At 35.8% G+C, this 72,089-nt stretch overlaps 1 protein-coding gene and 1 pseudogene across 1 annotated transcript; one reads left to right on the forward strand and one right to left on the reverse strand.

The window, feature by feature from the left end:
- Positions 1–48,199: 48,199 nt before the first annotated feature.
- Positions 48,200–52,336, forward strand: LOC139840622 (uncharacterized; annotated as a pseudogene).
- Positions 52,337–53,796: 1,460 nt separating this feature from the next.
- LOC139839497 (catalase) lies at positions 53,797–57,525 on the reverse strand. The gene is made up of 8 exons (XM_071829572.1): positions 57,455–57,525; positions 56,764–56,860; positions 56,024–56,301; positions 54,864–55,640; positions 54,502–54,591; positions 54,299–54,366; positions 54,119–54,212; positions 53,797–53,956 (listed from the first exon to the last, which is right to left on the reverse strand). Exons 1-8 carry the CDS (start codon positions 57,467–57,469, stop codon positions 53,897–53,899), a joined length of 1,479 nt encoding a protein of 492 aa, XP_071685673.1. The 5' UTR covers positions 57,470–57,525; the 3' UTR covers positions 53,797–53,896.
- Positions 57,526–72,089: the final 14,564 nt, after the last annotated feature.

The raw sequence follows: 72,089 nt of genomic DNA on the forward strand, positions 1-72,089 counted from the left end.
GCGAAATTCAACTTGTCTTTCCGCCGGAACACCCGGTAACTTATCCGGAAAAACGTCTTCAAATTCACTCACCACCGGAATTTCACGAATGGGTGGTGGCTCATCACGAATATCAACAACATGGGCTAGAAAAGCCATGCCACCACTAACAAGGAAACGATGTGCCCTTGCAAAAGTGCATATCGGCACAAGTCTTCTCCGCTTATCGCCATGAATAATTATCTCTCCCCCACTTGGGGTTTTTACCCGAATAAACTTATCATGGCATGCAATATCGGCTCTATTATGATCGAGCCAATCTATACCAACGACGATATCAAAATCACCCAAAGTCATCGGAATGAGATCGATTTTAAAATTTTCGGCACCAAACACAACGTTACAATTTTTACACACATCAACCACTAGCGCCGTCTTGCCATCCGCTATTTCAACTTCTACCGGATGACTTAACTTAACTAGCGGTTTATTTAACTTAGGCACGAATCTTGGAGAAACAAACGATAAATTGGCACCACTATCAAATAGGATTCGTGCCGGATTAGAGTTAACCATGAAAGTACCTGAAACGACTTCGTTGGATTGCTTGGCCTCCTCATTCGTCATCAAATAGTTGCGACCCCTAGCCGTGCCCGCCGCTTTCTCCAACCGTTTAACATGATCGGTGTTCAAGTCTGGGCACTCCGACTTTCGGTGTCCTTCCTTGTTGCAATTAAAACAAGTGAGCTTGTTTGTTGAAGGAGGATTTGTACAATCCCGAGCCAAATGACCTCGTACCCCACAATTGTAGCAAGTAGGGATAAAGTTTCCGAAACCTCCCTTCTTTACACTATTTACGCTTTCGGAACCCTTCTTGTTCTTGTTCTTCTTGTTGGAAAAGTTAGAATGACTAGAACCTTCAAACTTTCTTTTAGAAAAAGTGAAATTGCTTTTTCTTGGAACCTCCGGCTCAAAACCCCGAGCCAATTCAAATAACTCTTCAAAAGACTTAGCCGCTCCTCGACTAATCTTACCCTTATACTCATCATTCATGGTACGGTAGAAATCTTTCATTAGCTTGTGATCGTCACCAACATATTCCGGACAAAAACGAGTCTTTGCCAAGAAGGTAGACTTGAGAGTGACCAAGTCCATTGAACCTTGTTATAGATTGTGCAACTCGTCCCGGATTCTATCAAGATCGGAAGAAGTTAGGTATTCTTGGAAAAATTCCTTCTTAAACTCCTCCCATGTCAAGCTCATGCATTGCTCTTCACCATATAATTTGATTTTATCATCCCACCACAACTTGCCTTCTTCGCGCAACATGCTAGACCCATACCTCGTCTTCTTCTTAGGAGGACATTCCGCGGTACGGAAAGCTCCCTCGATATCGAAAATCCAACAAGTGCTTTTCAATGGATCCCTCACCCCATTAAACATCGGAGGTTGAGTATCCTTGAAATTTTTGTAATGAAAGTCCCGCCTTCCACCCCCACCATTACCTTCACCCCCTTTGCCTCGAGGATAATTATTTCTAGCTTCCAAAGCCTCCTCTATTGCTGCTTTCATTCGTTCATTTATCATTTCGGTCACTTGTCCATCAATCGACTCTTGGAAAACCTTTCGAACATCGTCAAGAAAATCCTTTTTAGCCTTTTAAAGATGGCCTCGACCTTGGTCGTGAGTTCAACGTCCTCACTCGTACTTTCGTCATTGGTGTCGTGTCCATTTCTCATCTTCATTCTGTAAAACGAAGTAAATTAAGCAACGAAACGAAAGGACTTAACACATACGTATATACATATACGCCACACTACCCCATCTTGCTCAACAATTGTCGTACATTGCTTGTTTGACACGATTTGAACCCGTAACAATGGTAGCTAATCATTGTTACGCGAGCACGTCGCATTGACTTGCTAGTACAACGCCTATCTCGCTTGATGATCGCTAAAACAACACAAAACAATTAGTGCAAGGTTAATTCACATAAACCTAAGCACTAATCAACTCCCGGTCCGACCCATCTCCTACAAGTCCCGTATAAAGCGCATACATAAATAAGTCTAAGTCTAGGCACCTATCTCAAGTCGCCTAAATCTCTTAGACCATGCTCTGATACCACTTGTAACAACCCAAACCAATAACCAACCAAATACGCAAAACAATTTTTTTTATATAATAGTGGAGTGCGCCACGCGCACCACCTCAGGGTGCGCGGCGCGCACAGGTCTATTTTCAGTTCTGTCCGGTTTTGTAATTTTTCAAATAAAGATCTCCCACTTCCCGACATATTTAGACGAAACGCTTTTCACAACATGTCATAATAGTTAAAACTCACACGATTCAATAATAAAATGAGTTTTACAAAACGGGGCCCACATCGGCCGTTTTTCGAGTTTCATACAAAACACGAATTTCGACCACATTAGTTTAAATTTCAAACGACATTAAGAGCATGGTGTTTGAAGTTAAACTACCCAAATTTCGGTCAAACTCCAAAAGCTATCACATCCAAAAGCGTCCCCTATCAAACAAGCGGGAATCTCTAATCCAACCGTACGCCCTTACCCTTGTCAACGCCCGAGACTATAAAAAGGTAAACAATGAGAGGGTAAGCAAAGCTTAGTGAATGCAATAATTATACATATACATATATAACTTACTTACTTGCAAACACTTACAACATATCCGCATACATACTAGCAACATAATTAGCATACCTTTATAATGTATAACGCTAAATCCTCGATAACATAAGCTAGTATAACAATATAATATAATGCAACAACACAATACGTTACAACACAATACATAAGCATTGATGTTCACAACATCCATTAGTATTCGAATCCCAAGGCTAGCTCAACGAATGGTATGGTCAACATCGAACTTAATTCCCATTCGTCCCAATAAATGTGGTATCGTCAACATCGAACTTAAACCCACATATGAGGTATCGTCAACATCGAACTTAAACCTTCATCGAATTTCACTACAATAGCGGTATGGCTTCGTCAACATCGAACTTTAAATCCATACATGACGTATCATCAACATCGAACTTAAACCCTCATCAAAACGAACCAACAATATACTCTAGGTTATGGTATCGTCAACATCGAACTTTAACCCATACCCCACAAGTAAATAAATCATATACATACATATATAATTATTCCACTCACCTCAACGATTTGGTGATGATTTTATACTTCCGAATGCTTCAAAGCCGAGTACCTAATACAATAAGTACTCAATCAACAAACAAACTTGTTGGGCTAAACACCAACAATTCACTCAAGTGCATTTAATGACTTAAATGCATTAAATGCCCCATTTTCACCAAAACCGCCCCTTAAGGGTCAAGACCATCGTCAATCACTTAAAAGCTAGTGATTAAGGTCTATCAACACTAACTATAACACAATTAGGGTAATTCATACCCATAATCCCCAACTAGGTCAATCATTAACCCCTTTGACTCATTTAAAGTCAACACACCCATTTCGGGTCATCCACTAACCCAACTAACACCCATTTACCAATTAGCTAGGTGTGCTAGTAATTAACTAACCAATTAGGACTCATAAACATCAATTAACACTTTGAAACCCTAGGTTAGTTACCATTGAGTCTTCATGACTCCATCTTACCCAAGAACACCCAAAATCAACAAATATGGGTTTTATGTTCTTCAATTACCCAAACCCTAACCCTACATAAAATCAAAGTGAGGAAATCAAGATTAGAGCTTACCACTACAACCACAACGTAGCTAGTGAGTAGATGAACGACTTTAATACCCGCACTTTGGCCCGAGAACAACTTCTTCCTCTTGGATTTAAGCTTTCTCAATCAAGAAATCACACTCTCTCTCCAAAATTAAAGTGAAGAAGATAAGGTTGTTAAAAATGGAGTAAGTGATACCCCAAGATCTGACCTACTGGCCTCCAACTCGTCCACAAGTGAAATTACCAAAATGCCGATCAAAATATCTGAATAAACCAAACAGAACCCGGCTACAGTGAGGAGTGCGCCAGGCGCACCCCTAAGTGTGCGCTGAGCGCACCCTACCCAGTTCGCCCTCTGACCTCAGTTTTAATATACAAGGTCACCCACACTTCATGTACCCTATTTACTCTGCTGTACAATGAAGATTAGGGTCTTACAGATAATGATGATGTCGATGATGACACTTAAACTTAATTTATTCACTTTTAACCTTTTGGGACAACATACTGACCTAGTGACCTTTGACTTAGGTTGACGACCTTTCGGACCGACTTACTACCTGCATACGTTTCGTATCGACTTTTACTGCTTATTCACTGTGAGTTATAGCTTCCCTTTTTACTTATACTATTTTTGAGACTGAGAATACATGCGCTTTTTATGTTTTACTTACTTGACACGAGTACTTAAACTTTACATATATGTGGGTTATATAACGGCATAAAGATTCCCCTTAGCACGGTAACATTTAATCATTGGTTTTGAATCGGTGAACGCGAATATTAGATATGGATCCATAGGGTTTGACATCCCTACTCGGGCTAGTCGCGCTAGCATTTAACGGGTGTTTGATACTTCGAGGACATACGCACTCGCCAAGTGTACTTTTAGGGGGTATTACTATTACGTTAAGTTAGTTATCGGGTACCCACGGACAAGCATATACTTTTCATACTATTTTGAATACGATAACTCGTGGTCTACATTACTTTACTGATTACAAACTATAGCTCACCAACATTCATGTTGACTTTTAAGCGTGTATTTCTCAGGTGTTTAGACGATGTTGCTTCCGCTGTTAGACTTGCTGTCTTGGTGTTATAGACTTGCTGTTATGGACCTACTGTGTTAGATTTTCGTTGCATTACATAGAGATGTCTCAATCATGGAACTTTTATCTTGCATTTGTAACTTATGTTATTTTCAAATAATGACGTTGTAACGACCTTTGTGTCACGTTATCTTTTGTAAACGCTATCTTTTTATGAATGCAAAACTGGTTTTCAAACAGCATGTAGTATTGACTGTGTAAAGATCCTGTTGTTGATGAATCGTACACGATGGTTTTGTACGGGGCATCACATTTGGTATCAGAGCATTGGTTGTAGGGAATTAGGTTGCATTAGTGAGTCTAGACCAGACCGAGTAGGATTCACTAATAGGACTAATCTACAACTTGCTCGTTTACTTGTTACTGCTTACTACTGCTGCATGTTACTGCTTACTTATACTGCTGTATGATCTTGTTGCATGCTACTGCTTACCTTTACTGCTATGTGAACTTGCTGTATGCTATTGCTTATCCTCGTTACTGCATGCTACTGTCTACTTTCGATTGCATGTTACTTTGCTTAGTACTGTTGTTGTTGCCATGCTATGTACTTCGGTAGATGATCTAGGTTGTTGTAGTGCCTGATTATGTGCTTGCTATATGTCTTACTGACATGGAAAAAGTTATTTTTTCTTGTTCAGATGACAGACATGCTGCCCATGACCTTTGACTTTGAGAGTGACTTAGAGACGATTGTTGCCTCGCCTACGATTGTTGCTGATTCACCGCTACCCTTCGACGACTCTGGCGATTCACCTTCTAGTAGACTCGTGCTTGACCTGATGGACGTCTCAGATGGAGACGGGGATCCCGAGATGATTCCAGCGCCACCCAGCCCTAGGCTCCCGGAGCCACATCACCATTCCGGCGATGCTGTAATTCCTGGGGGAAATGGAGACGGTCCTTTCTGTAACGAGCATGGACATTGGGCTAGACGCACCACTGATGGACGTGTTGTACCGATTCCATAGGCAGATATCGACTTATGACCACCGGCCAGGCACATCCACCTTCAGATGATTCAGACGATTCATCATCCGACGACTCCAGCGAGGAGGATCCCGAGGAGGATTCTGAGGAGGACCCTGAGGAGGAGCCCGTGCAGCCACTCTCTAACCCGCCAAAGAAGCGGTATCGTTTCGATGGTACCGTTATCCCAAGGATTAATGGAGGAAGACCGTTCGTGGATGCACATGGATAGTTGGTTAGGGTCACAGCCCGTAAGAGGGTCGTACCGTATCCCGCCGATCCATTAGTGCGTAAGACCACCCGCACTGTGCCGTCTACATCAGCACCACCTGCACTGCCTACACCATCCGCACCATCTGCATCACCTGCCCCACCAGCATCCCCCATAGTCGAGGAACTGACGAGGGAAGTGCACGCCCTCCGTGCTCGGGTGACTGCGCTCGAGGATCAGATGTTCCACCTGATGGACATCATTTACCCACCTTCACCATAGGGCTATTGTATTAGATTTCGTTATGTAATCTCGTTGGTAGTTTCATGTCTTACTCATGTATTGTACGAACCTTATGTATGCAACTTTCTTATTAATGGATGAAACTTAATGTTGTTTAATTATTATACGGTGTTCTATTTAGGTTATTACCTGATGGTTTTCGTGCTATCTGTAACTAGCTAGCCATGCTTAGTTAGCGTGTATTGTGATGTTTCCTGGTTGATTACCTTATGCTATAGCATTATGAATTGTTGAATGCGGAATTTTGACTTAAAGTCAAAATTTTTGTTTAGAAGATCAATGACGAACGGAAGAGTTCCAAGGGACTTGCCCACAACAGCTCAGATTGAGGAGATGATAGCTGCTCGAGTAGCCGTAGCTATGGCGAATGCCAACCCTACTCCAGCTCCACCGGCCAACCCAGCTGTTCAGATACCTATAAGGAATTCCAGAGCTGCAAGCCCCACAATTTCAGTGGAACTGAAGGGCCAGTTGGGCTGCCGAGATGGTTTGAGAAGTTGGAATCTGTGTTCCATGTGAGTAACTGCTCCAAGGGGAATAAGACTAAGTTTGCATCCTGCACTTTGTCGAATGGCGCTTTAACTTGGTGGAACACACTTGCCCAGGCCAAGGGAATTAACGAGGCTTATGCTACACCATGGGAGGAGTTTAAGAGTGCTATGATCGAGGAGTATTGCCCCCGAACCAAAATTCAGAAGATGAAAGCGGAGTTTTGGGAACTGAAAGTTGTAGGGACTGATCTTGATGGCTATAACCGAAGATACTTGGAGTTAGCTTTGATGTGCCCCACGATGGTCACTCCTGAATTTAAGCAAATGGAACGATATTTGTGGGGACTTCCCCAAGACATTCAAGGAAATGTCACTTCATCGAAACCAGCGAATGTTCCGGAAGCTATGCGTATGGCGCACACCCTGATGAACCAAATTACCCGCCAAGAGCCAGAAAAGGCGAAATTAGAATCGGGAGCTAGTAATGGGAAGCATAAGTGGGACGGAAGCAAGGGAAAAGGTTTTGACCATAACCCGACTAAGAGGTATGAGAATTTCAAAGGGAACAACGATTGAAGGAACCCGAACCCGAACCCTAGCTCGAACCCTAACTACAAGGGTACCCTTCCTCAGTGCAAGAGATGCTATAAACATCATACTGGGTACTGCAACGTGGTTTGTAAAAAGTGTAAGAGGACTAGACACATCGGCAAGGATTGTAAGATCACCGCCCCAGCTGTGAGGACAAACCCGATTGGACCCAAGAAGTGCTTTGAGTGCGGCCAGCAGGGCCACTTCAAAAACTAATGTCCGAACAAGAAGGAGGATGGCGGGCCAGCACGTGGAAAGGTCTTCAACATGAACGCCCAAGATGCCCGTGAGGATCCTGACTTGGTCACAGGTACATTCACTATCAAAAATCTATTAGCTTCTGTCTTGTTTGATACTGGTGCCGATAGGAGTTATGTAGATAGAAATTTTTGCTCTAAGATAGATTGGTCGTTAGTACCTTTGGAGGAGAGTATGCTTGTTGAGGTAGCCAATGGAAAACTTGAGAGAGTTGACCAAATTGGCTGAGGAGGTATAATAAACTTAGCTGGTGTAGATTTCAAGATTGAATTGATACCCATCAAGTTAGGAAGCTTTGATGTGACTGTCGGTATTGACTGGTTGTCCAAGGTAAGAGCCGAAGTTATCTGTGGTGAGAAGATTCTCCGTATACCACGCGAAGATGGTGAGCTGATGTGTAAAATCGCGTCTAAAATTTATATAAGGAAAATACCTGTTTAAAGAGATTACTACACACTAACGGGCAGTGTACCCGATCGTGTAGTAGTATAGAATCTGATAAAATCCAAGATCGTTCCAAGGACAGTATTAAGTGCAATTTAAGATTATTAAACTAAATGTAATTAACTAGACTTAAAGAAATAAGAAAATGACAAAAATGGGGGTTTTCCATTTAACGACCGGATTGTCAATAGAAGGTGAATAAAATAAAAGATAATATTTTTGTGTTTTTAAGTTTATAGAAAATAAATGCAGACTCAACAAACAAATTAAAGATAGTTTTGAATTCAATAGACAAAGAAATGCTAGCCTAGATCTTTTACCCTCAGTGCCAGATGATATAGTATTAAGCACAAGTTATAGTGATAAAATGCATGTAATTACTAAGTCGGTTCATTTAGAGTTCTCTTTTATGAACACTCAAGCTAGGATTTATCGGCTTAGGGTTCCCTCTCACCAAAGACCTCGTTGCTTGTGACTAAGTAAGTAACTAATTAAGAGATTTAGATTAAATTGGTTACGCGTTCGCTCCACATGTGATGACCCGGAAATTTCTGACCAAATTTAAACTTAATCTTTGTATGATTAACATTTTCGACACGATAAGCAAAGTCTGTAAAACTGAATCTCAAAATTTTTGAACTACTTTTATATATTTAAATACGCTTCGGTTATTTTCAACGATTCGAGAACAATTATATGTAAATAGATACATATATACTATAACATGAAAAGGTAACAATGTATTAATTGTTTGATACCGTACATTAAACTTATTGGTTTAAATATCTATTTGAATGTATATGATAAGTTGAAATATTTATTATTAAAATTTATTTATAAATAACTTCCAATGTGTATTTAAAAACTGATTTATGTATATTAAAAAGATATATACATATATATAATAAACGATAGTAACATTCGTTTATTGATTCAATTGATATTTAGTTAAGTTAACTAAAGCGTTTAAGATGAACCAGTTAAACACTAATTTGTTACAGTGTTTTCAAATTGCCACATTACTCAAAATGCTACAGTGTTTTCGAAAATCACTATTTGCTACAGTGAAATTGACTTTGCTACAGTGAATTGCTACAGTAAAATTTGACTTTGCTACAGTAACTTTGCTACAGTAAAACACTATTATAAAAATGTGTTTTAACAAATAGCGAGACGATGATTTATAGAAGTAAATGACCAAAACACTCGAAAGTTTAAGATACACTTTGAGTGATATAATTAAGGGATAATTTAAGGCTATATTTTGACAAAGGTACGTGTCACGAAATGTAAAATGCAAGTTTTCTAAGCGTACGAAAATGCGTTCGAGAAACCGGAACCGGGACATAAGTCGAGTGATGACGTACGACTTATCGGAACAAAAATTACAAGTCTACTATGCACAAGAATAAAATATAATATATAAATAATTATATTAATTATTTATATATTTATATTTATTTTATATTATGTCGACAAGCTAGGAGCCAAAACAATGTGAGCTGTCCCTGGTCCTCATGCGAGTCGCATGGCCAGAAGGCCATTTCCATGCGAGTCGCATGACTCCAGATTTCAGGCCAGGTTCTATAAATTGCAACATTTTCTGCCGAGTAAAGAAAGAAAAAAAAACACACACATACATATTACTCCATATTTATTTTATTTATTATTTATATTATTATTATTATTATTATTAATAAGATTATTATTAATCTTATTATTTTTTTTATTATTAGTGTTATTATTTTTGCGATACAAAAATAATAATGTACATCAAATATTACGACGGAGTGCTGTCCAAGTAATTTTCAAAATGAGTTTTCGAGCAAGCTAGAGCTAAGGAAATTATGGGTTATTGCCAAGGAGGTTATGGGTAATGTTCGGGGGTATTTTTTTTTCTGAATCAAACCTCGTGTTTATCATCTCCGATGCGTCTACGTGTTTTCCTGCAATATTGTATATCAATATTAAACAGTGAGTTCATTTGATTCCCTTTTACTCTTTATATTTTTGGGACTGAGAATACATGCGCTATTTTTACAACTGCTTTATTAAATGCTTTTGAAATATATTTTTAACTGCGAATACATGCAAATGCTTTATTAACCGATATACAATATTTATATGCGTGAGTTTCATAAGATCCCTTTTACTCTCTACATTTTTGGGCTGAGAATACATGCAAATGCTTTATTAACCGATATACAATATTTATATGCGTGAGTTTCATTGATCCCTTTTTAATTGCTTTTGCAATATATTTTTGGGCTGAGAATACATGCACTTTATTTTAAACGCAATGGATACAAGTACATACTAAATTCTACACTGAGTTTGAACCGAAAATCCCTTAACTTTGGTAACTAGTAACTGCCAGTTATAAGAACTGGTGGGCGCGAGTAGTAGTATATGGATCCATAGGGCTTGACATCCCCGTTCGAGCTAGAGCGCTAGCCTTTTAACGGACGTATGCTATTTGAGAAGCGTACACGTTGGTTTGCGTGTATTATTAAGATGATTATACAGAGGGTACAAATTATATAAACGTTAAAGTTTAGTTACCAGGGTGCTCAATTTTGTAGAACCGATTGATAAACGTTTCGGATGAAACAACTGAAATCTTGTGGTCCACCTTTTATTTAAAACATAATGATAAACGTTTTGAATGAAACAACTGAACTTTTGTAATCCACATTGATATACGGATTATGTGTAATATTAAAACTATGAACTCACCAACCTTTGTGTTGACACTTGAAGCATGTTTATTCTCAGGTTTCTAGAAGTCTTCCGCTGTTTGCTTATACGTGATACAAGATATGTGCTTGGAGTCATACATGCTATATACAAGAAACTTGCATTCACCAAACCATTACCATGTACCTTATTTTGACTGTATTGTCAACAAATGTATTATTGTAAACCATTTAAATGGTGATTGTCTATACATAAGAATCATCAGATGTTAAAAACCTGGAATTTATATATTCATTTATGAAATACCTTTTAAAACGAATGCAATGTTACAAAACGTATCACATAGAGGTCAAATACCTCGCAATGAAATCAATGAATGACGTGTTCGTCCATATGGATTTGGAGCGATCGTCACACCACACAATTCACCCCTGTTTGTTCAACATATGTTACCCATTTTACCCCTTGGTCCAGTAAGCACCCAACTAATTAAGACAAATCAATTGGAAATTAATGTACTAAATTGAAACATGGTTCCCTTTGTCCAAACAAGTACACTAATCAATCTCATAACATACATCAACACCCACAAGTGTGGTTCTTTATCCAAACTCTAATTTATCATGCAAAAAATCATATAACTATAAAAGAAATCATCCAACACTAAGGTTATTAATCTAGATGAACATAAAGTATTTAACTCATGACCATAATATAAATTGAACACAAACACAAATTAATAATGCATATAAAATTCATCATCCACATAGACATGGAAAATTGAATTAACTAGCAATAATAAATTTATATTCGTAAACAATTATAAAAGTATGAGTTAAAAAGAAGCAGTATAAAAATAAAATTAAAACTTAAGGAGTGGACCTCCTTTTCCTCTTTGATGTCGTGATCCAGGAAATTAACACCAACAATTTTACTTGCTTCTTTCTACCTTGTACACATGGACCAATAACAAATCACCTTCTTTTTCCTTTGATTGTTCTTGTCCAGCAATACAAAACACACCCTTCTTCCTTCTTCTTTTGTCGTGACCTAACACCAAAAAGTAGGACCAAGCAATTACAAGACCAAACTCCCCTTTGTCCTTTCTATTATGTCGAACAAGAACCCAGAGGGGGTCTCACCTGCGGCTGCCACAGACAATAACCTACGCCCCCTTTTTTATATCTAATGATTAACTTTAATATTATAATAAGCCCTCTCCTCAACTGACCATATGCCTCCTACAATTTAATAGATCTATCCCAACTTCATTATTCAATCATTTGTTACTCATGGCCCATCACTAAATTATTTTCATTTATTTAAGTCCAGCCCAACAATAGTTCCTGTCCAAATTCTTGTCAGCTCGTGTATCATCTTAAAACGCTTAAATATTCAACTTTATCATCTTTGTAGCTCTCGAACTTAATTCTTCATAAATACCATCAAATCGTCTCCAAACCGTATCCAAAGGACTAAAATATGAAGGATATTGCTAAGATAAACGTATTTAAAATATGCAATATCAAATCACCCCACACTAGAGTCTTGCTTGTCCTCAAGCAAATCCGACTCGAAAATAATCTTCTACCATATAATAACATCTTCAAAGGTATGTGTAGAACCAAACGAACATGAACTAATCAAGCAACTAGCGTGGGTACGGTTTGGGAGAAAAATAACAACCCTATGAGTTCCACTTGTAATCCCCAAACATCTAACTTCCTTAAAATGTCTTCTTCAATATGAACCGGGATACAAGTGGAAGCCGTGAACCGAGCAAACGAACCAACAAACTATTCGGGCTACCCCACAATTGGTCAAGCCAATGCCTCCCACAGTACCTAACATCACGAGATGTCGGTAAGAAAATAATGTGCTAAGGAGGATACACAATACGTCTAGATATTATCGATAGTCATGAGGTGACCGTCTAATCCGTTAAATCAATCATGAAGATTGAAGTTCATCAGTCTTAAAAGCTGATATTTTACCTTTCCGGAGGTTATCCAACTGGGAATCTGATCAATCACTGACATTTTGTGTATCATGGTGCGCTCCCCATTTGACTAGCATATCTCCCTCATTGAGACAAGCTTGACTACCAGTTTCCCTGTTTGACATTGAGGCCTGGTAGATTTCCAGTCGATGTTAGCAATGACTTTTCAAGGTTTTTCGTCACCCTACAACTAGTCTGGACTACAACTTCTGAAACAAATCAGCAAGTGTGTCGTTCGGAAGACTTTACTTCCTTGAGGATGGAATAGATACATCCTATGGGTCATAAAAAGTGGTCGGATGCAACATTGTCCTTGTTAGGAGAAACAATGAGGATCGCCCTATTAAAGTTTTCGATCTAGCGTATGGCCCGATTTTGACCACACGATCCAATCACCGTTCATACGGTTGACACTCATTTTGGTACAAGTGACCTACAAATGAATTCCGAAGAACTCGTAGGATTTCACATTCAATGGTAATGAACGTGGTTCGGTTTATGGCTAGCGTCACCCACAGTTCCACTGGGTTTTAGGAAACGACACGGAACAAGTATAATTTCCGAGCCAACTAAACCCGGTATCGGCGTAGGGCGGAAAGAATACAGGAAATGTCATTTTGTACTCGTCAATTCAAGGGTAACAACTTGCCAAACTTCATAACTTTAAGATTTTGGCTTCTTTGAAATCACGAATTAAACCATAAAAATTTTAGAATTCCCCAAAAATAGCCTAAAACGTGATGTTTCACTCTTTTTAAAGTTCAAAATACCAAGCCATATGTAAACCAACACTCATATTTCAAAAAACATATTTTACCAACCCGCAAGAATTTACATCCTCACCTCACACTTGAGATCAAGTAATGTCCCCATTACTTGAGATCAAAAATAGATTAAATTCGGAAGGCTAAAAGGAGAAATAAGGTAAAACTTGCCAAGTTACAACCATGAACCGTGGAATGCTAGTGACAAACCGGCCTGCACTTAATGACATTCCACAATAGTTATCACGCAATGTTCATCATCAAAAGTACCTGCAATGAATTCAAACAAATATACAATGCTCTATAAAAATGGTGCATTTCATCGAGTCGTGCACCCGAATCGACCCCTATAATCAGCCTTTAGTGGGGTGTAACGACCCGCACTTTTTCGATCGTTCTATACTTATAAGATTGATATTTACATAAATTAAACATTACCAACTTGATAAGCAATCCAAATTGTTGAGACTTATGTTTCCGAAAAGAGTTTTACACAACGTTTGACCGTCTAGTTTGACCGATGATATCACGAACTATACAATATATGATAATTATACGTTTGTGTATATAAATGTATATATACATATTTAACATGATTAATAAATGTTTTAATATCTCATTTTGTATTAATAACAACAAGTTATATGTGTATTTTGAAACTACTAACTTAAGTTTTCAAAACGATAACTATACGTAACGTTATTTGACATAAATACTTAAGACATATAATGTTTATACATATATTGTATAAGTAATGTATTTAATCACTTTTAAAGACTTAAATACATAAAACCATATAAGTGTATTCACAAAAGATAGCTATATTTGAATCCTCATTCCATTTTTCACAAAATTTCTATACGTATACCTAGAGTATTTGTACTCGTATCATACCAAGCTCCTATACGTATTTACTAATAGTAAATACACATCAAATCACCACCTAACCAGCCCTTATTCATGCCTTATGTATATGGTAATTACTTTTGAATCATTGCAAGACTAATTACAAAAATACAAACTAAAATTTTGTCATGTTATCCTTAAAGATCACATTTTTAGGAGTATATATGTATCATCATTTTTGATTCATTTTTACTTCAATCTCTTAACTAAAAACACACACTCTTTCTTACTCTCTAAACTCCATAACAATCCAGCAAAGTTCCATAAAGATCTAGCTTCAAAAACCATACTAAAACACCATAAGAAAACCATACAAAAACACTTCAAGAAAACCCTCCAAGAACACCAACTTACTTCCAATCTTTCATCCACTTCTATCACCCTTTTGATTCTAGCTTCTTACTTCTCTTTTACAGCAACTTCATCCAAGGAACTTGAGGTAGAATCTATGTTCATAACCTTATTCGATTCATATATATATAGCTATCATATTTTGTGGTATACAAGTTTAACAACAAGAACATAGTTTGAATGTTTTCAAACTTGTTTGCAAACTAAATAGATCCTTCTAATTTAACTTTTAAAATACTTCAAGACATGTAACATAACTTATTTATATGTTAATTTAACAAGGTAAAACTTGGTTTTTCAAAGTATAAGTATTTTTGGAAAAATGGTCATTAAATGATTTTGTTGTAACAAAAATGTTTAACTTCATATGTTTCACTAATGTTTCACTTATGCCGTATGATTTTGAATACAAACCAAGGTATTTATAGTTCATAGTCTTAAAGAAGAACTCGATCCAAGAAGATGGCAATTTGAATCAACGAAAACGGATTTGTAACGAAGAAACTATGACCGAAACAAAATTGGTTATCCTAGATCATTTCAACTACGGGATCAATTGGAAAAAAATGATATAAATCACATATTTCTAAGATAACATGATATTTTATATATATGTACTTATAATTCAATTTTATATGGTTCAGGATCACCCGTAAACAACACGAGAAGATTAATCATAAGATCCCATGATTGTACGCAACACGTCATTTGACAACACCGGTACTTTATGTACGCAACACGTCATTTGACAACACCGGTACCATGGGTCAAGATTAATCTCGACCAATACATATACGATGGGATTTTATTTATTTCGTTGGGGGTTTTGTTTATTGCGGGTATATTAAACATCTAAAAATGAACCATTAAAATTGAATTACTAACATCGGACTGCTAACTACGGACTAAGGAAATATTCAAAATATTAAAAGTATAACAAGTATATATATATATAACGTTTGTTTAAAATGAAAACATATTGATATATTATATATGGATAGGTCCGTGATATCAACCGGAAGACCGAGTCAAAATATATATATCATCAAGACAAGAGTGAGTATATAGTCCCACTTTTAAACTCTAAATATTTCGGGATGAGAATACATGTATTTTATGTTTTACGATATGGACACAAGTAACTGAAAAATATGTTCTACGTTGAGTTGTACCACTGGCATACTTCCCTGTAGCTTGGTAACTAATATTTACAGCGGTATTGTAAACGCGAATCCTGTTGATAGATCTATCGGGCCTGACAACCCCAATCGGACTGGACGACCAGTATTCAACGGTTGCACAGTACTTCGTTTTGTGACTACACTTGGTACGGTGTAGTAAGATTTCATATTAAAGGGAATATGCGACGTGAAAATGTTAAGTATGGTTACCAAGTGCTCAACCACTTAGAATATTTTTATTGAAATGTTTATATACGAAATCTTGTGGTCTATATATATATATTGCTGCGCACTAAACCTATATCTGACCAACTTTATGTTGACGTTTTTAAACATGTTTATTCTCAGGTGATAATTAAAGCTTCCGCTGCATTATGTTGAATCTAAGCAGGATCATGCGTACTCATATTTGTGTCAAAAATAAAACTGCATATCCGAGGACGTGTGTTGTAAAATATGCTAGAAATCGTGTTGTTATTATCATTTGTAAAGTTTGTAAGTCGAAGATTATCGTTAAACGATAATCATCTTTTTATTGTCTAAAGCTTGTAACAAAAATAATGGTTTGGTTTGTAATGTATAATATATGCAGTTTTCCTTTTTAAAAATGTCGCATATAGAGGTCAATACCTCGCAATGAAATCATACGTTATCTAACACGTTCTTATGGTTAAGGACGGGTTATGACATGTGGTATCAGAGCGTTGGTCTTAGCGAACCAGGTCTGCATTAGTGTGTCTAACCGAGAAGCCGTTAGGATACATTAGTAAGTCTGGACTTTGACCGGGTCTGATTTAAAAAAAAAAAAAACCATTGCTTATCACTGTTGGTTAAAATTTATATGTAAATATTATATAAGTACTAATGGGTTAGTTGTTGTGTGATAGATGTCGAGCTCAAAAATTGTTATCACAATCAACGACTCCGAATCAGAATCTTCAGATGGCGTTCCAGTCATTAACCTGTCCGACGACGAAAATGATATCCTTGGGGAAGACTCACAAATTCCGGATGAACCCGAGGAGGAAAGTGAACCCGAGGAAGAAATACAGGAAATTACAAAAGACGAGTTCGAACTAGGAAAGAAACGAAAGGCTAATGAATTAGAAAATCCAAATCCCGAGTTTAATGAGAATAATGTGGCACCAATTCCACTCAACACTACCACCCCTATCCCCGCTATTCCTATTCGTTCTGTCTCGGCATCCAGTTCTTCAGTCCCACAGCCAAAATATAGGCAGACAGTTAGGATAAGCGTTAAGCAAATCTTTGTGTCTAAACGTCCTAGAAAATAGATCAAACGATGCGCTGCTGTGTCAAACCATGGAACCGAATAATGTTTTGTATAATATTAATAGTGTGGTTTGCTTAATGTTCGATGTAAGATAAGCATATGTAAAATATTGAAGTATGAAATGCAATAATTTTCCATGGTTAAGTATTATTTAGATTGTAGTAATTGATTCTGTACTAAGCTATTAAGTATGAACATTAACGGGTAGGTACTACCCAAGATATAATTATAAAACGCTAATAAGAAGAAAAGGCTTTTATAATAATACCTAGTTCATATTATTAATAAGCTATAATGTACTATAAATACACACTACATCTATAATAATCCATGTGAATAATTATTTTCTTTCATTAGGAAATGGCGCGATTGAATCGAATGACGGAACAAGAACTCGAGGAACTCATCAACCAGCGAGTGAACGACAGAATGTTATGGGTTGAGGCTGCAAGAGCTGCTGCAGTTAATCCAAATCCTCGTGTAGGATGCTCCTACAAGACGTTCCAAGCTTGTAAGCCATCATCATTCAGTGGAACGGAAGGACCTATCGGTTTAACCCGATGGATAGAAAAGATGGAGACGGTGTTCAAAATCAGCGGTTGTGATGAAAAAGACATGACCAAGTTTGCATCGTGCACTTTACAAGATAGTGCACTCACATGGTGGAAGAATTATGTGAAGGCGGTAGGAGGAGATGTAGCTTATGATACTCCATGGGAAGAATTCAAAGCAATGATAATCACCGAGTATTGTCCAAGGAATGAGGTTATTAAGTTAGAAGATGAGTTACGAAGTTTTAAGGTGGTTGGTACTGAAATCACCAACTACAACCAGCGATTCATGGAATTAGTTTTGCTATGTCCTGAATTGGTTCCAACCGAAGAACGGAAGATTGAAATGTACAAAGCTGGTTTGCCCAAAAAGGTCAAGGCAAATGTTACAGCATCGAAACCTAAGACAATTCATGAAGCTATAACCATGGCAAACGAGCTAATGGATCAGGTCATCATGGATAAGAAAGTATCCAATACTGATGTGAAGGTATCAGGTAACAAAAGAAAGTGGAATGGAAATTATGATCGAGGTAACCAACAACAATCTTTTAAGAAACAAGAAAACACGCAAGGTGCGGGTAGTGGTTTAAGCTTTGGTTATAAAGGACAAAATCCTTTATGCAACCGTTGCCACAAACATCACTTTGGTTACTGTAGTGTGTTATGCACCAAGTGTAATCGACAAGGTCATCTTGCGGAAGATTGTAAGGCTCTCGTTACAAATGGCAACAAGACTCCTGCCACCAATGCAAATAGAACTGCTTTGGCTAACATTACTTGTTTTGGGTGTGGAAAACAAGGTCATTATAAGAGCCAGTGCCCGAATCAGAATGGCGGACCTGCACGTGGAAGAGCGTTTGTTATTAATGCTAGAGAGGCACGAGAAGACCCGGAACTTGTTACGGGTACGTTTACCATTAATAACTTATCAGCATCTATTTTATTTGATACTGGCGCCGATAGAAGTTACGTGTGTATAAATTTTTACACTAAATTGAATTGTTCATCATTACCTCTAGATGCTAAGTACTTGATTGAGTTAGCTAATGGTAAGCTAATTAAAGCCGATAAAATTTGTCGTAATTGTGAAATAAATCTAGCTGGAGAAACGTCTAAAATCGACTTAATACCCGTAGAATTAGGAGGTTTTGATGTAATAGTCGGCATGGACTGGATGTCCAAAATAGGAGCGGAAGTTGTTTGTGCCAAGAAGGCAATTCGTATTCCTGGTAAGGATAAAATGCCAGTGATGATTTATGTAGAGAAGGGTAATTCAAAGCTAAAACTCATTAGCTGTTTGAAAGCCAAGAAGTGTTTAGAAAAGGGATGTTACGCTATTTTAGCACATGTTAATAAAGTCGAAAAGAAAGAAAAGTGCATCAACGACGTGCCTGTGGCAAGAGATTTTCCTGAAGTTTTTCCGGAAGAATTGCCGGGATTACCTCCATTTAGATCGGTAGAATTTCAAATAGATTTAGTACCAGGAGCTGCACCAGTGGCTCGTGCTCCATATAGACTTGCACCGTCCGAGTTAAAAGAACTTCAAAGTCAGTTAAAAGAATTACTGGACCGTGGATTCATACGACCGAGTACTTCACCGTGGGGAGCTCCAATTTTGTTTGTTAAGAAGAAAGATGGATCTTTTAGGATGTGTATAGACTATCGTGAATTAAATAAGTTAACTATCAAGAATCGGTATCCACTACCGAGAATTGATGACTTATTTGATCAATTGCAAGGATCATGTGTTTATTCAAAAATCGACTTAAGATCGGGCTATCATCAACTACGCGTCAAAGAAGAGGACATTCCGAAAACTGCTTTTCGGACACGTTATGGTCATTACGAATTTTTGGTCATGCCGTTTGGATTGACAAATGCGCCAGCTGTATTCATGGACCTCATGAATCGAGTTTGTAGTCCGTATTTAGATAAGTTTGTTATCGTTTTCATTGATGATATTCTTATCTATTCCAAGAGTGAGCAAGAGCATGAAGAGCATTTAAGGTTGATACTGGAGTTGTTGAGAAAAGAACAACTTTATGCTAAATTTTCTAAGTGTGCTTTCTGGTTGAAAGAAGTACAATTTCTTGGCCACGTTGTTAGTAGCAAAGGAATTCAGGTTGATCCAGCAAAAATTGAAGCCATTGAAAAATGGGAGACTCCTAAGACACCAATGCAGATACGCCAATTTTTGGGTTTAGCCGGTTATTATAGAAGGTTTATTCAAGATTTTTCTCGAATAGCTAAGCCGTTGACAGCATTAACGCAAAAAGGGAAGAAATACGAATGGACCTCGGAGCAGGAGAACGCATTTCAATTATTGAAGAAGAAGTTAACTACGGCGCCTATTTTATCGTTACCTGAAGGGAACGATGATTTTGAAATATATTGTGACGCTTCGCGACAAGGTTTTGGTTGTGTTCTTATGCAACGAAAGAAAGTAATTGCATTTGCATCCCGACAATTGAAGATTCACGAGCGGAATTATACGACGCATGATCTAGAACTGGGAGCAGTCGTGTTTGCATTGAAGATGTGGAGACATTACTTGTATGGGGTTAAATTCACTGTGTTTACTGATCATAAAAGCCTTCAACATATTTTCGATCAAAAACAGCTGAACATGAGGCAACGTAGGTGGGTTGAGTTAATAAATGACTATGATTGTGAAATTCGTTATCATCCCGGGAAAGCGAACGTGGTGGCCGACGCTCTAAGCAGAAAGGAACGAGAACCAATTCGAGTACGAGCGATGAACATAAAAATTCGCATGAATCTCAACTCACAAATCAAAGAAGTTCAACGAGAAGCACTTACTAAAGAAAATATAGGAAATGAAATAATGAAGAAGTATGAGAAGCAACTCGTTATGCGGGAAGATGGAATTCGATATTTTGCAAATCGTATTTGGGTACCGAAGTTGGGTGGATTAAGGAAGTTGATATTGAATGAGGCACATAAGACAAGATACTCGATACATCCTGGAGTTGGAAAGATGTATCAAGATCTTAAGACACGTTATTGGTGGCCTAATTTAAAGACAGACGTAGCAACATATGTTGGGGAGTGTTTAACTTGTTCTAAGGTCAAAGCAGAACACCAGAAGCCGTCAGGGTTACTTCAACAACCAGAAATCCCAGAATGGAAATGGGATGGTATTACCATGGATTTCATCACAAAGTTACCAAAGACTGCCTGGGGATACGACACCATTTGGGTGATTGTTGATCGTCTCACCAAGTCTGCACATTTCTTGCCTATAAAGGAAACGGATAGAATGGAGAAACTATTACGATTGTATATAAAGGAAGTTGTTTCAAGGCATGGAATACCTATTTCCATTATATCCGATCGTGATAGTAGATTTACCTCAAAATTCTGGCAATCACTACAGGAGGCACTAGGAACTCGGTTGGATATGAGTACCGCATATCATCCACAAACCGATGGACAGAGTGAGAGAACGATTCAGACTCTCGAAGACATGCTCAGGGCATGTGTGATCGATTTTGGAAACGGATGGGATAAATATCTACCGTTAGCAGAATTCTCGTATAATAATAGTTATCATGCGAGCATTGGAGCTGCGCCATTCGAAGCATTGTATGGAAGGAAGTGTAGATCTCCTATCTGTTGGAATGAAGTAGGAGATCGACAATTAACTGGTCCCGAGATCATACATGAAACGACTGAGAAGATAGTGCAAATCAAGGAGAGATTAAAAACAGCCCGTAGTCGCCAAAAGAGCTACGCCGATGTTCGAAGGAAACCATTAGAGTTTCAGGTCGGGGACATGGTTATGCTAAAGGTGTCACCTTGGAAAGGTGTAATACGTTTCGGCAAAAGGGGTAAACTGAACCCAAGGTACGTAGGCCCGTTCAAGATCATCGAACGCATTGGACCGGTAGCTTATCGACTCGAGTTACCGCAACAACTCGCCGGAGTACATAATACCTTTCACATCTCGAACCTTAAGAAGTGTCTTGCAAAGGAAGACCTTACCATTCCTCTTGAAGAAATCCATGTCGACGAGAAACTACAATTCGTCGAAGAACCAATCGAAATCATGGACCGTGAAGTTAAAAAGCTCAAACAGAGCAATATACCGATTGTTAAGGTTCGTTGGAATGCTAGAAGAGGTCCCGAGTTTACTTGGGAACGAGAGGATCAGATGAAGCAAAAGTATCCACACTTGTTTCTCGATGACGCAAAATAGGTACAATTTTAAAATTTCGGGACGAAATTTATTTAACGGGGAGGTAATGTAACGACCCGCACTTTTTCGATCGTTCTATACTTATAAGATTGATATTTACATAAATTAAACATTACCAACTTGATAAGCAATCCAAATTGTTGAGACTTATGTTTCCGAAAAGAGTTTTACACAACGTTTGACCGTCTAGTTTGACCGATGATATCACGAACTATACAATATATGATAATTATACGTTTGTGTATATAAATGTATATATACATATTTAACATGATTAATAAATGTTTTAATATCTCATTTTGTATTAATAACAACAAGTTATATGTGTATTTTGAAACTACTAACTTAAGTTTTCAAAACGATAACTATACGTAACGTTATTTGACATAAATACTTAAGACATATAATGTTTATACATATATTGTATAAGTAATGTATTTAATCACTTTTAAAGACTTAAATACATAAAACCATATAAGTGTATTCACAAAAGATAGCTATATTTGAATCCTCATTCCATTTTTCACAAAATTTCTATACGTATACCTAGAGTATTTGTACTCGTATCATACCAAGCTCCTATACGTATTTACTAATAGTAAATACACATCAAATCACCACCTAACCAGCCCTTATTCATGCCTTATGTATAAGGTAATTACTTTTGAATCATTGCAAGACTAATTACAAAAATACAAACTAAAATTTTGTCATGTTATCCTTAAAGATCACATTTTTAGGAGTATATATGTATCATCATTTTTGATTCATTTTTACTTCAATCTCTTAACTAAAAACACACACTCTTTCTTACTCTCTAAACTCCATAACAATCCAGCAAAGTTCCATAAAGATCTAGCTTCAAAAACCATACTAAAACACCATAAGAAAACCATACAAAAACACTTCAAGAAAACCCTCCAAGAACACCAACTTACTTCCAATCTTTCATCCACTTCTATCACCCTTTTGATTCTAGCTTCTTACTTCTCTTTTACAGCAACTTCATCCAAGGAACTTGAGGTAGAATCTATGTTCATAACCTTATTCGATTCATATATATATAGCTATCATATTTTGTGGTATACAAGTTTAACAACAAGAACATAGTTTGAATGTTTTCAAACTTGTTTGCAAACTAAATAGATCCTTCTAATTTAACTTTTAAAATACTTCAAGACATGTAACATAACTTATTTATATGTTAATTTAACAAGGTAAAACTTGGTTTTTCAAAGTATAAGTATTTTTGGAAAAATGGTCATTAAATGATTTTGTTGTAACAAAAATGTTTAACTTCATATGTTTCACTAATGTTTCACTTATGCCGTATGATTTTGAATACAAACCAAGGTATTTACAGTTCATAGTCTTAAAGAAGAACTCGATCCAAGAAGATGGCAATTTGAATCAACGAAAACGGATTTGTAACGAAGAAACTATGACCGAAACAAAATTGGTTATCCTAGATCATTTCAACTACGGGATCAATTGGAAAAAAATGATATAAATCACATATTTCTAAGATAACATGATATTTTATATATATGTACTTATAATTCAATTTTATATGGTTCAGGATCACCCGTAAACAACACGAGAAGATTAATCATAAGATCCCATGATTGTACGCAACACGTCATTTGACAACACCGGTACTTTATGTACGCAACACGTCATTTGACAACACCGGTACCATGGGTCAAGATTAATCTCGACCAATACATATACGATGGGATTTTATTTATTTCGTTGGGGGTTTTGTTTATTGCGGGTATATTAAACATCTAAAAATGAACCATTAAAATTGAATTACTAACATCGGACTGCTAACTACGGACTAAGGAAATATTCAAAATATTAAAAGTATAACAAGTATATATATATATAACGTTTGTTTAAAATGAAAACATATTGATATATTATATATGGATAGGTCCGTGATATCAACCGGAAGACCGAGTCAAAATATATATATCATCAAGACAAGAGTGAGTATATAGTCCCACTTTTAAACTCTAAATATTTCGGGATGAGAATACATGTATTTTATGTTTTACGATATGGACACAAGTAACTGAAAAATATGTTCTACGTTGAGTTGTACCACTGGCATACTTCCCTGTAGCTTGGTAACTAATATTTACAGCGGTATTGTAAACGCGAATCCTGTTGATAGATCTATCGGGCCTGACAACCCCAATCGGACTGGACGACCAGTATTCAACGGTTGCACAGTACTTCGTTTTGTGACTACACTTGGTACGGTGTAGTAAGATTTCATATTAAAGGGAATATGCGACGTGAAAATGTTAAGTATGGTTACCAAGTGCTCAACCACTTAGAATATTTTTATTGAAATGTTTATATACGAAATCTTGTGGTCTATATATATATATTGCTGCGCACTAAACCTATATCTCACCAACTTTATGTTGACGTTTTTAAACATGTTTATTCTCAGGTGATAATTAAAGCTTCCGCTGCATTATGTTGAATCTAAGCAGGATCATGCGTACTCATATTTGTGTCAAAAATAAAACTGCATATCCGAGGACGTGTGTTGTAAAATATGCTAGAAATCGTGTTGTTATTATCATTTGTAAAGTTTGTAAGTCGAAGATTATCGTTAAACGATAATCATCTTTTTATTGTCTAAAGCTTGTAACAAAAATAATGGTTTGGTTTGTAATGTATAATATATGCAGTTTTCCTTTTTAAAAATGTCGCATATAGAGGTCAATACCTCGCAATGAAATCATACGTTATCTAACACGTTCTTATGGTTAAGGACGGGTTATGACATGGGGTCTGAATCACCCACACTTAGCTGGCAATACGAGAAATTAGTAGAGTATGTTCCATGAATCAGCATTGTCAACCAGTTGTTAACACCTCGAGTAGTAAATATAATGTCCAGTAATCCTGTTGTCTCATCCCTTAAACACTTCACACTAACCCGAATATCCGAAAATGCGTCACCTTTAAAATCAGCTTGGGACACCCGAATGTACCCCATGTTCATGCTCACATCAAATGGGTCACTATAGATCAACTTTCCCATGCTATACACACTGTGATATCCACCTAAAAATGAACCATTACTCTCCTCAATAACGACAACCTCTGGAATAAGTGTGGACTCGCTCTGAATCTCAACTATGGAATGGGACTCAACCTCTAACTTCAATTCCTTCAATTCTTCAGTTGTAGGCTTATAACCATTAGCAATAAGAATAGCCAACAAATCTTCTTCATCAAACATATCATCCTCTTCCTCACCAATAAATGAACAAGTATGCAAATCCTGCAATTCTGGGAACTCCATCAATAACTCGGAATGTACATTCACAGTGTTAAGAAGATAACATGTATCATCAGTGTAGGCAGGGTATTTTAAAGCATGGTCGATTGAGAAATTGCATGCAAATCATATATCCTAAGGGCCAATTGTTGGCCATAAACATCAATGATACATCTAGCCGTATTTAAAAATGGCCAATCCAAAATAAGTGGAATCCTCTCATCCACTTCCATATCCAACACCACGAAATCGGCCAGGAAAACCAACGACCCGGTCTTAACTAGCATATTCTCTATAATTCCACGAGAGAATTTAATGGAGTGGTCAGCTAGCTGAATAGCCATACGCGTGGGTTTCAACTCCCCGTGGTCTAGCTTCAAATAAATAGAATAGGGCATTAAATTTATGCTAGCCCCCAAATCTACCAACGCCCTCATACAATCCAAATTACCCAGTAAACAAGGAATGGTGAAACTCCCAGGATCCTCAAGCTTCTCGGGAAGCTTGTTTGCAACTACCGTTGAGCATGCGGCATTCAACCTGACTGAAGACACGTTCTCAAGCTTCTTCCTGTTAGTTAGCAAGTCCTTAAGAAACCTTGCATACTTGGGCATACCTGCAATCACATCAATAAAAGATAAATTAATGTTAACTTTTTTAATCAAGTCCATGAACTTGGACTTTTCTGCCTCCAGCTTTTCCAATCTCTGCTTCCTCGGGAATGGGAGCGGTGGTTGATACTCTTTAACTACCGGTTTCGCAGCAACAGTTCTCGGTACCCTCACAACCTTCTCAATCACCTGTTCCAACTCCTTTTCCCCCTCCAGTTCACTAACAACAACCGGCTCACTATCCTTAACCAACGGTACTCGCAAATCATACTCATCAGGCTTCCTCGGTGGATCATATGCTAAACCACTTCGGGAGGTGATAGCATTAACGTGCCCATTCTTCGAGTTATTATCTGTCTTACTCGGTAACTCCCCCGGTTTCCTCTCATTATTCTGATTAGCAAGTTGACCAAATTGTTTCTCAAAATTCTGAATAGCTGCTTGTTGATTTCGAAACATTTGATCATTCTTCTCATTGTTCTGAGTAACTGTAGTAACAAGCTGAGTTTGAGACATCACAAGCTTTTCGATCATAGCTTCAAGGTTGGACTTTTTCTCTTCGGCTTGGGGTTTCTGAAAATACCCGGGAGCTTGTTGTTGATATCCTCCACTAGAACCTGGCTGGAACCACGAACCTTGATTACCTTGAGGATTATAGGGATTGTTGAAATTCCTATTAAACTGCGCACGTCCCTAAAACTGATTGTTGTTCTATTGACTAATATAAGCGATCTCTTCTTTCTGATTCATAGTCAAACCTGCATCACAACCTTTTCCTAAGTGTAATCCCCCACAAAATTCACAACCAACCTTAATACCATGCATGTCCTTCTCCAACTTCTCCAAGTGTCTACCAAATTTGTCTAACTTAGCATTAATAGACCCATAATCATCATATGCACCAGTGGTTTTGGTTCTCTTAACTGATGCTGAACGAGTTGACTCATGATCTTGATGCCATTCGTGAGTGTAAACAACTTGCTTTTCAATAATCTCTAATGCCTGTTCTTCAGTTTTATCCATTAAAGTTCCACCTGCTGCTTGATCAATACTCTGACTAGTTGGGATGCCACACCCCTTATAGAAAATCTGGACCTTTTGTAAATCATTCAACCCGCATTGCGGACACCAGCGTAACATATTAGAATAACGGTCCCAAGCATTAAATAGTGTCTCGATGTTCTTTTGTCTGAATTGAGAAATATCTGCTTGAAGTCTAGCAGCTCGAGACGCAGGGAAAAACTTTGATAAGAACTTATCTACCAACGTATCCTAAGAAGTAATCGCCCCCTCCGGTTGCTTATCTAACCATCTCTTAGCTTCTCCCTTAAGAGTCCAGGGAAAAAGCCTCGTCTTGATCGAAGTATCGGCAACCTCATGCAGTTTGAACAAGTTGCAAACATCATTGAAAATACTAAGATGCTCATTAGCATCCTCACTATCCTTGCCATGAAATTGGCAGTTAGAAGAAATCAAACTCAGGATCGGCCCTGTAATTTGAAAAGGCTGAGTGATGTTCGGTTGAGTAATCGAATTGCCTTGGCCCCCTCATGTGGCCTTCAACTTTTCTGCCATAGTCTGAGGTCGATTCAGTTGATCAGCTTGGTCAGCCATATCTTCAATCTCGAAAAGATCTAATGAAATGTAAGATTCTTCTTCTTCTCTGATTTCAGGTGGTGTACCGGGCACCACAGTCTCAAAACTACTACCTAAATTAATTATATTAGCACTCGAAGAAAAAGATGAATCCACTGTTGACTGTTGCTCTTGACTTAATGCTCTGAATAACTCTCTTTTGGGTTCTGCAAATGGTTGAAGAATCGGAGAATTAGATGAACGCGTATGTGGCATGCACTACCTGTTATCTGCGAAATCACAACTAACAACTGATTAAACGCACCGATTCAACTGAGAATATACGAAAAGAAATAATAAACTATAACTAAACTAAACTAAACTAAGAACAATTAGATAACAATCTTAATTTTCGACACAACTGTCCCCGGCAGCGGCGCCAAAAACTTGATGTGTAAAATCGCGTCTAAAATTTATATAAGGAAAACACCTGTTTAAAGAGATTACTACACACTAACGGGCAGTGTACCCGATCGTGTAGTAGTATAGAATCTGATAAAATCCAAGATCGTTCCAAGGACAGTATTAAGTGCAATTTAAGATTATTAAACTAAATGTAATTAACTAGACTTAAAGAAATAAGAAAATGACAAAAATGGGGGTTTTCCATTTAACGACCGGATTGTCAATAGAAGGTGAATAAAATAAAAGATAATATTTTTGTGTTTTTAAGTTTATAGAAAATAAATGCAGACTCAACAAACAAATTAAAGATAGTTTTGAATTCAATAGACAAAGAAATGCTCGCCAAGATCTTTTACCCTCAGTGCCAGATGATATAGTATTAAGTACAAGTTATAGTGATAAAATGCATGTAACTACTAAGTCGGTTCATTTAGAGTTCTCTTTTACGAACACTCAAGCTAGGATTTATCGGCTTAGGGTTCCCTCTCACCAAAGACCTTGTTGCTTGTGACTAAGTAAGTAACTAATTAAGAGATTTAGATTAAATTGGTTACGCGTTCGCTCCACACAATTCACCCATGTATGTCCAACATATGTTACCCAATTTACCCCCTTAGTCCAGTAAGCACCCAACTAATTAAGACAAATCAATTGGAAATTAATGTACTAAATTGAAACAGGGTTCCCTTTGTCTAAACAAGTACATTAATCAATCTCATAACATACATCAACACCCACAAGTGTGGTTCTTTATCCAAACTCTAATTTATCATGCAAAAAATCATATAACTATAAAAGAAATCATCCAACACTAAGGTTATTAATCTAGATGAACATAAAGTATTTAGCTCATGACCATAATATAAATTGAACACAAACACAAATTAATAATGCATATAAAATTCATCATCCACATAGACATGGAAAATTGAATTAACTAGCAATAATAAATTTATATTCGTAAACAATTATAAAAGTATGAGTTAAAAAGAAGCAGTATAAAAATAAAATTAAAACTTAAGGAGTGGACCTCCTTTTCCTCTTTGATGTCATGATCCAGGAAATTAACACCAACAATTTTACTTGCTTCTTTCTACCTTGTACACATGGACCAATAACAAATCACCTTCTTTTTCCTTTGCTTGTTCTTGTCCAGCAATACAAAACACACCCTTCTTCCTTCTTCTTTTGTCGTGACCTAACACCAAAAAGTAGGACCAAGCAATTACAAGACCAAACTCCCCTTTGTTCCTTTATATTACGTCGAACAAGAACCCAGAGGGGGTCCCACCTGCGACTGCCACAGACAATAACCTACGCCCCCTTTTTTATATCTAATGATTAACTTTAATATTATAACAAGCCCTCTCCTCAACTGACCATATGCCTCCTACAATTTAATAGATCTAGCCCAACTTCATTATTCAATCATTTGTTACTCATGGCCCATCACTAAACTATTTTCATTTATTTAAGTCCAGCCCAACAATACTTCATGTCCAAATTCTTGTCAGCTCGTGTATCATCTTAAAATGCTTAAATATTCAACTTTATCATCTTTGTAGCTCTCGAACTCAATTCTTCACAAATACCATCAAATCGTCTCCAAACCGTATCCAAAGGACTAAAATATGAAGGATATTGCTAAGATAAACGTATTTAAAATATGCAATATCATGAGCCTCTTATTGTTTACGGAGATAGATGTAGTCCGAAGTTGAACCTTATTAGTTGCTTGAAGGCACAAAAGGTTATGAAGAAGGGACGTTTTGCTGTTTTGGCGCATGTGAAGAAGCTAGAAGTTGAAGAGAAAAGCGTGGAGGATGTGCGAATTGTGAACGAATTTCCCGACGTCTTTCCAGAAGAACAACCGGGATTACCATCGTCGAGATCAGTGGAATTTCAGATCGATCTAGTACCAGGAGCTGCACCTGTAGCCTGTGCACCTTACCGACTAGCACCTTCCGAACTGCAAGAGTTGCAGAGTCAACTGCAGGAACTACTAGACCGTGGATTTATCCGACCGAGTTCGTCGCCTTGGGGTGCACCTGTTTTGTTCGTGAAGAAGAAGGACAGATCTTTCCGCATGTGTATCGATTATCGTGAACTGAACAATTTGACGATCAAGAATCGGTATCCATTTCCTAGAATTGACGATCTTTTCGATCAGCTACAAGGATCCAGTGTTTACTCCAAGATTGATTTACGATCAGGTTATCACCAGTTGAGGGTGAAGGAGAGCGATGTGATGAAGACTGCGTTCAGAACCCGTTATAGCCATTATGAGTTTCTTGTGATGCCATTCGGTTTAACCAATGCACCTGCCGTGTTTATGGATCTCATGAATCGTGTATGCAAGCCATATCTGGACAAGTTCGTTATCGTCTTCATAGATGATATCCTCATTTATTTCAAAAGCGAAGAAGAACATGAGCAACATCTTCGACTCATCCTAGAACTCTTGAGACAAGAGCAACTTTATGCCAAATTCTTCAAGTGTGAATTTTGGTTGAAGGAAGTTCAATTTCTTGGTAATATCGTGAGCGATCAGGGTATCAAAGTCGATCCCGCAAAGATCGAAGCTATCAGCAAGTGGGAAACCCCCACTACTCCGACTTATATCCACCAATTTCTAGGTCTCGCCAGTTATTACCGAAGATTCATTGAAGGTTTCTCTCTGATTGCACGTCCTTTGACTGCATTAACTCATAAGGGGAAGAAGTTCGTTTGGGGAGTCGAGCAAGAGTCGGCATTTCAAACCCTGAAGCAGAAGTTGATCTTCGCACCTATCTTATCAGTTCTCGAAGGCAGTGACGACTTCATTGTGTACTACGATGCCTCGAAACATGGATTTGGTTGTGTATTGATGCAACAGAAGAAGGTTATTGCTTACGTCTCCCGACAACTGAAGATTCACGAGCAAAACTACACTACTCACGATCTTGAACTTGGAGCTGTTGTCTTCGCACTCAAACTGTAGAGACACTATCTTTATGGAACCAAGAGTACTATCTTCACCGATCACAAAATCCTCCAACACTTATTCGACCAGAAGCAGCTGAATATGAGACAGCGTTGATGGATTGAGACGTTGAACGACTATGATTGTGAACTTCGTTACCACCCTGGCAAGGCAAATGTTGTAGCTGATTCCTTGAGCCGAAAGGAGAGAACGGTACCACTTCGTGTCCGTGCCTTGAACATCACCATTCAGACGAATCTCAATAACCAGATCCGCGTAGCTCAAGAAAAGGCTCTCAAGGAGGAGAATATTTCTTAAGAGCACTTGAACATTCTCATTTCTCGATTTGAGGTCAAGGAGACTGGACTTCGATACTTTCCGGAAGAATCTGGGTGCCTAGTTATGGGGATCTACGGAGCCTTATTCTAGACGAAGCCCACAAGTCAAGGTATTCGATTCATCCAGGAGCTGGTAAGATGTACCACGACCTCAAGGTTCAATATTGGTGGCCAAACCTCAAAAGGGATGTTGCAGCTTATGTTGGAAAGTGTTTAACTTGTTCCAAGATCAAAGTCGAACATCGGAAGCCGTCTGGATTACTCCAACAACCCAAAATCCTGCAATGGAAGTGGGAAAGAATAACAATGGATTTCATCACAAAACTACCGAAGACGGTAGGAGGTTATGATACCATCTGGGTTATCGTTGACCGTCTTACCAAATTTGCTCACTTCCTAGCCATGAAGGAAACTGATACGATGGAGAAACTGGTACAAATATACATAAAGGAAGTTGTATCTCAACACGGTGTACCCTTATCGATTATCTCAGATCGCGATACCCGTTTTGCTTCTAGGTTTTGGCGTTCTTTATAAGAAGCCTTGGGAACACGTCTTGACATGAGTACCGCATATCACCCGCAGACGGACGGACAGAGCGAACGCACGATTTAGACTTTAGAGGACATGCTGCGTGCTTGTGTTATAGATTTTGAAAAAACTTGGGAGAAGCATTTACCGCTAGCCGAATTCTCTTACAACAATAGCTATCATGCAAGCATTAATGCCGCACTTTTCGAAGCGTTGTATGGCCGCAAGTGTCGTTCTCCTATTTGTTGGGCCGAGGTAGGTGAAAAGCAACTCACCGGTCCTGAACTCGTCCATGAAACCACCGAGAAGATTGTCCAAATTCAAGCGAGGCTCAAGACGACCCGTGATCGTCAGAAGAGTTATGCCGACCTTAAACGTGGAGATCGCGAATTTCAAATCGGCGACCGCATTATGTTGAAAGTCGCACCTTGGAAAGGTGTAATCCATTTTGAAAAGCGTGGGAAGTTGAGTCCGTGATATATTGGCCCTTTTGAAGTTTTGGAGCGTGTTGGACCCGTTGCTTACCGTTTGGATCTTCCGACTCAATTGAGCGCAGTTCATCCCACTTTTCACGTGTCGAATTTGAAGAAATGTCTTGCTAAACCAGAACTCATCATACCTCTCGAGGAGCTTACGATTGACGACAAACTCCATTTCATGGAAGAACCTGTCGAAATTATGGACCGTGAAGTCAAGACCTTGAAACGCAACAAGAATCCGATCGTCCGAGTATGATGGAATGCAAAACGAGGACCTGAGTTTACTTGGGAGCGAGAGGATCAGATGAAACAGAAGTATCCTCACCTCTTCACAACTCTACCGTCTACCTCAGCTTAAAATTTCGGGGAAATTTTCATTAACAGGTGGGTAATGTAACGACCCGACTTTTTCGACTTGCTTTTGCGCTTTGTGCTTTGACGAAACTGCGTATTTGTGCGTACTGAACTATATTATGCCCTGGGAAATTTCTACATGTGGATTATTTTCATTTATATATTAACATGTTCCTTTAAGTACGTAGGTTACTTAACTTGAACCCCGGAAGCCTTTGTGACCGTTAGTGTCACTTGACGTTTAGAACGAACTGCGTACTGTGTACACATTTAACTTTTGTCGTAACCAGAATATTACGACTACGAAATACTAATTGTTATTTTATAATAACAATTACTTGGGTTTTTGGATGCTTAATTACGTTTAGTAATTTAATAGAGCACACTAGTTAGTCTTGTTGGACTTTAGCCCACCCTACACTAGCTAGTGGACTATTTAATTAGCCCAATTTAAATAAGTTAGTGACCCATAATAATGAAAGACAAATGCCCATTTATTAGAGGGAACATACTAGCATTTTTGTTAAGCATTATCCTTAATGTTGCATGGGATCCTAACATAAGCACCTACTTTAGACAACCATTAACCAAAAAGCAAAAAGTTGTCCCCCTTATCCCCCCCCCCCCCCACTAACCCACGGCCATCACCATCCCACCCTCACCTCACCACCTATAAACACAAGCCTTATTTCACTCATTTCACACTTGATCACATTTGCAATTTACGCACACTTACTCTCTAATTTTTTCTCTAGTCTTTCTCATTCTAAAAAGTGTAAGTTTTTGATTTATTTCTTCTTCTTCTCCCTTCATCACCCACGACATCATCATCATCATCAAAGGGATCAAACTTTTTAGCTTTTGATCTTGATTACATCTTGTAGATTCAAACTTGGGTTTGAATCCTTCAAGATCATGGAAGATTCAAGCTTTCTAGCTTTGAATCTTCACTTATTTTGTGGATCTATATCTTTTTAGCTTTAATCTTGTTATTTTGTTATAAAGATTCAAGCTTGTGTTTGTAATCTTCATGTATCTTAAAGATTCAAGCTTTATGCTTCAAGATCTTCAAGAACACTAAAGATCCAAGCTTTTTAGCTTAGGGTTTCATTATTATGTTAAAGATATTAGCTTTTTAGCTTATGGTCTCATTACTTTCATTATTTTGTTAAAGATCTTAGCTTTCTAGCTTATGGTCTCATTAATCTTGTAAAGATCCAAACTTTATAGCTTAGGGTTTTCTTAATAATTGAGATCTAAGTTATTATTGTAGATCTCACTTACTTGGAACCTTTTTGTGTTTGTTGTGATGATAAAGATCAAGTCTTCATCATCACATATGATATAGATGCATGAACTTGTGTAAAATGGACAAAGGTTGAAGCTTTATTGGATTCATGCAATAAAGAGGCAATCTTGATGTTCAAAACTTGTAGAATGATAGATTTTACTCTTAGTTGTGTGTTTATAGTTGAACCTTGGTCAAAGTAATGCTAAAACATCAAAGAGTTGTACACTTGAAGCTTACAAGCATCAAGGATGAGAACCGTGATGAGCATCAAGCACCAAGAACCTCACCGGAATACTTGTTTGCTGTTTTTTGGAGTCTGATAAGACTCCTGGGATTCTTGAAATTTGATTTTCAGATAGTTCGTTTCGAGTAGATGACTTTTCATTTAGGCCTCGACTTAATCCGATATACGGTTTAGGATTTATAGCCTTCCGAAAGTTACTACGCCCTTGTAACGCCGTGCTGAAATTTCTGACCTACTCGCACTTAAACCGTCGCCATGGTCAAACGAAGACGAGTTATGTTCTGAAAATTGGTCAGCTGTTAGATGACTCACATACGGAGGCATAGCCACTGACTACGCGTCTTTTCGATTTGTATAGAGGTCATAACAACTGTCCGAAGTCAGCCTTTTATTTCGATCTCTATTCTTGTTAAACTTACCTTAGTGTTGATGAATGATGACGATAATGATGATGTCGATGATGACACTTAAACTTAATTTATTCACTTTTAATCTTTTGGGACAACATACTGACCTAGTGGCCTTTGACTTAGGTTGACGACCTTTCGGACCGACTTACTACCTGCATACGTTTCGTATCGACTTTTACTGCTTATTCAGTGTTAGTTATAGCTTCCCTTTTTACTTTATTTTTGGGACTGAGAATACATGCGCTATTTATATTTTACTTACTTGACACGAGTACTTAAACTTTACATATGTGTGGGTTATATAACGGCATAAAGATTCCCCTTAGCACAGTACGTTTAATCATTGGTTTTGAACCGGTGAACGTGAATATTAGATATGGATCCATAGGGTTTGACATCCCCACTTGGGCTAGTCGCGCTAGCATTTAACGGGTGTTTGATACTTCGAGGACATACGCACTCACCAAGTGTACTTTAAGGGGGTATTACTATTACGTTAAGTTAGTCACCGGGTGCCCACGGATAAGCATATACTTTTCATACTATTTTGAATACGATAACTCGTGGTCTACATTACTTTACTGATTACAAACTATAGCTCACCAACATTCGTGTTGACTTTTAAGCGTGTATTTCTCAGGTGTTTAGACGATGTTGCTTCCGCTGTTAGACTTGCTGTCTTGGTGTTATAGACTTGTTGTTATGGACCTGCTGTGTTAGATTTCTGCTGCATTACTTAGAGATGTCTCAATCATGGAACTTTTATCTTGCATTCGTAACTTATGTTATTTTCAAATAATGACTTTGTAACGACCTTTGTGTCACATTATCTTTTGTAAATGCTGTCTTTTTATGAATGCAAAACTGGTTTTCAAACAGCATGTAGTATTGACCGTGTAAAGATCCTGTTGTTGACGAATCGTACACGATGGTTTTGTACGGGGCGTCACAAAAGCCATCAAAATACAGAAACCTGATCCTAATTCCGATGAATTCTATGTTAACATGAAATACCCTGATGGGGTGTACCGTAAACACCCGTATTTCTTAAAATTTAACTATAACCCGGGAACATCTAAGCCACCAGGTTTTTCCAGACCATTTGTGAAAAGGACGGCTCGTATTAGAGAAGCACCATGTATCCCTAGGAAATTAGCAAAACTAACCGAGTCCGAGGAAGAAGAAACAAGTGATTCGGAATAAAGGGTTGTAATCATACTGTGTAATATATGTATGATAACGTGCTTGTACTTTTATGCTACATATAAAATAGCGGTATGGTATAATTGTAAAATATTGTATCAAAAGTTTAAGCGTGAAGTGTTAATGAATTAAGTTTTTCATGATAGAATATTATTTCGATAGTAGTAGTTAATTTTTACACTAGCTATTAAGTATGAACTTTAACGGGTAGGTACTACCCGAACTAAAATTATAAAATGCTAATATGAAGAAAAGGCTTTTATAAATAAGTTCATATAATGCTACGAAATACTATTGATTACTCCTAATATTCTATATGATTAACTTAACTCTTTTGGCTAATTTTGAAGGAAATGGCATCGACTACTCGACAGAACTTGAATATGAGCGAAGAAGATTTCCGTGCATTCCTTGCTGCAAACATAGCCGCAGTACAGGCTGCAATGCAAAACAACAACAATAACTCAGGGTCTAGCAGTGGAGTTAACTCCACAGGAAACTGTGTAGGATGCTCCTACAAGGCTTTTACTGACTGTAAACCTCTGGAATTCGATGAAACTGAAGGACCAGTCGGACTGAAACGATGGACTGAGAAGGTCGAATCTGTGTTTGCTATAAGCAAATGTGCTGAAGAAGACAAGGTAAAGTACGCCACACATACTGAAAGGACACGTCCATATTACTATAAATGCAGTACGTTCTCATTGGTCCCATAGCGAGGTATTTGACCTCTATATGATACGTTTTAGAAAATATTGCATTCGTTTCATAAAAAGTACATCATTATTATACATAATGCATGTTTTAAACAAGTGGGCGATTATTTAATAAATAATCCCCAAAACACATCGGTTTCCAAATACTACACACGTGACGTAACAGTCAAATATAATACATGACAAAGGTTTTATTGAATGCAACACTTTATTTAAATAAAAGTATGAGACTCCATGCACAGCTTGCTTAGATAATGCAACAGCGGAAGACTTTCTTAAGGACCTGAGAATAAACATGCGTAAACAGTCAACACAAAGGTTGGTGAGATATATAGGTTTATCATCGATATAAATATAGACCACAAGATTTCATAGTTATAAATATATGTACACTCGCAAGTGTAGAAAAGTATTCTATAAGTTGTTGAGCGCTTCGGTAACCATACTTAACCATTAATATGGCATATTCCCTTTATTATGAAATCTCCCTACACTGTACCAAGTGTAGTAAAAACGAAGTACTATGCAACCGTTTACGATACTAGAGCGACTAGCCCGGTTGGGGTTGTCAAACCCGATAGATCTATCAATAGGATTCGCGCTTACATGTTCTTACAACATGTAAATATTAGTTACCAAGCTATTAGGGAAGATATGCAAGGTGGTATAACTCAACGTAGAATATATTTTAAGTACTTGTGTCCATGACGTAAAACATAAAATGCATATATTCTCATCCTAAAATATTTTTAGAGTTTAAAAATGGGACTATATACTCATAGTAGTAAAAGTATATTAATAATAAGTTTTCAACTTATTAAAAATATGACCGTCGTACTTGGATTCACGAACCTATAACAATAATAACGATTCAGATAATAATACGACATATGAATAAAATAAAGCAAGTTCATAGAATACTTATATAATAATTTTTAACATTTTATGTTAGTAGTCCATTGTTAGTAGTCCTTTGTTAGTAGTCCAAAATAGTCCGAAAAGTCCAACAGTCCAATAATCGGTATATATATATAATCTTAGAATTACCCCACGACATATTGTATACGTATTGTCTTTGCATCAACCCAGAGACGTATTGTGTACGTATTGTCTTAGAATTAACTAAGACGTATTGTGTACGTATTTTCTTAGGATTTATCAAAACGTATTGTATACTTATTGTGTTGGGACGTACCAAGAATATTATTATACATATATACAATCACAGAATTAACCAAGATTATAATATTTTGTTATACTACTGATAACATGTCCAAATATATATAGGATATAGGAAAAGTTAACAAGGATATGGTTAATATAGTTTTTATAATATAAATTTCGTCCATACAACGTTAATTTTAGCAGATTTTGTTTTGCTCGCTAAATATTCATTACAACTCCGTTTAAAGTGAATCAAATTGCTATGGATTCATTAAGAAGTAAATTTTACAAAACCAATTCGAAAAGTTCATCCCAAGTAGTAATTTTTAGAGCTTTACCCTCTTTTTGTGTCGGTGGACAGATTTGGAAAAATCCCGGCATCCACCCAATATATGATTTTTGATAAAATACTTCCACTTTGTCTAAAATCATGAAAAAAATACTGGAAGTCTTATTTACATATATTAACATATTTCCAAAGTCTTAGCCTCGAACTCAAAGTCTAAGATAGGTTTTTAATTCCCAACCCAAAACAGCCCACTTTTTACCGAATGGAGATTAAAGGATATATGTTAAGTTTCAAGGTGTTCTTCATATGTACAAGTTATAAGTTCTTATATTAACTTAATATAACATCATAATACATATAAATAAGTGTTATTAGAGTTAAGTTAGAAAGATTATATTAGTTTTTCAAACAAGCTTGGTGTTCATCAAAACAAGTTCTAGTTTTTACAAGTTTTATAAGTATAATAAGATAGCAACTATACAAGGAATTGAACAAGGATTTTGAGAAATATTTTACCTTGATTATGAAGAGGAAAGTTGCTGAGATTATAGTATGATATGAGAGCATTCAAGTGTGTCTTTTTAGTTTAAGAAAATGTGGAGTAAAAATGAGTTAAAATGGTCCTTATTTATAAGCTTATAATTTTGGCTTTTAGTGAAAATATCTAAGATAAGTTAAATTGTATTAAGTCATGCATGACATATTAAATTGATTAGGTCATGGATGACATATTACACAAATAATTGCAGATTTCTATTGGTATGTACCAATAGTAAATACTTCTAGAAGTTGTGTATAATACGGGTAAAAATACCGTATGAATGCGAGTAGAATTCTTGAGAAAATTGAACGGAAATACGAGTATAGCTATCCTTTATATGTATTGGTATATTATATAGTGTATTCAATACTTGTAAGGATGTATTTACACTCGTAATACATTATATGTAAATAAATTTTAACATAAGTTAATTACGTCGTTTAAATAGTAATATATATATTGTTTGAAAACTCTTTAAATTAGTAGTATGAAAATATATATAATACTTTGTTAATATACTTAATGAGATATTTAATTATCATATTTTCAAGTTAAATATATAAATCCATATATATACACAATAATTAAACAATTAAATCAAGTTATGACGTTCGTGAATCGTCGGAATAAAAGGGTGACCAAAAGCTTGTGTAAAACTCTTTCCGGAGGTTCAAGATTTATTAAAATTCATTGCTTATCAAGTCAGAATTATATAAAGATTAAGTTTAAATTTGGTCGGAAATTTTCGGGTCGTCACACATACCTTCACAGGTACTGCGTTAACATGGTGGAATACCTATCTCGAGCAGGTGGGACAAGATGCTGCTTACGCGCTACCGTGGTCAGCATTCAAACACCTGATGAATGAACAGTATCGCCTCAGAAACGAGGTCAATAAGCTCAAGGTAGATCTTAGAGGATTACGAACGCAAGGATTCGATATTACCACATACGAACGACGATTTACGGAATTGTGCCTATTGTGTCCAAGAGTGTTCGAAGATGAAGAAGAGAAGATCGACGCATTTGTAAAAGGGTTACCAGAAAGGATTCAAGAAAATGTGAGTTCACACGAGCCCGCCTCCATACAAAAGGCAAGTTGAATGGCTCACAAACTCATAAACCAGATTGAGGGGAGAATTAAAGAACAGTTGGCCGAAGAGGCCAACACAAAATAAGTCAAGAGAAAGTGGGAGGAAAACAGTGACAAGAGTCACCAATACAACAACAACAACAATCACAACACCAATCGCAACAACTATCCCAACAACTGTAACATCAACCGCAACAACAAAAATCGCAACCCCAACAAGAACTATAACAACCGTTTCAACAACAACAACAACCACAACAACAACAACTATCCCAACAATAATAACAACAGGAATCAGAAACAGCCATGCCAAAGGTGTGAAGAGTACCAACAGAATGGGTTCTGCACGACATTTTGCACCAAGTGTAAAAGAAATGGCCATGGTGCGACGAAGTGTGAGGTCTACGGACCAATGATTAACAGAAATAAAAGAACAAATAATGTCGCCGTAGTTTGTTTTGGATGTGGAAAACCGGGCCACTTTAATAGAAATTGCCCGAATTAGGGGAACACTAATGGGCAGGGCCGCGGAAGAGTTTTCAACATCAATTCGGCAGAAGCACAGGAAGACCCGGAGCTTGTTACGGGTACGTTTCTTATTGTCGATAAATCTGCTTATGTTTTATTTGATTCGGGTGCGGATAGAAGATATATGAGTAGAGATTTTTGTGCCAAATTAAATTGTCCATTAATGCCTTTGGATAATAAATTTTTACTCAAATTAGTAAACGGTAAATTAATTACAGCAGATAAAATATGTCGGAATCGAGAAATTAAACTAGTTAGCAAAACGTTTAAGATTGATTTGATACGAGTAGAGTTAGGGAGTTTTGATATGATAATTGGCATGGACTGGTTGAAAGAGGTGAAAGCAGAGATCGTTTGTTACAAAAATGCGATTCGCATTATGCGCGAAAAGAGAAAACCCTTAATGGTGTACGGAGAGAAGAGCAACGCGAACTTAAATCTTATTAGTAATTTGAAGGCGCAAAAGCTAATAAGAAAAGGTTGCTATGCCGTTCTAGCACACAATGAAGAAGTCAAACCCGAAGAAAAGAACATCAATGATGTTCCCGTCGCAAAAGAATTTCCCGACGTATTTCCGAAAGAATTATCGGGATTATCTCCACACCGATCTGTTGAATTTCAAATAGATCTTGTACCGGGAGCTGCACCAATAGCTCGTCCTCCTTACAGACTCGTACCCAGCGAAATGAAGGAACTCCAGAGTCAATTACAAGAACTTTTAGAGCGTTATTTCATTCGACCAAGCACATCACCATGGGGAGCTCCTGTTTTATTTGTCAAAAAGAAGGATGGTACATTCAGGTTGTGTATCGACTACCGAGAGTTGAACAAACTTACCATCAAGAACCGTTACCCACTATTTGAGGGTGAAGGAGGATGATATTCCAAAGACTACTTTCAGAACGCGTTACGGTCATTACGAGTTTATGGTTATGCCGTTTGGTTTGACTAACGCACAAGCTGTGTTCATGGACCTCATGAACCGAGTGTGTGGACCATATATTGACAAGTTTGTCATTGTTTTCATTGATGACATACTTATTTACTCAAAGAATGATCAAGAGCACGAAGAACATTTGAGAAAAGTGCTAGAATTATTGAGGAAGGAGAAACTGTACGCTAAGTTTTCAAAGTGTGCATTTTGGTTGGAAGAAGTTCAATTCCTCGGTCATGTAGTGAACAAAGAAGGTATTCAGGTTGATCCGGCAAAGATTGAAACCGTTGAAAACTGGGAAACCCCGAAAATTCCGAAGCATATACGCTAATGTCTAGGATTGGCTGGTTACTACAGAAGATTCATCCAAGATTTTTCCAAAATAGCAAAACCCTTGACTGCATTAACGTATAAAGGGAAGAAATTTGAATGGAAGGATGAGCAAGAGAAAGCGTTTCAATTGTTGAAGAAAAAGTTAACTACGGCACCTATTTTGTCATTGCCTGAAGGTAATGATGATTTTGTGATATATTGTGACGCCTCAAAGCAAGGCCTCGGTTATGTATTAATGCAACGAACGAAGGTAATTACTTATGCTTCCAGACAATTGAAGATTCACGAGCAAAATTATACGACTCACAATTTGGAATTGGGCGCTGTGGTTTTTGCATTAAAGACGTGGAGGCACTACTTATATGGGGTCAAAAGTATCATATATACCGATCACAAAAGTCTCCAACATATATTTGATCAGAAATAACTGAATATGAGACAGCGCAGATGGATTGAGTTGTTGAATGATTACGATTTTAAGATTCGTTACCACCCGGGGAAAGCGAATGTGGTAGCCGACGCCTTGAGTAGAAAGGACAGGGAACCTATGCGGGTAAAAGCTATGAATATAATTATTCGTACTAACCTTACTACTCAAATAAAGGAGGCGCAACAGGGAGTTTTAAAAGAGGGAAATTTGAAGAATGAAATACCCAAAGGATCGGAGAAACATCTTAATGTTCGGGAAGACGGAACCCGATATAGGGCTGAAGAATTTGGGTACCAAAGTTTGAAGATGTGAGAGAAATGGTACTTAAGGAAGCACATAAAACCAGATATTCAATACATCCCGGAGCGGGAAAGATGTACAAAGATCTCAATAAACATTTTTGGTGGTCGGGTATGAAAGCCGATATTGCTAGATACGTAGGAGAATGTTTGAGGTGTTCTAAGGTAAAAGCTGAACATCATAAACCATCAGGTCTACTTCAACAACCCGAAATCCCGAAATGGAAATGGGAAAACATTACCATGGATTTCATTACTAAATTACTAAGGACTGCAAGTGGTTATGATACTATTTGGGTAATAGTCGATCGTCTCACCAAGTCAGCACACTTTCTGCCAATGAGAGAAGATGATAAAATGGAGAAGTTAGCATGACTATACTTGAAGGAAGTCGTCTCCAGACATGGGATACCAATCTCTATTATCTCTGATAGGGATGGTAGATTTGTTTCAAGATTTTGGCAGACGTTACAACAAGCATTGGGAACTCGTCTAGATATGAGTACTGCCTATCATCCACAAACCGATGGGCAGAGTGAAAGGACGATACAGACTCTTGAAGACATGCTACGAGCATGTGTTATTGATTTTGGAAACAGTTGGGATCGACACCTACCATTAGCAGAATTTTCCTACAACAACAGTTACCACTCGAGTATTGAGATGACACCGTTTGAGGCACTTTATGGTAGAAAGTGCAGGTTTCCGATTTGTTGGAATGAAGTGGGGGATAGACAAATTACGGGTCCAGAAAATATCCAAGAAACTACCGAGAAAATTATTCAAATTCAACAACGGTTGAAAACCGCCCAAAGTCGACAAAAGAGCTATGCGGACAGTAAAAGAAAAGATATAGAATTTGAAATTGGTGACATGGTCATGCTCAAGGTATCACCTTGGAAAGGTGTTGTTCGATTTGGTAAACGGGGGAAACTGAATCCAAGGTACATTGGACCATTCAAGATTATAGATTATGTCGGACCAGTAGCTTACCGACTTGAATTACCTCAACAACTTGCCGGCGTACATGATACTTTTCACGTATCGAATCTGAAGAAATGCTTAGCCAAAGAAGATCTCACTATTCCTTTAGACGAAATCCAAATCAATGAAAAACTTCAATTCATTGAAGAACCCGTCAAAATAATGGATCGTGAGGTTAAAAGACTTAAGCAAAATAAAATACCAATCGTTAAGGTTCGATAGAATGCTCGTAGAGGACCCGAGTTCACCTGGGAGCGTGAAGATCAGATGAATAAGAAATACCCGCACTTATTTCCAGATGATACGTCAACACCTCCAACTGCTTAAAATTTCGGGACGAAATTTATTTAACGGGTAGGTACTGTAGTGACCCGAACTTTTCCATGATTATATATTATATGAGATTAATATTTACATGAATAAATGTTTCCAACATGTTAAGCAATCAAACTTTTTAAGACTTGATTAATTGAAACGGTTTTTGTGTTAACGTTTGACCACCCAGTTTGTCCGATGATTCACGAACGTTATAACTTGTATATGACATGATATTATATATATGAACATATATATATGTTTAACATGATGAAATGATAATTAAAGTATCTCATTATGTATATTAACAATGAACCTTGTACATAAAACAAGACTACTAACTTAAGAAATTCAAAACGTTATCTATACGTAACGATTATCGTTGTAATAACGTTTTAATATTTATATATCATATTAAGATATATTAGTACATCATGTTATCATGATATTGTAAAAATTTAACATCTCATTAAATATAATAACAATGGGATTAATTACATTTAACGAAATCGTTAACTTAAAGGTTTCAAAACAACATGTACATGTAACGACTAACGATGACTTAACGACTCAGTTAAAATGCATATACATATAGTGTATTAAGATGTATTAGTACACTTTTGAAAGACTTTATGACACATATCAAAGTACTTCTACTTAACAAAAATGCTTACAATTACATTCTCATTCATTTTCATCGACAATTCTACTCGTATACAACCGTATTCGTACTCGTACAATACACAGCTTCTAAATGTATATATTATTGGTATATACACTTCAATGATCAGCTCTTAACAGCCCTTGTGAGTCACCAAGACATGTGGGAACCATCATTTGGCAACTAGCATGAAATATCTAACAAAAATACAAACTAATGGAGACTATATGTGTACTCCATATTCACTTGAACTAGCACCATCCATAACACTCTCATTTTTCAACTTTCATGCATCAAACAACTCTCTCTCAAGTGTTCTCTCATTGTTCTAAGTGTTCTTCATTATCTTCAACAAAATCTAACTCAATCTAGTTCATAAATCCTAACCTAGATCAACTTTCAAAACAACTACTCAAGAACACATCAAGAACACTTTCAAGTTTACAAGTCTACTTTCAAGCTTACTAATCCATCCCAAGTAATCATCTAAGATCAAGAAATCTCTGTTATTTACAGTAGGTTACTATTTTAATTCAAGGTAACACTCATATTCAAACTTTGATTTGATTTCTATAACTATAAACTATCTTAATTCGAGTAAAAATCTTACTTAAACTTGTTTTCATGTCATGATTCTACTTCAAGAACTTTCAAGCCATCCAAGATTCTTTGAAGCTGGATCATTTCTTGTCACTTCCAGTAGGATTACCTACTAAACTTGAGGTAGTAATTATGTTCATAACATCATTCGATTCATATATATATAACTATCTTATTCGAAGATTTAAACTCGTAATCACTAGAACATAGTTTAGTTAATTCTAAACTTGTTCGCAAACAAAGTTAATTCTTCTAACTTAACTTTTAAAATCAACTAAACACATGTTCTATATCTATATGATATGCTAACTTAATGATTTAAAACCTGGAAACACGAAGAACACCGTAAAATCGAACATACGCCGTCGTAGTAAAACCGGTGGCTGTTTTGGGTTGGATAATTAAAAACTATGATAACCTTTGATTTAAAAGTTTTTCTTCTGGAAAAATGATATTTCATATGAACATGAAACTATATCCAAAAATTATGGTTAAACTCAAAGTGGAAGTATATTTTTCAAAATGGTCATCAAGATGTCGTTCTTTCGACGGAAATGACTACCTCTTACAAAAACGACTTGTAACCTGTATTTCAGACTTTAAACTTATACTTTTTCTGTTTGTTTCATAAATTTCAGTTCATTATGAAACCATAGCAACTTGATTCACTCAAAACGGATTTAAAACGAAGAAGTTATGGGTAAAACAAAATTGGATATTTTTGCTAGTTTTAGCTACGTGAAACTTTGTAACAAATCTATACTAACCATAACTTAACTAACTTATATTGTATTATACATGTATTCTAACGTATATTATGTAATCTTGATAGACCATAGACACGTATACAATGTTTTGACATATCATATCGACGTCATATATATATATATATATATATATATATATATATATATATATATATATATATATATATATATATATATATATTATTTGGAATAACCATAGACACTCTATATGCGGTAATGCTCGAGTTAGCTATACAGGGTTGAGGTTGATTCCAAAATAATATATATACTTTGAGTTGTGATCGAGTCTGAGACTTGTATACACTGGGCCGTGGATTGATTCGAGATAATATATATTGATTTATTTCTGTATTACTAACTGTGGACAACTAATTGTGGACTACTAACGTTGGACTGTTAACTTAACAAATTTAAAACGTCAAAACGTAATAAAAATGTTGTGAATATATTTCGATCATATGTTGATATATATATATATATATATATATATATATATATATATATATATATATATATATATATATATTTGTTATAGGTTTGTGAATCGACCCGTGGCTAAGTCTTTTTCCGACGAAGTGAAAATCTGTAAAAGTGAGTTATAGTCCCACTTTTAAAAATCTAATATTTTTTTGGGATGAGAATGCATGCAGTTTTATAAATGTTTTACAAAATAGACACAAGTACGTGAAACTACATTCTATGGTTGAATGATCGAAGCCGAATATGCCCCTTTTTGCTTGGTAGCCTAAGAATTAGTAAACCAGTCTACTAATTGACGTGAATCCTAAAGATAGATCTATTGGGCCCAACAAACCCCATACGTTGTTGCGGATGCTTTAGTACTTCGAAATTTATCATGTCCGAAGGATGTCCCAGAATAATGGGGATATTCTATATGCATCTTGTTAATGTCGGTTACCAAGTGTTCACCATATGAATGAATTAGTTTTTATGCAGATTGCTATTATGCATGCGTGTTATTTATGAGAAATGGAAATATGAAATCTTGTGGTCTATTAATTAAAATTTAATATATATAGGTTAAACCTATAACTCACTAACATTTTTGTTGACGTTTTAAGCATGTTTGTTCTCAGGTGATTATTAAGAGCTTCCGCTGTTGCATGCTAAATTAAAGACAAGATTTGGAGTCAGCATGCTTGTATGATAATATTTAAAGAAAAACTGCATTCGGAAAAATAAATTGTTGTAATATATTATCGTAACCCATTATGTAACGGTCATATGTAAACGTTGTACTTTAGATTGCCATTATTTGGCAATCTACGCTATGTATTTTAAACCTTTATCGATAAAGTAAAGGTTATGGTTTGTATTAAAAATCGAATGCAGTCTTTGAAAACGTCTCATATAGAGGTCAAAAACTCGCAACAAAACCAATTAATATGAAACGTTTATAATCGATATGAACGGGACATTTCAATAAAGAACCGCGCTTCGCTGCGGGGTGGTTTTGATCGGTTAACGGTCATTGAACTTAACGTTTTAAAAACGGTTCTCGGTCATTTGGTCGGTTTTGGTCGACTAACGGTCAGTTAATTTAACATTTAAAAAAATAGTTAACGCTCGAGTAGGTAAATGTCTAAAAGAGTGAAAAGAAAAAGGGGGAAAATGAAGTTAAAAAAAGTTGTTAAAAAATGATGGGAAATTTTAAAAAAAAAAAAAAAAAAAAAAGGTTAAATACATGTTTAGCAAAATACCCCCAAAGTTGAGGGTATTTACACTTGTGCCATGGTGAATAGTGAAAGTCTCACCACTATTAGTGTTAGTTATAATTATAATTATAATTATAATTATATACTTCGTAGAATTTACAAAATTGTGGGGCCTTAAATTTTCGAGCCCTGTGCGACTACACACTTTGCACATACTCCGAAGACACCCCTGAGGTGTTAACTCTGGAACCTTCCATGTGTCGGTAATCTTGTGGTATACCGATGTCATCTTGAAGAAATGTGAACATGTGCAAGCTTTCGGGATGGTGCGAGAAGAAGTCAAGAATTCTCCAGTCTTCTTGGATGTGTGACTTAGGGTTGGGTTTCAGAGCATGAGCCATGTCGGGAAATTTCATCCCATCACGAATAAAGAACATCGGGAAATTTCATCCAATTCTTCCAGGATGTCTTTTTGTTTGTTTGTGCTTAGCGCGAATCTGACGTACTCACGTAGACATATCTTTTCGACGCAATCCCTTGAAATATGCGTGCAAAGCACGTGTGATGCACATACTTAGCGCTGGTTAATTATGCGTATCATTAGTTGTATTTATAATTTATGCAAAATTAAAAATACTATGACTATGATAAAGTCAAATATATTGGAAAGTGATATTTCTAATTCTATTTTTGATTCATCCTCCATTATTTCATTTCACGACTTTTTTTTCAAGAATACCCTCTAGTGAATCTTAACAAAAAAAATTATGGGAGGGGATCTTTACACACTATTTTTTAATTCATGTACACTTTTAACTCATAAACTTATAAATATATCTTAGATTAATATAGGGAGTTTGACGTATATTATTATTTTAAATATATTTAAAATTATAATAGGTGTTACTCGTATAATCGACCTTAAAATTATTTTTAAAAATAAAAAATAAAAAAAAATCCGTTTAATGCCCGCTTCTATGTGCGACTATGCGATACAGATATTTACTGTAATTAGAAACATAAGGCGGGGCTAGCGAGACAAATGGGTAAAACCGGGGGAGTAACGACGGCGATGAAGAAAATAGGCCGTCCATCACTTATTGAGCTACAAAGAGCAGCACTTAGAAAAAGACAAGAACTATTACAAAATCAACTGTAGATACACTTGCCGGAACCCTAGTTCCGCCACCGAATATGTATCAAATTATGAAGAGTATCACAATGATGATGATGATGATGATGATGAAAGAGAAGAGAAAAAAGTAAAATTTGTTGTTCGTTTACCTCAATTGGATCAACAATCTGATTTAGTTCGATTTTCAACTTTAAACTCAGTTTCATGTGGTTCTGATTCGAATGCTGATGTTAATAATCGAAAAAATATCTCTGGATCAGGTGGTATAATTACTCATTCTCAGGTAATTTTTCTGTAGGCCCTAAAAATTAGGGTTTTGGTGGTTTCGTTTTAAATTATTGGTTTATAAATGGATTATAGTTATAATGTTAATGTTAATGTTAATGTTAATGTTAATGTTAATGTTAATGTTAATGTTAATGTTAATGTTAATTAATGTTAATTAATGTTAATGTTAATGTTAATGTTAATGTTAATGTTAATGTTAATGTTAATGTTAACATTTAATTTAATAATTATTTGTAGAATTGAGCAGTAAAAGTAAATAATGGGATAAGTTTAAAATCTTGTTGGTGGGATGTATACTCGCATGCTCTCTTATTTATTTATTTATTTAATAATTGGAATTGGATGGTAAATTTATGTAGGGAGAAAAGGTTATGAAAGAGATAGACACTTCTCTTGGTCTTAATACGTGGGCGAGATCATCAATGGAAGCTGAACCCACTACTACACCTTTGCCAGACATGAAGTTGTTGGTGTTCATTCTTGACAGACTTCAAATGTATGTCTTTATTTTTTTCTTTCACTTCAATTCAGTGGGAAGATATTTTATTTCATATCATATCTACTAGTTCATTGATCCTTGATTGATTGAAATTATCTTTTTTGGTACTTGGAATCTGTATGTAGGAAGGACACTCATGCGGTATTCTCTGAGCCTGTTAATCTCGACAAGGTGATTTGTTCATAATGTAGTTTATGTTATTGACATTGACTGCTTGTTAGAATTCAATACTGATATTATTATTTTTATTTGTGTAGTTTCCTGATTACGATAAAATCGTAAAGCAACCTATGGATTTTGGTACTCTCAGGAGCAAACTTGACACGGGACGATATTCAAATCTGGAACAATTGGAGGTTGGTCAGTGGTTGCTCACTCATTTACGCCTTTTCTTCTTTATCATATGTCGACAACACCTTAAATTAACAACTATGTTTTTATGTGTACAGGAAGATGTGTATTTGATTTGTTCTAACACGATGCTATATAACCCATCCGGTACCATCTACTTTCGGCAGGTAGGTTTTTCCTTGCTGTTTGTGACCCATTATTTTCTTTTCATAGTTTTTTACTCTTTAAGTATTTACTTTTACTTCTTGTAGGCTAATTCTATACAAAAATTGGCTAAAAGAGATTTTGAAAATTTGAGGCAAAAGGGTGATGACGGTGAGCTACAACCAAAGTTAGTGAAAAGAGGCAGGCCTCCAAACAAACACTTGAAAAAGCCTCTCGACTCTACTTCAGGTGCCACTATCGCAAATGCCACTATCGCAAACGTTATAGACTCCACAAATAAGAATTATGCTGACAATGTACTTCCATCCAATTGTACTCGTAATGGTGACCAGCGCTCCGAACTCTTAACAGATTGGAATGAAGAGTTTCCAGGTCTCTTTTAACTTTATTATACATTTATACTTAACTTATATGTTCCTTTGCCTTTCTCAATGATTAATGTGATTCCTGTCATCCAAATCTCGTAACAAAATACTCCGTAAATGAATAAGCTGTTGGACTATCGTGAACGTTCATACCTCCAATAATTTGCTTGTGAATTAGGAGTATGCTTTACTCGTAATAAATTTCCAAATTTGAAAATGTTGCATGTACAAAGCGACATTTATAGTGAGTATATCACCAAGTTGCGTTTTGTCACTTTACATTTCTAAGTAGTTGTTTCAAATTAAATGTGCAGCTCGCATAACGATGGATGACATGAAGTATTGGGGCAAACGTGATATTATTGACGAGTCTAGACGGGATACTTATAAGCAGTTTCATCCGTTGAATTTTGCTCATGAAAATTCTCTTCAAACCAACTTTGGCGGGGAAAGGAAGCAGTTACTAACGGTATGTTGGCTCAACTTTTAATGTGATTTTAGTTGTGGTCTAGTGACATTTAGGTGTTGTTTGTTTTCCAGCCTGAAATCTTATTATGTCTTATGGTTGCGCGTCCGCATACGTTTTTACTGCAAACTATTTATTTTCTGTATAAAATAATGTCTTATTCTGTCTGCAAACTCAGAGACTTAGAAATATGCTTCTAAGTGCTTCAGACAGGATTAAGTTTTTTTGCAGGCATAAAAAATAGTCTTTACTATTTAGCATAAGACTTTTTAGGCCACATCTTCTCTACGGACATGGTTTGGAGATCTTAGGACAAAAACATCTTAAAAAACAAACAGCATTTTAATGTCAGGTATGCCCTATGTTTTATGAAAACCTCAACTTTTGGTTGCAAGGTATTTTTTTTAGACGATTGAATCTTATCGATTCCTTTAAACAATGAGAATTTTTGTAACCTTATTGAGCAAATTAATGTCATCAGCCATATATATATATATATATATATATATATATATATATATATATATATATATATATATATATATATATATTGACAAATTCTAAGCTGATAATTTTCGATTAAGACAAACAATAAAATGTTACAATATTTGTGGGGTTCCCGGAAAAAGAGTTTCACATAATAAAACTGAAGACCTACTACTTTTTTAAATGGTTTCTGTATTAATTTAGTTTTGTAGATGATAAAGTATTCAAATCTTGTAAGGTAAATGCCTATCAGATATTAATATAATGCTACAGAAAATGGGGCATTAACTAGTTGTAGATTTAAACAGCTTTAGGTGTAGCTTTAGTTGTGAATGTAGTAGTTTGGGTTGATGCATTATATGCTATGTGGGTTAAACTTCAAAGAAGAAGTTAAGCGTAAAGGCTAACAAGTCAAGCGGGGTGAAAGTCTTCCAACGTCTATTCTAATATTTGCAAGTTGTGAATCAGTTTTTTGAAGGACTTAAGATAAAGATTATAGTAATTATTTTAGTAAAGATACACGTCTGACACATTCAGCTCACTAGATCCAGACGGAGTTGATCATTGTAATCGTTATTGATTTTTATCAGGTAGCTCTTCAAGCTGACCCCGAAGCTCCTGGTGTTGTTGGTGAACCCGAAGCTTCTCCTCTGACTACATCTGCTTTCCCAGCTGGGAAAGTAAATTACGAGTTTACCCCTAGGCTAACTAGTGACGATATTCTGATCAAACCCGAAGCCCCATCTACTTCAGGACCAAAAGTAGAAGAATATGAAGTAAAAACCAATAATCTTGCACCTCAAAATGGTTTCAATGGTGCTTTGGGAAGTAATCTGTCGAAAATGGAAATGTATCAAGCATATGGTCAACAACCCATTCACAGTACAATTGTTGAGGCACAAGGTACAAAAGGTGAAGATGTGTGGCCCGTTATCAAAGATCGTCCCAAATCTTTAAGTTTTGAAGGTGTCATGAGCAACAAAAGAAAGACGACACTCGGTCAAGATGTATTTCAAGAACCGATCAAGGTGGAGGATGACAACCAGAACCCAAACCCGAGGCAGTTTGAGTTTCTATTCCGAGAGGACCCCATCCGTTGTCCACCGGGTCGTGCAAATGCCAATAGCCAAAGGAATTCCAATTCGTCGGATGCGACATCCCGTTTGTCGTCAAAGAAAGCTAGGCAATTGGTTGAAGATCATGCAAATGCTACAAAAAGAACTATGGAAATGATAGCCAAGGAAAGTGAGACGCGTACAATGTTACAGATATTAAGATTTCTCTGCGAACCTGTTTCAACACAAATGCCTCGTGAACAATACGAATTGGTAATGAAAGCTAAGGCGAAGCTTCAAAAGAAATATGCCAAGGCGTTTGATTCTTCCGACGACGAAGAATAGTTCTATTGCTTTTAACTAATTATTAGTAGTGTTTGAATTATGTCGCTTTTAACTAATTATTAGTAGTAGTTTTTGAATTATGTGGTTTTTAAGTTATTAGTGTAACACTTTAATGTCTAACGTCTAAGTTTTTATGTAATGTTATTTTAATTAGTATACCACATTTGCATTACAAGGTACTGCTCATTGGCTGCTGTTGATGTTATAGTGTAGCAACTATTTGTACAGACTAAATGTATCTCTTTTTTCGTGTTGATTTCCAAACCAAAATATTGAAGGATCTCTTGTAACTTCGAACTCGAGATTTATTGGTGTAAGATGAACCTAAATGAGAAATAAAATTAGTCAAAAAAAATATTTTCCATGTGTTTGGTTTGGGTTATCATTTGTTTCTAAAAGATCAAAACATAAGAATGATGTGCAAGTAAATATTTGAGGCACGGTTCTGTACAACGTATCAGATATTTTTGAGCTTACTCTCTAATTATTAGATTTTCAGGATTATCAATTATCCGTCTTTAAAATGCTATGTGTGGATAGGTGTATACATAATATGCACTATTATATCGATATGCATAGAAGTCATAAGCATATTTCACTTATATATAAGTTATATTATTGAAAAAATTAGTCACATACGGTTCGTTTTAGATGTAGTCATGTAGATTAGATGTGAAATTGGTTGCAAATGAAGTTGTAGGCCCCCGATGAAGAGTCTATTACAGGGTTCAGCTGATGGGGGGGGAGCTATTATCGCCCAGTTCCCAAACAAGGGTTATTTTGTTTTCTTGATTAACCATGTTAGGTTCTTAAGGTCTAAAATTTCCAGGTTATGTTCTCTGGAACAAGAGTTAAATAGGTTCAAGTACTGAAGTTCAAAGTTGCTTGATGTTTCGAGGTTCAAAATATTTTAGCGTTCAAGTTCAAAAAGTTCATGATGTTAAGATGCTGAAGTCTTAAAAGTTCAAAAGTCAGGGTTTGATAGAGTTTATGTGATGGTTGTAACAACTATCGTTGAGACCAAAAGTATATAAAAAAAACATTCGTACTAACACCACACCACAAGCGAACGAGGGTTGAAAGCAACGCACGCCAAACCCCAACTCTGGTTCTCTCTAAACATAAGAACTAACTAAATTGATCCGGACCCTTTATCTTGATCTTCTCCTCATTCCTCCTTTGCTACACTATCCAATTGTCAGGTTTCGATGATCTATTTGTGGGCTGAGTAATGAAGTTAAACGGGCTGCTCTCTATCAGGGTTCAATTGTAAATTGTGGTTCAAAAGTTGGGGTTCAATTGTAATTTAAGGTCAATTATTGGCATTTAACTCGCTAGTTGTACAACATAAACCAACCAGCCAAAATTTTCAAACACAAGGGGAAGGAGGGATAAATTCAGCTTTCAAGCATGTAAATTCGTATTTATTCATATGGCAATGGTAATCATGCATTACTAAAAACTGATCACACAAATCACCGATGTAGTGACATTAAACCAACTTTATTAGAAAGAAACATCATAATTAGCATCATTCAGAGTTATTCGACATTAGAACGATAAAAGAAAGGACTGATATCACCTTTAGTAACTCGGCTTCACATTCAAGCGCGAAGCTATTTTTTGCCCAAGTGACTTGTCAGCCTGAAACAATCAAAATTTATACTTTGGTAAGTTGTACGGATTCCTTACTAAATACCATTATTGTTATATAATCACTATAAGAAAGTTTCAACCAATATATTTACGGATGCTTCAATATGTTTTAATTGTTTACAATGTTGAAGTATAGAAAGGAAGTCGGACCTGTGACCAGTATGATACCCAGATTGTGCGGACCTCGTGGGTGACCCGTGGGTCGGAAAGAGCACCGACAATCCTGGTGATGAATCGTTCTTGTCTGTACACAAGAAAACAAAAACATGTGAGACGGTGTAAAATTGGATATAGACATATTATAACGAAACTTGATGCACCGCAGGGTACCTGTCTGGAGAAAACGATCTGTATCTCTCTCCTGGCTGCTTAAAGTTGTTCTCTTTCTCAATCACACACTGCAATACACAACCCATCACAACATTCAAGTTGAATTAAACTTGTAGCTATGTTTCTTTTATGTTATAAATTGGTACTATCTTTAAAAAGAATGTAAGGAAATTATTAAAGAAAAAGGATATAAAAGAACCGACCTTATCACGCTTTCCTGACAATCTAACAGGGGGAATGGGGTACATCTCAGCATGACGTGCAGGATCGTGTCTTGAAGGGAAATAATTGATCTGCACAACGAACAACAGCCTATAAATTATACCTGGAAAACGGGTCAGGTTGGGGCGGTTTGGGTAACGGGTCATGGGTCAAATGGGTCAGATATTTAAACTGGTCCAAATGGTTCAGGTTGGGTAAAGGGTCGAAACGGGCCATGGGTCAGATGGGTCATAAAAACTATTTTAGTTAATTATTATTTATATTTATATTTATTACATATATATGAAAATATTATACACCGTTTAGGCAATAAACGAGAGTATACATATACTAAAATGCATACCTCTTCATCTCTGTGCATGAAATTCATGAACCCATCATGATGATTATTATGATGAGCACATTTTGGAGCATTAGCAGGAAGCTGCAAATAATTTGGACCAAGACGATGCCTTTGAGTATCAGCATACGAGAAAATACGAGTTTGAAGCAGCTTATCATCAGAATAATAAACTCCAGGGACAATAATCGCAGGACAAAACGCAAGCTGTTCGTTTTCTGCAAAGAAATTGTCAATGTTCTTGTTCAAAACCATACGACCAACAGGCTGCAACAGTAAAATATCCTCAGGCCAGGTCTTGGTTACATCGAGCGGGTCAAAGTCAAACCTATCTTCATGATCAGGGTCAATGGTCTGAATGAAAAGCTTCCATTCAGGATAGTTCCCAGCTGCAATTGAATCATAAAGGTCCTGTGTTGCATGGCTATGATTGGCTCCTCCAACTTTAATCGCCTCGTCATCTAATAGGCTTTTTACTCCGCATGTCGGTTTCCAATGGAATTTAACGTAATACGCTTTGCCGGTTTTGTTGATTAAAGTGTACGTGTTGACTCCGGAACCTTCCATGTGTCGGTAATCTTGTGGTATGCCGATGTCATCTTGAAGGAATGTAAACATGTGCAAGCTTTCGGGATGGTGCGAGAAGAAGTCGAGAATTCTCCAGTCTTCTTGGATGTGTGACTTAGGGTTGGGTTTCAGAGCATGAACCATGTCGGGAAATTTCATCCCGTCACGAATAAAGAACACCGGGAAATTGTTTCCCACCAAATCAAAGTTACCCTGAAAACATGAAAGACGATCAGCCAAATCAAAGTGAGCAAGGTGTTGTTTGTTTTTTTAGTCTGCGGATCTTATTACGGCTTACGTATGCGCGCATGCAGACTTTTTTATTGTAGACTGTTTGTTTTTCTTAAAAAATGGATTAAATAATGTCTTATTCTGGCTGCAATCTCACACACTTAGAAATATGCTTCTAAGTGTTGTAGACATGATTAAGTTATTTTGCAAACATGAAAACAAACACTCTTCGTTATTCAGCATGCAGACGGACCTTTACGTCTTCTTAACAAACATGTATCTTCAGACAAAAACTCTTTAAAGAAAACAACCTAGGAGTGCACTAAAATGACTTGACTTTTTTTATGGTATTGGAAAGTTCTTACCTCTCTGGTGTAGAATTTTACCGCAAAACCTCGAGGGTCCCTGAGAGTTTCAGGGCTACCACGTTCATGGATAACAGTAGAGAAACGAACAATAACGGGCGTTTGGACACCAGGCGCACGAAGAAAATCAGCACACGTGAGGCCAGAAATGTCATGTGTGACCTCGAAGAATCCCTTTGCACTAGCACCCCTGGCATGAACAACACGTTCAGGAATACGTTCACGATCGAAGTTAGCTAGTTTCTCCACCAAATGATAGTCTTCAAGAAGGATTGGGCCTATTGTGAAGAGAATAAATCACGATTAGTATGCTATTAACAAAAGTGAGTGTATGCATAAGGATCTAGTAAAACCGGACATTTGGTCGATGTGATGATGTCACAATTGTTAAAAATATCGTTCTATACAGAATAGATGACAACAAGGTTCTTAGAAGTGTGAACTTGTTTATAAGAAACAAGAGTAAACTTTCAAAGAATAAAAAGCAACAGAATTTGGATTAATGACAAATAGAAGAGGATGTCAAATCCGAAAAATACCCAACTAACATCTAATATTCAAATTTTCACATTCCAAAATCAAATTCAGAAATATGACTATATGCAATAACAAGCTATTGTGAGATCCCTATAACGAAATCCATCAAATAAATACAGATTCCATAAACACAAGCCACTTAAATCGACATGACAGCAGAACACTAACAATAAAGCATCACACGAAACAGTCTATCGAGATACCTCTGGTTCCAACTGTTAACGAGTTGTTGTTGTTGTAAACCGGAGCACCAGAATTGGTAGTCCAAAATGGAGCATTGTATGCACTTGAAGGACGGTACTGCAACAGCCAATTAAGTAAATTCCATTAGTTTAAATCACTACTCTATATAACCATGTAGATCAGCACAAATTTAAAACACGAGATTTATAATTATATCAAATCGATGAAACTCAATAAATACAAAAGCATATCAAACAGCCTCTGACTTAGTATCACATAAAAGAACCAAACATGCTTCAGCAAAAAAAGAAGTTCTTTTATTTTTGTATTATAAAAATTACATAAAACATGGTAGTAAGTATGTATGTATCCAATTAAATCACTAGACTTGAAATCAAATCGAGCACAATCAAATAATTAGGGCAGAAGTATTCAACAGAACCTTCAGACATATGGAGTAATATTAATTGAATAAGAAAAGTAAACAAAATCAATCAATCAATCAATGAATATAAAACTAATTGCATGATTAAAAAGCAACATTATATACGATTCAAAGATGATACATTCACAGATAATAAATTGAATGGAATCGAATCAAACAGTAACAAAATCAGGAATAGTGTAGGAAGTAATACGTAATACTCAAAGAACAATATACAACTGAAATAGAGTACGGAGTATATTGAATTAGAGTATATGTTATTATACCTTGTAAGGATCCATGGATTTGAATGTAGGTGAATTCTGTAATCGATTTCTTGAGAGAAGAGAAGAAGACTATTTTGTGAATATGGTGTTGTGAGATTATTATATACAACTTCTTTGGGCCTGGATTATTATTTACTTATTATCTTCACAATACTCATTTTCTATTTTTCACGTATGTGATCAAAATATCACGAGAAATTGAAATCGATCATCTTATTCTACGATAGAGAATACTTTTTCATACATTAATAAATATTAAGAGCACACGGAGTCATGACTTTTTTCGCTGTTATCACAATCCGACGTCAGGGACGGTGGGAGTGCCGACTCTGTCCCGGCGTTTTCCCGGTGTTAAAACTCGTTGTTGGGTCTCACTGTTGCCATGTTAACGTTGGTTTGGAGCGTATAATTTTGAAATATATCCGTTATTCAACTGAAATGCACACTGAAATTGGACATTGAACGATTTCTTTTGTTTTGGCTTCAGTGTTAAATCTCATGTTATGGAGTACACTGAAATTGAACATCCAATTTGGTGTTACGACTCCTTGTGCTCTAAATATGCATTAAAGTATGATGTAATACATGTTTTTAAAGCATATCTAGTGATGTATGACTAAAAATATGTGATGTATTTAATCTTTCTTTTTCTTTTTTTCTTTTTTTTTGAGAATACGAAATGTGGTGTAACATTAATAATCACATTGTATTAAATTCTTTTACACTCGGACCTTATAAAAGTTGAGTATGTTGAACGGTGGCATGTTGGATTACGTACAGTAGTATAATTAAGGTTACAGTAGTGAAGCTAACAATCATAATCTTACAATTCAAGTAAAGACAACCACATGATCCTAGTTAGCTATTTAGATTTTCAGGTTTAGATAAAACTTTACTTCTACCACAAAAGGTGCCAACACCTAAGTAATGTAAACTTGTCCTAGAGTATATATTAATTTGAGAAAAATATTTGAAATACTCTTTAAAATGGTTTTATAAACACAGTATGATTTATGTGCGACTAACTTTGTGACCACGTAAACAGATGAATGAAAGAAACACAATCTCACTTTTTCTCACGAGAAATAAAAGAACCGCCGATATTTTAGAAGTAACGCCTAGTTTTTTGTATTCTAGTGGGTCCCAGTAGGCCAGTAGAATCATGTCGTAGAGGCGAATAAACCAAGATGGATCAGGAATGGGGATAATAAATCCATACATAAAATAGAGCATACCTTTTTATCAAGTTACTGAGAAAATTATAAAAATTTACACAATATACCCCAAGGTTCGCACTATTTTTGCTGAAGACCTTAATGATAATCATTTTTAACATATTGAACCTTTTGGACTTTTACTTTAATACATTTTTATAATTTATAAATAAATAGGTGTTACAAGTAACACAATTATGAAGTTAATTTAGCATTTGGTTATCAGCTTAAGTAATTTATAAGAAATTTTGCTTGAAAAAAACACAAATTAAATATATATTTTCCTTTTATTTATTTATTTATTATATGCATAAATTAAAGATAAATAATTACTATAACTTTAATACTGTTGTCATTGTAATTTAGGTAGCACAAGTTAAAATACGTTTGACAACTCTTTTGTTATGTAAATTTCTAAAGTTTTTTGTACATACATAAAAGATTAGACATTAGAAAAAAAGATAAGACATCAAATTAAATTAAACTATTGAATTAAATTTATAATTACAAGATGAAGGATTAATGTGCAAGGTACAACGTACCACTATATGGCTAAATTCATTTGAGCCTTTGGGGTCACACATATATACACCTAGACGTCAAATGAAATATATATATGATGTATATATATTACTCAAGTAACAAAATAAATTAAAATATTTATTTATGAATTAATTAGTTAATTGATAATTAATTAATTAATAATATTTGTTTCTTGATGACTACGTACTAATAAGATTTTAATACAAAATAAAATTGGAAACTAAATATATTTCGAAACAAGATGTACGCGTTGTTATGAGTCGGTTTAACCTTTTCTCTCATTATATATATATTCATGTTTTAGTTGGCCTTGAAAAAAAAATTTCACAAGAAACAAAAAAAAATAACTCAGAGAAAATAAAATCTACAACTTGCTTTTGGTAGTTGTCGTACAACGACGAAAAGCAACATCTTGTTTATTTTCAGTTTTTTTTCGAAAACACAATCAAGTCTCATTCATACGTAGAATTATTTATTATATTAATATAATTCGATTATATTAATAAGTTACTTGGGGTTGGACTAGCATCCATTGGCGTCATTTGAAAGTGTAGTGGACTATCCAAAGAGACGGTCATACCCTTTGATCGTAGGTTTCTCTCCGTTCATCAGTTTCTTCAAGAAAGGTATACTTGTTAACTCCACTTTGTAATTTTATATTCTTGACAATTATTATTGGTGTAACTGGATCCATGGGAATAAATTAATCGTGTGCATGTTTTTAAATAATTGGTTATTTAATCTTGTAATTTTTGTTCATAAAATAATAAAAGTTTATTATTTTTATTATCCGCTGCGTTAATCTGAATTGTTAAAAGTACACACGATTTTCCATCAGTGGTATCATGAGCCGCTTTTACACCGTCTTAATTGTCGCGTGATTTTCTTAGATCTAGCTTTGTGGTGAATTGGTAAAAGTCAAAACCCTTATGGTTTTTGAAAGTCAACTTTGTTGATTACCTCACGACGCACAAATAAGATCTGAAGAAATTCATTATTTAAATTTTGAATTTAGAAAGTTATGGCTTGGATAATTGTTGGTTATTTAATATTTATTTTATTCCATGGTTATACACATGCATTGTAACCATGGACAAGCCATATATAGGTTTAATAATGTTGTTATTAAATTGTGATTGCATACATAGCCCATAATGCCCCGACCAATGTGTGATTGTTGTGATTGTTGGTTACGACAATTTTATGCCATGTTGTTTTTGATTTAATTGGAGGCCATAGAAGCCAAAGTTGTATTTTGTTTATTTTCAATTTCATAGTATTGTATTTAGGTTTATTTCAATTTGTAAATGTACTAGACTAGTCGTATTTTCAATTTTGAATAAATGTAATAAGATGAAGATTGAAGATAAAGATGCAACTTGGAGCTTGACTTAGAAGATGGCGAACAGGTCAAGTTAACAACGATAGCGTTCGGCAAGTTTTCACTTGGATCTTGATTCAAGTGGGAGCTATGGTTTGTCCTTAGTTTGACCTCTTGATCCCATGACGGCTCATGGGATCAAGCATAGGATATTTTGGGCTAGGCTATGTATGTGTGTGATGCATGGTTGTGTTTTTATTTATTGCATTTTATATTTAATTGCTGATTATAATATATGCAAATTGTTTTTGATGAAAACATCAAATAAAATCGGTAACGGGTTTCAAAGATTAAAATTGATGATTTTAAATGTTAAACTCTAACGAGTTTAAAGTTAAATGTTTTTGAAAGTCAAATAATATATATGATCGACATCTTTTAAAATTGTTTTAAAACGATACACATTTGTGTATTTGTTAATTTTTAGATAAAATAACAAATTAGACACACAAACACTATCGACATATATAATTGGTTAAAATGTTTTTAACAATGAGTGTAATGAATCTTGTGTGCATGCATTATTCGTTAACACAAACTTTTTCAATATACCCGTCAAATTTAAGTCATGCCATCCAATGAGCTTGCAAACACTCCTCGTTATTTTTTGATTACGGTGAGACCTAATTGAATTATAGCCACGAGGTGGATTTTTAGTTACGAGTGAGACTAGGCTAAATTTCCACTGTTTCCAAATTGGACGACTTAATCGTATTCACGGTGAGACCTGAGTTCGAGGCAAAGATGGGACAAACATGCCAGTAGATAATAGTGGTTTGTTGGACTACACATATCTCTAGGTCCCATAAAGATCTAAGAGTTGTACTTGTGATGCAATTGGTACCCGCTACCTACCAATAGACTCCATAACTGCTAGCTGATCAACAGATGTGGCTATGGAATCTCTATGTGGATCTTAGGCTTTCGTAAATTAATTGTTTTTAAAATATATAAAAACTTGGGTAGTTAATTTTTAAAGTTTTATATCGAAAATACTAAATTGAATCTTGTTCTTTTGTAGATGTCAAACAATCAAAACGTAAACCAAAACAATCTCCGTTCTTTGTTGGAGAAGGAGAAACTCAATGGTTCAAACTTCCTAGACTGGCACCGCAACTTGAGAATCGTTCTCAAATATGAAGGGAAGTTGAACAAAATTGAAGAACCCTTACCCGAAGCTCCTCCTGAGACAGCTACTACTGCTCAAAAGAATGCTTATCAGAAGTTGTTTGATGAGCAAGAGAAGATAGCTTTAATCATGCTTGCTAGTATGACTTCTGACCTCCAAAAGGAAATGGAAGATCGTACAGCATATGATATGATGACTGAGCTGAAAAACATGTTTCAGAAACAAGCTAGTCAAGAGTTGTATGAAACTTATAAGCTTCTTCAAACATGCAAAATGGAGGAGAGTCAGTCAGTGAGCTCTCATGTCTTGAAAATGAAAAGCTACATTGACCGATTGGAAAAACTTGGAACTACCTTGCCGCCTAACTTGGCCGTGAACACGGTTTTGGCTTCACTACCAAAATCGTATCACCAATTTGTAATGAATTACAATATGCAAGGTTGGGAGAAATCTCTGGCAGAGGTGCACTCGATGCTCAAAACTGCTGAACAGAATATTACATCTAAGGTTTCCAATCCGGGTGTCCTGATGATTAGGGATGGTAAGGTGAAAAAGAATAAGCCGAAAACTTGGGAAAAAGGAAAAGGAAAGTCAATTGCTAAGAAGAAGATTCCACCACCTCCCAAGAAAGAAAACCCAGCGAAAGACGCTGAATGTTTCCACTGTGGAAAAGTTGGCCACTGGAGGAGGAACTGCCCCTCCTACCTATCTGAGTTGAGAAAAGGCAAGGCTGGCGAAGCCAGCAAATCAGGTATATTTCATATACAGTTATATACTTTTTCTAGTGATTCCTGGATTTTTGATACTGGTTGTGGTACTCACATCTGTAACAATATGCAGGGAATGAGAAGAAGTAAGAGACTGAAGAAAGGCACACTGGATTTAAGAGTGGGCAATGGGGATCGAGCAGCTGTTGAAGCTATTGGAACTTATGAGCTTACTCTACCCAGTGGTCTTATTGTTTTGTTGGAACAATGTCATTATGCTCCTAGTATTACGAGCAACGTAGTTTCAGTTTCTCTTTTGAAAGATGTTGGTTTTGAACTTACATTTACGCACTTTGGTATTTCAGTTTCTAAGGATAATATTTTTTATTTTAATGCTTATCCACGTGATGGTATTTTTGAAATTGATATGCATGGTGTGATTTCAAATAATAATTCTGTATATACCTGTACTGCCAAACGAATCAAGCAAGACTTGAATAATACCTATCTATGGCATTGTCGTCTTGGTCATATAAACAAACAACGCATTTCAAAACTCCAATCTGATGGGCTTTTGGAATCAACTGGCTCTGAGTCATTTGATGTGTGTAAGTCATGTTTATGTGGAAAGATGACAAAGGCTCCTTTCTCCGGTTTAGGTGAAAGAGCTAAAGATATTTTAGGACTAATACATACTGATGTATGTGGCCCTTTTAGAACTATGTCTAGACATGGTGAATCATACTTCGTTACATTTACTGATGATTATAGTAGATATGGTTATGTTTACTTGCTGAAACATAAACATGAAGTTTTTGAAACGTTCAAAATCTTCCAAAATGAAGTAGAAAATCAACTTGGAAAGACCATTAAAGCCCTTCGCTCTGATCGAGGAGGGGAATACATGAGTCAAGAGTTTTTGGACCACCTGAAGAATTGTGGAATCATCTCACAGTTCACTCCACCTTACACACCACAACACAATGGTGTGTCTGAACGGAGGAATCGAACTTTACTTGATATGGTTCGATCTATGATGAGTCTAACTACTCTACCAATGTCTTTTTGGGGTTATGCATTAGAGTCTGCTGCACGCATACTTAATATGGTTCCAACCAAGAAGGTAGAAAAGACACCATATGAGCTATGGCATGGGAAGAGTCCCAAGTTGTCTTATTTGAAAGTCTGGGGTTGTGAAGCGTATGTGAAACGTGACACTTCAAACAAGTTAGAACCCAGAGGTATCAAATGTCACTTTGTGGGATACCCAAAGGAAACAATGGGTTACTACTTTTACTACCAAGCTGAAAACAAAGTGTTTACTGCTCGATTTGCTGAATTCTTTGAAAGAGATCTTCTCTTACAAGAAGTCAGTGGGAGTAAAGTAGATCTTGAAGAAATTCAAGAATCACAAAGTAACATACCTTCTGAAGGCACTAGCCAACCGCACGTTGAAGCTGAACACACTGTTGGTGAGCCAGAATGTGTTGCACCTGTAATTCGTAGATCTAGTAGAACTCCTCATCGACCAGAGAGGCTAAATCTTCTGATTAATTCAGATGAACCTCATCTAGGGGATTATGATGAACCCTCTAGCTACGGTGAGGCCATATCAGATCCAGAATCTGAAAAATGGCAAGATGCTATGAAGGCAGAGATGCAGTCCATGAAAGATAATCAAGTATGGGACTTGATTGATCTTCCACTCAATTGCAAGACAGTGGGGTGTAAATGGGTCTTCAAGAAGAAGGCTGACATGGACGGTAATGTAAACACTTTTAAGGCTCGGTTGGTAGCAAAAGGTTATACTCAAACTCAAGGAATTGATTATGAGGAAACTTTTTCACCAGTCGTGAGCATTAAATCAATTAGGATACTTATTGCCATAGCTGCTTTTCATGATTATGAAATATGGCAAATGGATGTCAAAACTGCTTTCCTAAATGGCGACCTAAGCGAGGACGTATATATGGTTCAGCCAGAAGGGTTTGTGAATCCTAAGCATCCTAATAAAGTATGCAAGCTTCTAAAATCCATTTATGGATTGAAGCAAGCATCCAGGAGCTGGAATTTCAAGTTTGATGAGAAAATTAAAGAGTTTGGTTTTTCTCAAAATGGAGATGAGCCCTGTGTTTACATTAGAGCTAGTAGGAGTAAAGTAGTCTTCTTGATCTTGTATGTTGATGACATACTACTTATTGGAAATGACATTCCAACTTTGCAAGATGTCAAGTCTTGGCTTAGTAAATGTTTTTCTATGAAGGATCTTGGAGAAGCTAAATATATTCTTGGAATCGGGATCTATAGAAATAGATCAAAAAGGCTTATTGGTTTGAGTCAAAGTACATACATTGATAAAATCATGCGTAGATTTAGCATGCAGAACTCTAAGCGCGGAGCATTGCCCGTGCAAAAGGGTGTAATCTTGAGCAAATCTCAAAGTCCTATCACACCTGATGAGATAAGACGTATGAAAGGTATCCCGTATGCTTCGGCTATTGGATCCATCATGTATGCCATGTTATGTACTAGACCTGATGTCTCGTTAGCTTTAAGTTTGACGAGTCTTTATCAACAGAATCCAGGTGAAGAACATTGGATGGCTGTTAAGAACATTCTTAAGTATTTGCGGAGAACTAAAGATATGTTCTTGGTTTACGGTGGTTTGAAAGAAGAGCTGAGTATTAAGTGCTATACAGATGCTAGTTTTCAAACTGATCGAGATGATTCTCGATCCCAGTCAGGATGTGTCTTTGTCATGAATGGCGGAGCAGTTGATTGGAAGAGCTCGAAGCAGAGCACAGTTGCACAGTCTACAACGGAAGCAGAATACATTGCTGCCTCAGAAGCTGCACAGCAAGCTGTTTGGATTCGGAAGTTTATTGCTGAACTCGGAGTAGTTCCCAGCATTGAATCCCCTATGGAAATGTACTGTGATAATTCAAGTGCTATTATACTTGCAAAAGAATCACGTGTACGTAAGGGTATTTAATAGTGTTCCAAATGAACATATATTTAGTAGCAATATCGTTCCAATATGTAAAGTTTTTAAATGTAATTTTCTTATTTTTAGTTGTAATAGTTAAATAAATAAGTGCGAAGACGAAAGACGCAAATCGCTCGAAAATGAAGATTTAAAGACAAAAACGAAGATTTGAAAGACCAAAACGTCCAAAAAGCTCAAATGTACAAGATACAATTCAAAAGGTTTAATTTATTGATGAAGAACGTCTAAAAATGACAAGAGTACAAGTTACAAAACGCAAAGTACACGATATAAAATTGTACGAAAGGACGTTCGAAAATCCGGAACCGGTACATGAACCAACTCTCAACGCTCGACGCAACGGTGTAAAAATTACGAGTCAACTATGCACAAGAATAAAATATAATATTTAAATAATTCATAATAAGAATAATATTAAATAATAAAAAGTTGTTAATTGAGCATAGTTAAGGGGTCATAAGTGAAAATTTCAATTCAAAATTCGTCTATAAAAGAAACGAATTCTCATTGATTTTATCATCCCTTTTCAATCTCAAAAATCTATCTCTCTCTCAATTATGTAAACGTATATATATATTTATTATAATTTTAATTTTAATTTTAATTTCAATAATAATAATTTAGTTATGTAACAAATAATTTACGGGTTTTAAGTCAGAACTCTGTCCGTGTAACGCTACCAAATTAATCACCACTGTAAGCTATGTTCTTCCTTTTTAATTTAATGTCTCGTAACTAAGTTATTATTATGCTTATTTGAGCCGAAGTAATCATGATGTTAGGCTAAAATATTAAGATGGGGTTATTGAACTTTGGACCATAATTAAGGTTTGGGCAAAAGACCGACACTTGTGGAAATTGGACTATTGACTATTAATAGATGGGGGGTATTGTCTAATTGAGTGACAACTCATTGGAGTCTGTCGAACCTATCTTCAAATTAATTAACCTAATAATTAATAATGATTATGGTTGTCCTATTTAGTGACGTTCATATGGAATCTGTTATAATCATTTAATTAATCAATTGGGTTGGGTAATTGATTATTCATTCTGATCAAGTGGATGAATTAATATTCATAAACTAATTAAAACAGGGGTGGATTACATACAGTGATAACTGGTGTAATTGTTGACAGAAGTGATAACTGCGTCACAGTTTAAATCCTTAATCAGTTAGAATATTTGACTTCGGGTATAAGGGTAATTTGACGAGGATACTCGCACTTTATATTTATGACCGATGGACTATTATGGACAAAAACCAGATAGACGTATCAAATAAACCAGGACAAAGGACAATTAACCCATGGTAATAAATTAAAATCAACACGTCAAACATCATGATTACGGAAGTTTAAATAAGCATAATTCTTTTATTATATTTCTCATCGTATCTTTATTTACTGTCATTTTATTACTCGCAATTTTATTTACTGTCATTTTATTTATTGTCATTATTTTACGCACTTTAATTATCGTCATTTATCTTTACGCTTAAAATATAGAATCGACAAACCGGTCATTAAACGGTAAAACCCCCCTTTTATAATAATATTACTACTTATATAATTATATATATTTTGTATAAATATAGTTAAAAATATAGTAAGTATCACCAGCTCCCTGTGGAACGAACCGGACTTACTAAAAACTACACTACTCTACGATTAGGTACACTGCCTATAGTGTTGTAGCAAGGTTTAGGTATATCCCATCCGTAAATTAATAAAACTTGTGTCATATTTTGTAGTATTTTGTATTAAAAATATAACTATTTCGTACACCACGCTACACATCATCAAGTTTTTGGCGCCGCTGCCGGGGAGCGCTAAAACGCTATATTTTTAATTATAATAATATTGAAATAAAATATAATAATATAATAATATTGAAATAAAATATAATAATATAATAATATTGAAATAGAATATAATAATATAATAATATTTTAGAATCAAAATTTGATATTTTAAAAAGTCGTATTTATTAAATACTTCAGGGGTATATTATGTAACTTATAATTAATAATTTCTATCATGTCGCTTTCATGTGAATAGTAAATTAATTAATTTATTTTCATTTACTATTCATGAATAGTAAATGAATTAAAAAAAAGTTTTAAAAAAAAATTATAATTATAAAAAAATTATTAATCAGTAAAAAAAAAATCGTTTTTTTAAAAAAAAAAAAAAAAATCGTTTTTTTAAGAAAAAAAAAATTCGTTTTTAAAAAAAAAAAAAAAAATTTGTGTAAAAAAAAATCGTTTTTTTAAAGAAAAAAAAATTCGTTTTTAAAAAAAAAAATTGTAAAAAAAATCGTTTTTTTTAAGAAAAATTTTTTAAAAAAAAAAAAAAAAGTTTTAAAATAAAATTTATATAAAAAAAAAAATTTCTTTTAAAAAAAAAATTTAAAATCCTTAAAAAACGAAATAAAAAAAAAAATTTTAAAAAAAAGTTTTTTTTTATTACCTTTAGATTTTTAGACTCTAGTTACAATTTTTAGTATTAAGTTTAGTTTTGCCATAGTTATTTTTATTTCTAGAATTTTTAGGTTTGCCGTAAAATCTCTTAAGTGCTTATTCCTTAGACTAAGATTTATGTGCTTTAGAATTTTGCGACGCCGTTTTTCGCGCTACTTTCTTATTTTTATTTTTCGACGCCTATTTTTCGACCTTTTATTTTTGGACCTTTTTCGACGCGCAATCTTTTTCTCTCTTATTTCTCGCCATTCTAGTTTTTAGGACTTAGATTTTTTTCTACTTCTTCTCTAAATTTATTAAAATTACGAAAATTTATTTTAAGTGGTTAAATTGATAGACATCAAAATTTTCTGGTTCGTAGTAATAGTTGGATTTGTACGTGGACCGGGTTATTTGAGCCAAACAGTACTCAATTATATTGAGATCAAACGAATCCTGCCCCTCTGCTGCATCTTTTGGCTATTCGAAACGTGGGCAAAATCAGAAAAGTCTATTGATTGGACAACTTATATAAGTTTTTCTATTTTTATAACTAATAGGATATCCTGTGAATGCACCGAGCAAAACGTTCACCACCTTTCATACGTTCACCACCTATAACTCGATCAAGACATCTAGCGAATATTGCCGCCGTTGATTTTTCTTTAGAATCATCATCAAGTAATCCAAGTACTCCAACTCATATTTCCGATAATCCATCTTTTGAACCCGATTTCACAACTAAGAACCCGGAAGATATTCAAGGACAATTCCAAGATCCTGAACCCCAAACCGTTAAATCAGAATCCTCTAGTGATTCGGATACAACAAATCCAATCATGGAAAATCTAGAACCTCTAAGTATGGAAGATCGAATGAGAGCTAAGCGCACTGGCCAAGGTCACGCCATTATTAAACCAGAAGTTAATGCTCCAGATTATGAAATTAAAGGACAAATCCTACACATGGTAACTAACCAATGCCAATTCAGTGGTGCACCGAATGAAGATCCTAACGAACACCTTCGTACGTTTAAAAGAATTTGTACACTATTCAAAATCCGAGAAGTGGAAGATGAGCAGATCTATCTCATGTTATTTCCCTGGACTTTAAAGGGAGAAGCCAAAGATTGGTTAGAATTGTTACCTGAAGGGGCGATTGATACATGGGATGTTTTAGTTGAAAAATTTCTTAAACAATTCTTTCCGGCATCTAAAGCCGTGAGACTTCAAGGAGAAATTGTTACGTTCGCGCAAAAGCCAAATGAAACATTATATGAGGCGTAGACAAGATTCGGAAGGATGTTGAGAGGATGTCCTCAACACGGTTTAGATACTTATCAAATAGTACAAATATTCTACCAAGGTGTCAACGTTGCTACACGAAAAGACATCGACATAACAGCTGGTGGTTCCATTATGAAGAAAACCGTAACTGAAGCTTACAAAATTATTGATAACACAGCCTCCCACTCTCATGAGTGGCACCAAGAGAAAGATATATATCGTTCATCTAAAGCGGCTAGAGCCGATTCTAGCCATAACTTTGATTCCGTTTCCGCAAAAATAGATGCTTTCGAGAGACGAATGGAAAAGATGAATAAAGATATTCACGCAATACGAATTAGTTGTGAGCAATGCGGTGGACCACACTTAATGAAAGACTGTCACATTGAACAGACCATGGAACAACGAGAGAATGTTTCCTACATGAACCAAAGGCCGGGAAATAATTATCAAAATAATTATCAACCGCCAAAGCTAAACTTCAATCGAAATCAAAACATTCTTTACAATCCAAATGGACCACACAACAACTCGTATAACCAACAAGGTCCGAATAACCAACCAACTCAAAACAACACTTTCAATCAACAAAGACCTAGCTTGTATAAACCACCACAACAAACCGAAGAGAAAAAGCCAAATCTAGAAGAAATGATGGCAAAGCTAGTTGAATCTCAAACACAATTTATTACATCTCAAACCCAAACAAATGATAGGTTTGATCAGTCATTAAGAACTCAACAAGCTTCCATTTTGAATCTAGAAAAACACGTAGGTACTCTTGCTAGCATGATAAGTGAGAGGGAACAAGGAAAGCTACCGAGTAATACTAAAGTAAATCCTCGAAATGAGAATGTTAATATGGTTTCAACAGACTCTGAAAAACCAGCTCCAGAAGATGGGAAGGTTTTAAATGTTAGTAACAATGAAGAAGTTACACCACCACCACCACCACCCAAGTATGTAAAGCCAGTGGTGGCACCATATAAACCACCCATCCCGTTTCCAAGAAAAGGAGTTGAGTATGAGCAAGTAATAAGTAATAAAGTTTGTGATACCTCTGGAAAGAAGAAGAAGAAGAATAAAAAAGTGCAAGAAACAAAAACAGTAGAAGTAAACCCGGTGAAGACAGTTCCACCAAAACCTCCACCTAGGGTAGGTGATCCGGGTGAATTTATTGTTCCTTGTCTACTTAGTGATTGTGTCATGTATGATGCACTAGCAGATTTAGGTGCGAGTGTAAGTGTTATGCCTCTTTCCTTATATAAGAGATTAGGTGTAGGTGAGTTAACTCCAACGGATATGAGTGTTCGACTCTTTGATCAAACCATTAAGCACCCAGTTGAAATTGCTGACAACCTACCCATTAAAGTAGGTAATTTAACCTTTCTAGTCGAATTCATTGTCATTGACATAGAAGAGGACCTAAACATTCCTCTAATTTTAGGTCGACCATTCTTTGCGTCCACCGGGGCGTTATTTGATGTAAGAAACGGTAGAATGACACTTAGTAGTGGTGACAAATCTATCACCTTTATGATTCGAAAGTCTAAATCTCCACCAACCAAAACCGTTGAATCAGCAAAAACGATTGGTAAGAACCATGTTGTTTTACCAACTCCAACGGTAGTGCTTAACAATAATAAAACGCGTAAGTGTGGGGAAAATGAAGTAACGCCTAATGATGACTTGATAACAAAGAACCCCGTTGTTGATACGAAATTAAATGATCCCGTTATTAATAGTTCAATGAAGAAACTTATTAAACGGATTCGCGATGCTAGAACCAAGGGGAACTTTAAGTTATGTAACCGATTAGTATCCAATCTGTCGCCTAAAGAAAAGGCGAAGCTAATTGAAATTGTGGATATAACACATGAATCCGGGCAATGGCTTAAAGAAAAAGTCACAGATATGCAAGTTGATTATGGACCAAGAGAAATTGACGATGAAGTTAATCACAATTTCGACACCACAGCTACCTAAGTGTGAGGAGATTCAAATATTCTAAAAAGAAAATGCTGTTTGGAGTTAGTTGTTCTGTTCTCGTGTAGTTCCGAGAATGGAATCCGATTGGTCTTTTTCACTAGCAGACACTAAAGAACTAGTTTTCTCCCCCCATTCTGATTTTTTTTTATTTAGTAGGTTTTATATAAAATTAATATGCTTTTTAAATTTATGTTTTGAATGATTTTAAAAACAAAAATTTACTTTATTTCATTAAGTTTAAAAAATAATTTCTAAAATTCGTCGTGAGTTAAAGACTAGGTCGTTGAGCCGAAATTGCTTTACCCGAGGGCGGGGCGACAAATTTTGTTATTATTTAATTTTATTGATCTAAAGTATGCAAAACAAATATTATATTAATTTTTGAACGTGGGGTTATATACCAAACTTCAAAAATATGTATATATGTTTGTATTTTATGTTATGTACACAACAGGGTAAAACAGCGCACTTTCAAAGACTGTCATTAAGTTCAACAAAAAGCTACTAATTTTGATGACAAGGCGCAAAATATCAAATGTGATGTAAAATAATATGCTTACAAACTGGGTATTTTTAATCACTTTTCTACACTAATCACCCTCATGAATTTAAATTTAGTCTGATTTCATGCAAATGAGGGCATTGCATGATCTCAAGTGTGGGGAAGGGTTATAAATTCTCTCGGGTTTATACTTGGCTTATTTTCTAAATATTATGAAAATTTTAAAATTTTTTAACTAAATGAATTCAAAATCATGTTTATACATATTTATAAACGATAAAACTAGGTGTTAATGCCGAAATTATCGTTACCTCGGAAAGGACATAAATTGAGAAACACCCTAAAATGATTGAATTCATTTAAAATGGAATAAAGGAGAATAAAAAAAGCAAAGAAAGAAACTAAGTGTGGGAAGA

The sequence above is a fragment of the Rutidosis leptorrhynchoides genome, chromosome 4 (genome assembly GCF_046630445.1).
Source record: "Rutidosis leptorrhynchoides isolate AG116_Rl617_1_P2 chromosome 4, CSIRO_AGI_Rlap_v1, whole genome shotgun sequence".
Taxonomy (NCBI): domain Eukaryota; kingdom Viridiplantae; phylum Streptophyta; class Magnoliopsida; order Asterales; family Asteraceae; genus Rutidosis; species Rutidosis leptorrhynchoides.

Coding starts and splice junctions, on each gene's coding strand:
- LOC139839497 (XM_071829572.1), bottom strand. Junction 55,641..56,023: donor TAAAATTCTACACCAGAGAG/GTAAGAACTTTC, acceptor TCATGTTTTCAG/GGTAACTTTGATTTGGTGGG. Junction 54,213..54,298: donor AGATCGTTTTCTCCAGACAG/GTACCCTGCGGT, acceptor TCTTGTGTACAG/ACAAGAACGATTCATCACCA.